General features: G+C 33.1%; 2 pseudogenes; one reads left to right on the forward strand and one right to left on the reverse strand.

Moving 5' to 3' along the window:
* Positions 1-35671: 35671 nt before the first annotated feature.
* On the forward strand, positions 35672-37198 carry LOC120203087 (annotated as a pseudogene).
* A 1844-nt stretch (positions 37199-39042) lies between these two features.
* Positions 39043-39983, reverse strand: LOC120203088 (annotated as a pseudogene).
* Positions 39984-72089: the final 32106 nt, after the last annotated feature.

A 72089-nucleotide genomic window follows, 5' to 3' on the forward strand; every position in this document is an offset into this window, starting at 1 on the left:
ATGTTATAATTGTTAGATAATTTTTTTACAAAAATTAAATTGTATAGTTTATATTTATATTTTAGAGAATTAATCACGTTTAATACCAATATTCATTTATTATCAAATTAATTATCATTTCATTGTCAAAATTATTTTTATTAATAATGTAAAACATTAATATAAATTACATAATAAATACTTTCATTATTAATATTATTTTTTCTTTACATAAATTAAACTACATAATTTATATAAATTAAACTATATTATTTTTTCTTTACATTATTAATCATGTTTTATATAATTTACATTTAAATAATTTTATTAAATAATTTTATATAATAGGTCTATTTATTAATTTAATTATCATAATAAATATTTTATTATAACATTTAAAAATTAATCATATTAATTTTTTAATTACATCATAAACTAAAAAACTCATAATTTTATTAAAATCTTATAATTTCGCCAATGATAATATATAAGTCAGGTAAATATCAAGTCAGATAAATATCATATCAGGTCATTAACAAGTCGGATCATTTATAGGTCAGGTTCATCACAGACCATGTTAAAAACAGGTTAGGTTCATCACAAGTCAGATTGAAAACAGGTCGGGTAATACCAGTTATTTACCAGGTCAATCTCCGGTTTGGGTTCATAATAGTCGGATGCAAATCAGTTTCGGGTATCATTTTTTCAATTCAATTCGTGTTCAGGTCATTCTCAGATCGGGTTTGGATCCATAATTTTCAGGTCCAACTCGAATTCCAGTAAACGCCCTATATACGGTAAACCAGTTTAGATTTCCATGCTATTTCTGCGTGGCGACCAGGCGTAACTTTAGCTTAGGAGTGGCAGCCAATGAGATCTTTTGAATAGTCGGAATAAGAGTTTATTAATTTATTTTTATTTGTAAATTGTTTTAATATAAATTCAAATTATTATTTATTTAAATCCATAAATATCCATTATTCAAAAATTTAAATTATATATTAAATTTATAAATTTATAAAAATATAAGTTTGAATCTATTAAAATTGAGATTACAATTTGAATAATAAATATATATAAATATTAGTTTTAAAATATAAACCCAAATATTATTTCATAATAATATGTCTCGGAGTTTGCCAATGGGCTACATGAGCTAGATCTGTTCATCACCCTGTGATGAAGGTTCTAAAGCCAACTTTTTACGTTGTGCAAACTCGAATAACAGTTTCGATTCGATCTGAAAATTTGGACATTCGAAATAGATATGCATGTATTCAGTGCAACTGCTTAAGTCTACCTAAACATGCCAGTGAACAGAAGTTCACTGTAAAACATTTGAGAGGTTTCAAATTTTCCTTTACGTTCACATAAATTGCCGCCCAAAAAGTAATAAACAGAATATAATAATTTATTTTCTATGATCATTAAACAAGAACAACCCACTCAGATAAATCCTTTTAATTTTCCAACTGCTTAATTGCTTGATTTAACAATGAAAATAAAGTAGACTACCGAGGAGAAGATAAGCAACAGAAATGATAACACTGGAAAAGGGCTGAGGCTGAGGAGATAGAAAATAAATAGGCCTAGGGCTAAAGCCTTTTTTATTTTTTGGATATTTGAGTAATTCAAAATTGGTATTTTCTTGATTCGTATCCAATACGGGTATTTATTTATTTTTAATTGAAAATCCGATCTGAATTATTTTAAAATAAAATAAAATTAGATATTCAAATATTTGGATCAGATCATTCTAACAAGATATTTTTACACACTTGTAATAAATAGGTACATAGTTTAGATTAGGGATGGGCATTTAAACCTGACCCGTCGGGTTCTAACATGATCAGACCTGATCGGGTCGGATTTTTCTAAAAAAAAATTTGGGGTCGGGTCGGGTTCGGGTTCGGGTTTAGGGTGAAAAAAATCCGACCCGACCCGACCCGAAAAAATATATAATTTTACCCTATATATTTAGGGATAATTATAATAATACCCCTCTCTATATAATTTTTTTCAATTAAGTCACTATTTTTATTGAATAAAAATAATTTTTTTACTATTTCGGGTTGGGTCGGATTTCTATGTCATATATTCGGGTCGGGTCGGGTGAAACATTTATTTGGTCGGGGTCGGGTCGGATAGCGGGTGAAGGCTCTCTTGTTCTCGGGTCGGGTCGGGTGGACCAAAAACCCGACCCATGCCCATCCCTAGTTAAGATTAAAAATAGAGATCAAGTTATCTAATTTTAGCGTCAGTTTGTTTTATTAAATATATATGTTAAAAATGATTTTTATAAAATAAATTATATAATTTGAAAAATAGTTTCTAAAAATTATTTGATAATGTTTGGATGATGTGTAAATCAATTTTCATTGGTTATTATTTTTTATAAATTATTTAATATAAATATCTAATATAATAAATAATATTATTTATTATAAAAATTTAATATATGGAGGGTTTTGCTACTATTTCTCTAAAAACCTAAATTTCTCCGCATATTTAGAGGGTATTAATATTGGTCTTAGCGTATCGATATCATATATCATAAATGGTCATTTTAGCCTATAAGGATGATTTAGTCATTTCATCCCTTAAGGGCATTCTAGTAATTTACTCCATTTCAAGTATATCAGGCGTTTAAAGCTTATGGAAAGAGTACTTAATTAATTATCATAATCTTAACACCTTTTTTCATCACTCTTAGGATTTTCATAACACTATTATTATCAAAAAGATGTTTCAGCCATTTTACCCACTCGAAGGTATTTTGGACTTTCACTAAAGCTTAATAGGAAATCACTAACGTCTTATGATATTTCTTAAAGTCTTATGTTTTCGTATGCATTTCGTATCATTATTTATCACTAATCATAATTAGGGGTAATTTAGTGATTTTACTAGCTCTTTACTTGGATAACATATTATGCATATATACAGAACATGCAAAGCATCACATTTATGAAAATTATGAAACACTTCGAAGTTCGATGGGTACTCTACTAAATTTGGGCTTGTCAAAATTAAATTTGGGTTTTTGACTTTTTTCCTACAACCACAAGCGATCCACAATCACCAACATAGCCCCAAAAATTTCTCTCCATAATAAAATAATTTATTAATATTCAATTAATAAATTCTAAGGACTAAATCGATCGAATTGAAACTATCATGACAGAAAATGCATTTAAACAACATAAATATGACTCAATAGAATTACACTTCAAAGTATGAATGACTAAGAAAGTAATTTATCTTTTTTTTATCAAAATATATTAGCCTCCTCTCCTCAAAATGTTGTCGTTTGATGGGGGGTATAAAACCTATTTTAAAATCCCTTTCACTTCATTCTCCTATTTAACTTTTTCTTTAGATTAAATGCTCGTCGAAATTCTCTGCATTCCCAAATAACCTTCGCAGATCGACCATCTGTGATCGCAGTCGCTGCTAATGGTCATCATGATCCAGTCACCAAAGTTGCACCTTTTTGGTCCATTCAAATTTATGGTTTGATTCCTCATATTCGACGTATATCACCACAAATCTAAAAAGGAAGCATTTGGTTACTGTGAGCTCAAACCTCTCTAATCTCCAACATCTGTCGTTAAATGAAACCTTCTGCGAGATATGTTGATGTCGTCAACGAGAGGGATAGTTCCCACAATTGAGATCCTTCGATATCTCACCGAAGCATCAGGATCGAGGCTTTTTAACTTCAAGGTATAAAAGGCTACTCAATCTACAACAACGCACTGCAGTGGGTGCAAAGGCATCTCAACGTGTACCCGTCACGGTAGGTAGAACCGAGGCATGTTTGTCATGATAGAAACATGGAAAAAATATCTTGATGCTGAAGCGAAGGTATTTCGACCCCTTAGATTCGTAGCCGTAAGTTGGAATAAAGACAACTCAGCGGCGCCCTCAAAGGTAACTCAACAATTCTACAATTACCATGTGTCGTAACCAGTTTTCGTCAGGCATGAATTTTTACTTGGCGGGAAAAATAATGTGGATAAATAGTTTTTATTGAAATGTTTTGGGAGTCGCCATTGGCCTTTTTGGTCAGGTAGGTCAAATACCTAAAAATCACCTTTTAAGAGAGTTTTTAAGAAAACATCAGTTAAAAGATAAATTGGTCTGTGTTTAACCAAAAGTTCATTCTTTTTAATAATAAAGAGTAATTCGTGGTCGGTTACGTTTGGGGAAGGTTAACACCCCACAACGCCCAATATTGGTCCATGTCGATTATAAATTATCTCTAATAATATAATTTAAGAATTCAAATATGAATTTAATTTACAATAGTGTTATTTCAAATTTAATCTAATATTTCTAAGGAAAAAATATTAAATATATATATATATCTATATATATTTAGGGTTTTGTAAATAGGACATTTATTTATTTAAAAATATCAGAAAATGACATATAGTTGCTTTAAGATTGCATTTTCTTTAATATTAATAAATAAATAAATAAATATTAATAAGAATATAATATTTTTCCTAAAAAATAATAAAAATTAAGTAGATACATATACATTTATAAGAAGGATAATTATTTATTTTTTAAAATATCAGAATAGGACATCTAGTTATATTAAGACTTCCCTTTCTTAATATTAAAAAATAAATAAATATTAAAAATGTGATAATTTTTCCTAAAAATAATTTAAATAAAATAAAATAAAATATATATAATTTTTATAATATTTTTTTTAAAATACCAGAATAGGACATCTAGTTATATTAAGACTGCATTTTCTTAATATTAAAAAATAAATAAATATTATTATTTAAACAAATATATATATATATATATATATGACTAATATGAAAATAATAAAATAATAACGAAAGTAATAATTTAAATATATCAAAAGCAATAATAAAATAATATTGCAAATAAATAATGATCAAAATAAAAGAAATTAAAATTATAAAATTAAATGCAAAATATATTAAATAGAAATTATCAAACTATTAGGGATTAAAATGTAAAATATATAAATTAATGGCCTAATTCGAATTATCATAAAAATATAAGCAATAATAGTGTAATTTAGCCTTAATTAATAACCAGTGATTAAAATATAAAAATATTAAAACCTAAGGTACTAAATTTGGTTTTTTACCTTAAATATATATATTTATACAGTAGGGATTAAAACATAAATTAATAAAATTGAAAAACTGAATTAAAAGGTTTATAAATTTATTTTAGTGACTAAATCATAATAAAACAAAATTAAAAGATATAATTAAAACGTATAACGCTTGATTTTAGTGACCAAATTGGAAGTTTACAAACTTTAAGGGTTGCGAAAAGGGTTTTACCTGTATCTAAAATTACGCAGGGGTCCCTCCCCAAAACGACGTCATTTGGGAAGGGATTTATATACCCCCAAACAGGCCATTTTAGGCCTAAACTTTTATTTCTTTTTTTTTCTTCTCTCTCTAGGAGAGATTTACTCTCCCTTCTCTCTAAAGCCTCCGGCCGGAGGGAGCTCGGTCATCAGCCGACTGCCTTGCTCCGTCGCCTGCCACCATGAACGGTGGCCAGAATTTTACAAAATATCCCCAAATCGACGCTCTATTTTCCCTAAAGCCCTATCTAAGGTTGTTTTAACCTAAAAGATTACCAAAAGTCGTAGATCTAGGATAGTTCCCTTTGACGTTTCGGTTCTCCGGTGGCTCGTGGAAGCTCATCGATGGTAAGTTTCTTCTCTCTTTCTTTTCTGTTTGCTGTTGTGGTGGCTGTCGAGGTTGTTCCCGTTTGTTGTCGTCTGTCTTTGCTATGGTTTGGTCTCTGTCTGTCGTTGGTTGCTGTTTGTCTCTCTTTGCAGGTGGTCGATGGCTTTTATAGCCATCACCGAGGCGCTCATTGGACCGGTCCCAAGAAGGGATGCCTAGGTGAGTCACCATAGCTATGGTGGTGACTCACTATAGAGCTCGACGTATGGAGGGGCAGCTGGCCTTCTGGAGGCTTCGGTTGAAGGTGGCGTTGTGGTAGCAGCGTTGATAGTGAGGTGGCGTGGCAGAGGCGGCTGGAAGCTTTGATAAGGCGACAGCGACGCTAGGTTTAGAAACTCTAATAGGAACCCTAAATGGGTTTAAGGTTTCTGTTAGGCTGGTTTTGGACTGGATTGGGCCTCCGGGATTTGGGCTTGTAATTATTTATTTTAATAATAATAATATATAATATTAATAATAATAATAATTTTAATAATTAATAATAATAATAATAATTTTTAAAAATAAAATGAAAAATTAGTGTTTACAACTGCCACTATTTGCTCATTCTTGTGTTAACAAGAATAGAGCAAAGACGAAAAAGACAATAATTTTTTCATTTGGCTTCTTTTGAGTAGGATGGAAATGTTGAAAACATTATGCCCAGAGGTCTTAAGAATGCCTGGAGGTCTTTGAAAACATCATGCACTGTAGGTCTTACAGATTACTCTAAGGTTTTGAAAACATCATGCACTGAAGGGCTTACAGATGACCCGAAGGTTTTGAAAACATCATGCACTGAAGGGCTTACAGATAACCCGAAGGTTTTGAAAACATCATGCACTGAAGGTCTTACAGATGACCCAAAGGCTTTGAAAACATCATGCACTGAAGGGCTTACAGATGACCCGAAGGCTTTGAAAACATCATGTAGTGAAGGGCTTACAGATGACCCGAAGGCTTTGAAAACATCATGCACTGAAGGGCTACAGATGACCCGAAGGCTTTGAAAACATCATGCACTGAAGGGCTACAGATGACCCGAAGGCTTTGAAAGCATCATGCACTGAAGGTCTTACAGATGACCCGAAGGCTTTGAAAACATCATGCACTAAAGGGCTTACAGATGACCCGAAGGTTTTGAAAACATCATGCACTGAAAGGTTTACAGATGACCCGAAGGTTTTGAAAACATCATACACTGAAGGGCTTACAGATGACCCAAAGGCTTTGAAAACATCATGAACTGAAGGTTTTACAGATGACCCGAAGGCTTTGAAAACATCATGCACTGAAGGGCTTACAGATGACCCAAAGGCTTTGAAAACATCATGCACTGAAGGTTTTACAGATGACCCGAAGGCTTTAAAAACATCATGCACTGTAGGTTTTACAGATGTGGGAAATAGTTTACTAAGTAAGAAACTTTGAAAATCGTTTTGTTACTATTCAACAATTTCATTTTTAGAAAAGATTAAATGAAAAACTTTGGAAATTGTTTTCTCATTTTTTTTCGAAATAACTTGTTGATTGGGTAACATGCCCCATTTCAAAATAATGTTTCTTCTGTGAATTGCGTCCATCTATTCTTCAGATGTTTGCGTGATTCCTGTATTTGAGGTTTTGAATTTTACCTTCTTCTTTGTAAGGTATTTTCCATCATGAATCTTCTTTTTTCATATAAAGATCTGCAAAACCTTATGTTTGAATGCAATTAAATGTAGCAATGTAATGCATTTTCTATTGTGCAAATGATGTTCTTATGAATGCATGAATGTTGATGCAATCTTCATTTGACTTCAAAGTGGTGAACTTGGTCTCATTCACTTGATCATTTATTTCCAGGGTTACATTTGGATATTAGTGTAATAACTTATGCTATATTTCTGAAGAATCATTTGATCAATCTTGATGCCCCATTTTTGTCTTTGATAACATCGGCTTTCTTTGATCGGATTTGTGTAAAAATCCAATAAAGTTTTCATCTTTGAAAAGAGAATCTATCATATTTGGAGAGAATCTATCTTCTTTGAAGAATGTAGAAGTAGATATGCCCAACTTAGTAGATTAATTAGGAAAGTAGAGTCTATTCTAATTTGACTCTTGAAACACATTATAAGGAGGATTTATCCTAATTCATTTCATGTCTCCACATCTAATTGGATCTCGAACAAAGCCATTCATACCATATTATGTCAAGATGCTTAACAATAACCTGTTGTTCAATCTTAGTTGGCTCCACTAGTTTCTTGTTGTTAAAATTTCAACTCTCCTTCTGTGGAAAGAAATCTTCATCATATCTCACTTCTAACCTTGGGGTTAAAGAAGACAAACTTCATCTTGGATCAATAAATGGAAACACCATATGATCGCAGCATTGGTTCAACACCATAACTAGTTTGTAAAACATTTGACAACACATTCATCCTTTCCTGTGGCTTCTGCCCAAATGTTCGTAAAACATTTGACAACACATTCATCCTTTTCTGTGGTTTCTGCACAAATTTCTGGTCAGGGACGCTCTTTCATAGTGTTCAAAGCTTTTGAATGATGTCACAAGACCACTTGAGAACAAAATCAGTGGGAATATAAGTGAGATGCTGGTATGACCAAAAAGTTGGTCAAATTCGTGAAATATACTAGTGACGAATTGAATAAGAGATACCAACTGATCTTGATATCATCTCGGGCAAGGGCAAGTGTGATACTGATCATGTTTTCTTCTATACTGAGTGTTGTAGGAGGTAGAAACACATCAGTTATAGGAGCCATGTACAGAAGGAGGTCCATGAAATTCTTGCTGCTGTAGATGAAACACACATGATAAAACCAAATAGATGAAAACTCCGTTCACCCTGACTGGCAATGATAACCCCATTAATAACAGGAATAAGGGTAATATACGTAAGTCGAGCCTCCCTCTTTAATGTTATCAAGTAAACGAAAACTGTTTTGAAAAATAGCTTCGTATCCCCAACAGTATGATTGAAACTAACTGCTAGAAACCTCATCACTGGCACACAAAAGACCAAATTCAAAGCCGAGATCTTGAGGAACTGAACCCTGGATCAAATGGTCTGTATGGGGATTATCTTTATCCTTGCTGAGTAGATATTTTTTTAACAACATGATCCTAATGTAATTGCCTGATAAATGAAGCAATTATGTATAGTCAGCTCTACTGTCACTGTTTCACCATTTTCATTCTTCATTCATTTATGTCTTATTGGAAATATTTGTTCAAAGCAAGGATCTTTCCATAAGATGATATGGGTCTTCAACATGCCCCAACATTTGCTGATACAGATATTCAAAATGCACCAACATTCCTGATTTTGATTAAAAGGGCTTCTAGCATGCCCCAACATTTGCTGATACAAACGTTCAAAATACGTTAATATTCCAATTTCTGATTGAAATAGGCTTTCAGTATGTCCCAAAAATTGCTTCTTGTTGATGTGAGCTTTCAAAACGTCAACGTTTTTTTTCATACTGATGTGAGCCTTCAAAATGCCCCACATAGATCTGTCTGAAGTGGCCTTAAAAATGCCCCAACATTTGTTGATACAGATGTTAAAAATGCGTTCAACATTACTTCTTGTTGAGATGAGCCTCCAAGAATGCCCAAATATTCATATTGTTATGAGCCTTCAAAATGCCCCACATGGATCATTTCTGTTTGAATTAGGCATTCAAAATGCCCCAACATTCTATTTCTAGTTGAAATGGGCTTTCAAGATATCCCACATGGATCTTTTCTGAATTGGGCCTTCAAAATGCCCCCAATATTCTAAATTATAAAGCTTACTCTCAATGCTTGTTTGATTTGAATCTCATGATCCCCACGAGGTCCAATTTTGTCAATGCACTATTATAGGTACTTGCAGCTTTATTCGTGCCCCAATATGTTAATCTTGAATGCTCTCATTCTGGTATCATAAAACAACAATGTTGTCAAGTAATTTTGAGGAATTCTCTTCATGTTGTCACAAAATTAAGAAGTATTTAATCATTATGACGGAAACATCTAAAATATGTGCATCTTCTGAGTGAGGTGATCATCTTCTGGATAGGGAAGGGTCTAGTTTGACAGAGTGGTATGAATTGCTTGGTAATCAATTCTAGGTCGACACAGTGGCTTATCATCTTTCGGTCTTAATAGATATATTCCCCAAGGGTATCAATGTTCTGTCTCTTTTCTCTGGGATCTGTGGTGCAGGGGTTGTCTTTTACCATCTTGGAATACATTTGAAAGTAAATGTGCAAGAACTGAATGGTGATCGGTTGGAGCCATTGATGAGTAGATTTGATGGATTCGACCTTGTTGTCGGTGACATCTCGTGTAACAACCTTACTGGAAGAAATAAATATCATCAGGATGAACTAGAATATTTTTGTTGGTACATTTTCTTGCAATGACTACTACAACAACTTTCTTTTCTGTTTCTCTACGATACGCACTGCCATATCCCACTCTTCCCGAAACATGGAAATATTTAGTTGATAAAACTGGTTATCTCTACTTTTGGAATCCTGTAACCAATGCTACCCAATATGAAAAGTTTATAAGTGTAGAATTTGTTCCAATATCTTATTCTGTCCCTATAAGTTCTTAAATTCAAGTTCAACAATCTTTTGAATGACCATAATGGATATAAACTTGACAAAGAAAATGATCGGCATGGAAGAGGCAACAATGATGTATTAAGACTTGAGCCAGTATCACGGTATAACAAGAGTGCAGGTGGTGGACTTGTTCATTCCCATAACACCTAATGAGATTTATAGCTCTGTGATTTGAGGATCTGCTAGGAGACATGGATTGATGGCTGAGGAAAATAATTTTTTTGGTGATGCTTATCATCGTCAGCATAAGATAAGTGTCCCTGTTAAATAGGGTAATATTTCTTGATGAGTGGCTAATAATGTCACAGGAGAACATCACAAGTTCAATTCTCCAGAATTTCTGGCTCTCAGACCACTTGCTTTAAAAAATGCTTCATTATTCTGGTCTTGCTTATTCTTTTTCTACAATAAAGGTAGAATAGGCAATCAACTTGCTTCAAGAACCTTTCTCATTTGAGACTGTCCTGTTTGAAAATATTTTTCCTCCTTTCTATATCAAAGAATGAAAGAATTTTGTAAAATATTGCCTATTACAAGTTCATAATAGAATCAAATCATAAACATGAGTTTAATGAATATCAAATAAATCAACTACACTTTTAAATAAAAAAATATAGTCCTATGGTAAGTGTCAAAATTATAGACTGATTTAAGGTGTAGGTTGATTCTGGTAAAGTAAGGTCTCTTCAGGTTGGTCCAACATATATGTCTCTTTGAACTTTCATTAACTTGAAGAAATGGTTGTTATGCTCATCTCATAGAGATACTTCTTGATTCCAGACTCTCAAGAACGTCTTTGGGATATGTGGTGCTTCATTAAGAGCTTAAGATCGTCTCTTATGTCGTTGTTGCACCATTCAATATTCGAGCCACCTTTTTAGGTTTTCGACTCGAATCCTCCTTTGGTTTCAAGATGTTATTTAGAAATTTTACGTCTTGAACCCCCCTTTTATCATTTTTCATATCATGCATTAAAGATTTTAAAAACTGATTTTTGCAAATAAAAATCAATCTTGAGAGGCGGAATGAAAACTGAAGATAGTCTCTTTCACATAGAAATCCATGTATGATTAGAATGGACTTTTCAGGTACGTAACGTAGGTCAGGGCTCATGGTTACGAAAGAAAGGGATAAAAAGGCCCAAACAAGTGTTTAAGGGTATTTGAACCAAGGATCAATTCATTCTGATGCCTTCAATCTTGCCTTGCTTGACTTGGATCTGCTTTGCTATTTGTCATTCTTCTTTTGGATCCCTTTAGATTGGTAATTTTGGGTTCATTTCCATTTTCTTATATTTCCAGCATTTCTTGCGCTTCTTGTTGAATATGAATCTTTGAACTAATTGCACTTGATCAACCTTGTAACTTGAGGCTCAATGAGTCACCCATCTTGATTTAATTTTTTCCTTTTTTCCTTTTTTTTTCTTTGATGAACGAGTATAGGAATTCAATTGCTTTGAGCACCTCTTTTTCCTCTTGTATTTTGGAAATTCTTTTTTTATTCTTGAATGGATTGATCTCCAAGCACTTTGTATTTGATCTACCTTGTGGTATCTTGATATTTCTCACTTTATTTCACCATGACTTACTTCTGTGTAACGAAATCTGGATTGATGATCTTCACTCATACGAGCAGATGTCCTTCACTTTGTCCCCCCAGTGTGGAGGGTGATCCTTGGTTAGGGTTGAATCAGAAGAAAAATATTATAGGCTCAAATGGGGACAACAAAGGATATATTTATTTTTGAAAAGATAAATGAAACAAAGCCGTTTATTATCTCACACACATAAGTTTTTGTAAAAATAGGTATCCCCAGGGGGATGAATATTCAAGATTAACTTTATTTACATGAAAACAATGTAATTAATGCATGACATAATTATTTAAATCAATCCCCTTATTTTTTTTCTTCTTGCTTCGAGCATGCCCTAATTACTCAAAATTCTTTTTGACATGTTGATCCATGATGCCTCATCTCGTCTCTTCTTGTAGGAAGATTCATGGATAATTGAAAGTTTGGTTCTTTTGAGGTCTTTTGGTTTATGATGGTTTTGTATATGGAAGGACAAAGGTGTGACTTTTGAAGTTGTTTATATGATGGAAGGTAATGAACCAATCAACAATCAACTTTACCCAAGAAGGTAAACATTTACATTTGGTGTCTCAAAAAAAGGGTAGAGACATTACTTCAGAATCTCAGATATTTATGGAGTCAAAATTTGGTTTTAAGTAGGCAAGTAATTGGAATTGGATAGGATATTGAAAGTATAATTTTACCACTTGCCAAAGATCTATAATTCTTGTAAAAGAATATTTAATCTACTTGATACTAAAAAATTTCAAGATTAAAATTTAATTCCTTGCTCATAACCATAAAAGCAACAAAAATTTATTTATCACAACAAGACAGAGAAAGGAACAAAAACATGTTCAAACAAGATGTTAAAAATATAAAGTACTACAGTGGTAGATAACAACTTCCACTTGTTTATTTAGCTTGCTCTATCATTCCTCGAATGTTGGATGTGTATTTGGTCTATGATTTTCATCCTTATTTGCCCCCCATTTCTTGATCATTTCTTGTGTCAAGACTCCCTTGTTAACGAGCGTCTCTATTTATTTTAACAGTGGCCTACAATTGCCTGTAGAGTGCCTAGATACCCCCAAGTGGAAATCACAAACACTATCTTAATCATAGCTATGAGCAGAAGGATTTGGTAATACTTTCATTGGTCTTGGTATGATGTTTTGACCTTTAATCAAATGAGGGTACAAGTCTGAAATGGAAGTTTGGAACACCTCCAAAGTATTTCTTGATCGCATGACTTTCTTTGGTCGATCCGAATAACTACTTGCTCCTTTTCTTTTGTAATTGCGGGGACTCAGGATACGACATTCATTCACATAATCGGCTTTTGCTTTTTGATCCGTTGGGCTCTTGGATGTAACTTTTAATTTTCCTTTATTGATCACATTTTCAATTAATTCTGCATTTATCAATAAATTCTCGAATTCCTTTGTCGTATTTTCCAACATTTACTCAAAGAAAGGAGCGGGAAGGGAATTATGAAACATATGTGATATTTTTTCTTCTAACATTGGAGGTTGAACTTGTGCTGCCACTCCTCTCCATCTTAAGGCATACTTTTTAAACCCTTCATCGGCTTCCATTTTTACCCCTTAAAGATACATACGTGTTGGAGCTAAGCCTTTAACATACCGATATTGTCCCAAAAATGCATTAGCTAGATCAACCCATCTCTTGATCTGTTCTTGATTCAAATGATTGTACTATACTATTGCTGGGCCAACATGGCTATCATGAAAAGAGTGAATTAACAAATCATCAGAATTTAAATATACTTCCATTTTTTTGCAAAACATTCTTAGGTGGATTAGGGGACACTTGGTGCCATCATATTTCTCAAAATCTGGCATTTTGAATTCATGGGGAATAACCAAATCTGGAACCAAGCTGAGCTCTCTTGCTTCTAATTCTTTGTGGTGGGTATTAACATCTTTTATATTTTTGATTGCTTCATTCACCTTCTTGAATCTCTCCTCATATTGTGAATAATTAATGAGGCTATTCTTTGGGTTCGAGTGGGATGCCCCAGGGTATATTATCTGTCTCGACTCATTAATCTGATAGCATTGTTGCTCTTTATCAATTATCTCTTCTTTATCAGATGCCATCTCCTGAATAATTTGATTTGATCCATCTGGTACTGAATCCGATGCTTCTTTCCTTGTATCTTGAGGTAACCATGTCAATTGTTCTGGCCACTGATCTTGTAGTCTTTCAAAAGATTGCTCAATTGTTTTCATGATGATGGTACAGTAATATGAATGAATGATCTCGATTTTACTGTTACAAAAACCTTTCATGAATTATTTACATGTTTTATAATTAATGTATATAACAATACTTAAATAAATAAAAAATGTAATGTAAATGCGAAAATGCATAAATGCAAAAATAAAAATGCAAACTGTGCAATGCAAAAACAAACATAAAATGAAAATGTAAATGAAAATATAAATTCAAAGATGTGAAATGCAAATGTATGTATGAAAAGGTGTTACTCAAGAGTGATCATCTTAAAACAGATTTAATTGAACACAAAAGTTTCGGTGCATCAAACAAAACATTTACATGTAGGGGATAGCTTTCACTCCTAATTTCTCTATTTTCCTTAAAAGCCAAATTAACTTCCACTCATGCTCAGGTGTGGAGTTATCAATATGTCTTAATTATCTCATGAAGCCAGCTAAGTCTACCAGCTTATGAGCCACATTACTTGTTTGAAAATCAACTTCCTTCCTGATATTGTCTTTTTTCTTAATCTTCTGTGTCAACTCTCGGAGTTGTAAACAATATTGTTCATTTTTTCTTGTGAGGGAATCTTTGTGTCCAAAAAGTTCTCGTACAAGATCCCCATAATCATCTTAACATTTCTTCAATGTCTTGTTCTTGGCCATAGTGGATTTTAATTTAGTATCGATCTCAAGCTGATGGATCTAATATGATGCTTCCATGTTGGTCATAGCACTATTCAACATTTAATTTTTGGCTTGACATTTTTTGACTTCAATGACAGAGGTATTACGTATTTCTTCTGTAACTCTTAAATCATGAGAAAACTTCTTGGCTCGATCTTCATGTATGTTGCAGTTTTTTTCCAGTTTGGTGACCCCTGTTATCCACTCTTCTGGGGTGTTTCCTATGCCAGTATTTTGAAAGGCTTACTTGACCTTCTGGAAATCTTCCTGCATGGTTTCCATTTTGGTGCTCAATTTATCATTTTCAATCTTTAAATGACGTATTTGAGCCTAAAACCTCAGCAAATATTCTTCCTTCTGGACGCCCCTATAGATATTGTTATTACCTTTAACCACTTTTGGTATTAATCTAGCAGGACCTTCAGTTACCAAACTAGGTCGATCATTTATCATAAATTGTAAGGTTCCATGATCCAAAAGACTTTGGACTCGACGTTTGTAGGCAAGACAATTCTCAATGGTATGTCCTTGAGCTCCGACATGATATTCACAATAAACATTGATGTAATACCAATTCGGATACGGAGGTTGGAACGATTTTATGTAGTATGGAACCACTTCTCGCACTTCAAGTAGCTTCTCATATAACTCTTTTTATGATATAGGGATGGCATCAAAATGAGATCCGCCTTTTGTCTTGGATTGAACCTGAGTTTTAGACATCGGGAGCAAACTAAACTTTGATGATTTTAGATTACATGATTTATTCTCATCTCTGGGAGCTTTTACAGTTGTCACCATTTCTTTGGTATCTCCAGACAATTTGTGAATACGAATGATGACTGTCTGTAATTTTTCAAATTGGTTAAGATCCAAAGTTCCTTTTATATATGAGGTTGCAGGGTTATGTTCATTGACCTCTCTCTCTTTTTGTGCAGGAATCTCTTTTCCTTTGGCCAAAACAGACATTCTACCCATCATCTTGGACATATGCTCTCTTATTTCTCGTATCTCATTTGCTCTTCAATGGGCATACGATCTTTGGGCGTATAGCTCTCCTCTATCTTCGTAGTTCCCCCAGGATGCCATTCCTTGGTTGCGTTATAGTTTGCTTGATCATAAAACTTTTTGTCCATTTATGAAAACTTTCCAATTTGATTAACAGTCTTTCAAATCAACATCTTTTGTTATGCCATGATCATGCAATGCAGACAAAAGAAATCAATATAAATAAATTAGAACAAAATAAAATGTATAAAAATAAAATAAGAAAAAAATAAAATGGTTAGTACCAATTAATGGAAAGAAAATATTCTATCTATCATGGTATATAATATATCCTAAACTCATGCTTTCTAGTTCCATGCTTTGTTTGGAAAAATTAACCTAACCGCATGATCACTAGTTCGCAAGCATTTATTTAGAAGAAAATAAAATAAAATAAAATAACTTAAAAAAACAAAAGTTAGAACTTATTTCTCCTTTGTGTACACCTATTTTGGACAAAGTTTCGGCATGGTTTTAGATCGGGAGAATTTCTAGGGTTTATTATATGCAGGGTTTCGGTTCTAAGAGTAACGATACTCGAACTGTCCTTGTTGGTGCCCCATTGGGCTGCCAAACCTTCAATCCTAGTCCATTATAGACTTACGCGAATCGAGTTCAATTCGTGGGGACACATTTCTCTATGCCTAACACGAAGAATAAATTCTCACGAAGACCTAGAGCATATAAACCCCAAAAGTTACTTGCTAGGTCTAACACGGAGAATAAATTCTCACGAAGACGTCACTTTCACTCCCACTAAAAAGGTAAAAGAGCTCGAGTATAGAGCTTATGTTTATGAAATGCAAGTGTTGTGTGTGAGGAGAAATGTTCACACAAAATTAATATCTAAAAAGCAATTAAACATTAATATACAAGAGTATAAAATAAATTGAAAGAAATCAACAGAATAAAAAATTAAATAAAATTGAATTTTCAAATTCCTAACTATAAAGACAATATATAATCGACTTAGGTTGACCAGGGTCCCTAGCAGAGTCGCCAAGCTGTCGTAACCAGTTTTCGCCGGCACGAATTTTTACTTGGCAGGAAAAATAATGTGGATAAATGGTTTTTATTGAAATGTTTTGGGAGTCACCATCGACCTTTTTGGTCAGATTGGTCAAATACCTAAAAATCACATTTTAAAGAGTTTTTAAGAAAACATCAGTTAAAAGATAAATTGGTCTACGTTTAACCAAAAATTCATTCTTTTTAATAATAAAGAGGGATTCATGGTCGGTTACGTTTGGAGAAGGATTAGCACCCCCACAACGCCCTAAATTGGTCTCTGTCGATTATAAATTGTCTCTAATAATAGAATTTAAAAATTCAAATGTGAATTTAATTTACAATCGTGTTATTTCAAATTTAATCTAATATTTCTAAGGAAAATATTATATATATATATATATAGGGTTTTGTAAATAGGACATTTATTTATTTAAAAATATCAGAAAATGACATCTAGTTTCTTTAAGACTGTATTTTCTTTAATATAAATAAATAAATAATAATAATAATAATATAATAATTTTCCTAAAAAAATAAACTAAGTAGATAACATATAAGTAGATATATATTATATAGGCTGCCCTTTCTTAATATTAAAAAATAAATAAATATTGAAAATGTGATAATTTTTCCTAAAAATAATTTAAATAAAATAAAATAAAATATATATAATTTTTATAATATTTTTTTAAATAACAGAATATGACATCTAGTTATATTAAGACTACCCTTTCTTAATATTAAAAAATAAATAAATATTATTATTTAAACATATATATATATATATATATATATGACTAAGATGAAAATAATAATAAAATAATAACGAAAGTAATAATTTAAATATATCAAAAGTAATAATAAAATAAAATTGCAAATAAATAATGATCAAAAAAAGAAATTAAAATTAAAAAATTAAAATGCAAAATATATTAAATAAAAATTTTCAAAATATTAGGGATTAAAATGTAAAATATATAAATTAATGTCCTAATTTGAATTATCATAAAAATATAAGCAATAATAGCGTAATTTAGCCTTAATTAATAACTAGTGATTAAAATAAAAATATTAAAACCTAAGGTACTAAATTTGGTTTTTTACCTTAAATATATATATTTATACAGCAAGGATTAAAACATAAATTAATAAAATTGAAAAACCGAATTAAAAGGTTTATAAATATATTTTAGTGACTAAATCATAATAAAACAAAATTAAAAGATATAATTAAAACGTATAACGTTTGATTTTAGTAACCAAATTGGAAGTTTACAAACTTTAAGGGTTGCGAAAAGGGGTTTACCCGTATGTAAAATTACGCAAGGGTCCCTCCCTAAAACGGTGTCGTTTGGGGAGGGATTTATATACCCCAAACAGGCCATTTTAGGCCTAAACTTTCATTTCTTTTTTTCCTTCTCTCTCTAGGAGAGATTTACTCTTCCTTCTCTCTAAAGCCTCCGGCCGGAGAGAGCCCAGTCATCGGCCGACTGCCTTGCTCCGGCGCCGGCAATGGCCGGAATTTTACAAAATACCCCCAAATCGACGCTCTGTTTACCCTAAAGCCCGATCTAAGGTTGTTTTAACGTAAAAGCTTACCAAACGTCGTAGATCTAGGATAGTTCCCTTCAACATTTTGGTTCTCCGGTGGCTCGTGGAAGCTCCTCGATGGTAAGTTTCTTCCCCGTTTATTCTCTCTTTCTTTTTTGTTTGCTGTTGTGGTGGCTATCGAGGTTGTTCCCGTTTGCTGTCGTCTGTCTTTGCTATGGTTTGGTCTCTGTCTGCCGTTGGTTGTTATCCGTCTCTCCTTGCAGGTGGTCGATGGCTTTTATAGCCATCACCGAGACGCTCATCGGACCGATCCCAAGAAGGGATGCCTAGGCGAGTCACCATAGCTATGGTGGTGACTCACCATAGAGCTCAACGTGTGGAGGGGCAGCTGGCCTTTTGGAGGCTTCGGTTGAAGGTGGCGTCGTGGTAGTAGCGTCGGCAGTGAGGTGGCGTGGCAGAGGCGGCTGGAAGCTTTGATAAGGCGGCGGTGGCGTTAGGGTTAGAAACCCTAGTAGGAACCCTAAATGGGTTTAGGGTTTCTATTGGGCCGGTTTTGGATTGGATTGGGCCTCTGAGATTTGGGCTTGTAATTATTTATTTTAATAATAATAATAATAATAATATAATAATAATAATAATAATAATAATAATTTTAATAATAATAATAATAATAATTTTTAAAAATAAAATGAAAAAATTAGTGTTTATAGCATGTAAAGGCATCTCCGCGTTTAGAGGCATCTCAACACTTTTGACTAGTCGATGGTGATAACGAAATTTAAGCCTAGAAAAGATTAGAAGCATCTCAATATTTAAAGTGGAGGCAACTCAAAGCTCTAAGCCAAAAGGAGAGGCATCCCCATTACTTGTACTTAGAGATGTACCTAGAAACAAAACTTAAATAGATGCACCAAACCCCCAATACTTGTATGTATTAGTTATTCAAGCTTTACATACTAAGCTAAGGAGGTGGTTTTAGAATACCTGAGCCAGGTAGCGATTTGGTCGATCCCAATGAGGGTAGTTCCTAACATCATAGGATAGATCCACATAATTTATTAATAGGTTGTTGTGACCCATATTTGATGGGAAGCTATCTAGAAGACTATGATAGGGGCTTTCCACTCCATTACATGTTAGAACTACATAATATTAAAGGAGGTTCTAGCCCATACCTTTTGTTAGTGATTATCGAGGATTAATCGACGATTCGTTGAGCATGTATTTCTCGATGTTCCTCCGGCTAAACCTCATTTTGATACTTACCCCTCCGTATAAATCGTTTCAATGCATCATTCTTTACTACTTCCACCACATTGTACTTCCAGTACACACCTCACTCCATCTCATTCCCTCTTTCATTATCGTATTGACAGTATTGGGAGTTATTACGTCAAGGGTCTGATTGTATAGGCGGTAGAGGCTCCAAAATGCATGAATACCCCATTTGGCAGAGAATCTCTAATAAGGATGCATTGATGGTTGTGTAATTTATGTATGCCTCGAATAGCCCGCTTTCTTGTTAGTTAGCTACATTAACCTACCGATGATGATTTGACTTGCTCTTGTGGCCTATTCTGCTGCTTAAAAAGGAAGAACCTTCTGATCCTTGCTTCACCCTTAAGGAGTCATAGAAATTGGGGGGGGGGGGAATAAGGATATCTCTTGGTTTGGTGGCTTTGTGAGGCATCTTACAGAGGGGTTGAACTCTGGCATATACTTGCTGTAAAACCTATTTCCTTGACTTTGACATGCTTGCTGGCCATATCATACAGCTGGTTGATTCTTGTTGACCTGTTATCCATTAGGGCATACCTTAGAGGATTGTGTCAAAGGCCATTGACGTATGGGGAGACCACTCATTTGTCCATTAGATTTCAGACTTAATGTGTTGCATTGGTAAATTTTCTTGTGTAGTCCCGTATGAGCTCACTTTATTTCTGAACCACACTAAAAATATTGGTCGGTGGGTGGTAAACTATTATATTGCCCAAGAACTAACCAGCAAACATTTGCGACTATTAGAGTGTTAACAAAATTGGTTACCATTTGTTATTTTGTTAGGTAGTTATAATTCAGTTACTTTGTTAGAGTGTTGTTTGTAGGCTATATAAGCATATTAATGTAATGGACTAAATGTAGCCTTTGTAATTCTTTCTATTAATTTAGTGAAATATTACGTTTTCTCTATATTTGCTATCTTCACTAAAATAATTACTGCTTCTACTTTCATCGTCACCTACTTTTCATCACTCTCAGCCTCCATGGATGCTTTCTCACATGGTATCATTCGCCAAACGATCATGACTTCATTTTCTTCCACTGCATAGAGTTTGTTGGCTCTATCGTGATTGCTTTGTCGTCGTTAATGTTGTGTTGCTCAGATTGGTTTCTGTTTGTTGTGTGAATATTTCTTTTCGCTTGCGCTTATCATCTGTTTGTTGAATTGCTTGACCGAGCCTGGTTTCAAGATGACTCTCGATACTCAGACCAATTTAATTCATACTGCTTCTCTAAGTGTTTTTTGGAATACAATCAACAGAATGTTTACTGCCTGCACTAGTGCCAAGACCTCTATATTTTGGAATAGTTTGCATACGCAACATAATGGTTTTTCAATGGAGTTTGTTGTAGATGTCAATTTTTTTTGTTTTAGCTGCTATTTAGTTAATATTTGGTTGCTTTAGTTCACTACTGCTTGAGTTATTCGTTTGTATTGTGGTTTGCTGCTACAAATTATTGATGGTTTGATTCAAAGTTGACCATTGAGTGGTTCATACTCCTGAATTAAGTTGGTGCATCTACTGTTTCATTGTTTATGCATTTTTCGTTCGGTTCTCAAATATACAGTAGTTTTGAGGTATTCATAGATTATTTTTCATCACTTGTTACTTCTTCTCCAAGGAATACACTTAACTTGAAATCATTACAGGTAAATGTCAATGGCAGAAAATCTCTAGGGAGGGTTAAGAGTTTAACAGCCTTGCATTCCTTAACCATACAAAATAGGATGTTTTCTTTCCCAAGAGAGGCTTCAGATTGCATCCAGGAGCTCGTAGCTTAACTGCCTTGCTTCCAACAAAAAGAAAGTCCCAATAAGTGAAGAGGAAAAACAGTGAAGATGAAAAATAACTCTTGAAAAAAAGAAGAAGAAAAGCCGAGGAAAGTTGAAGAAAGAAGATGTTTTTAGGTGGAAGAGAATTTTTTCGGTAAAATTGTTCATCAAGACGGTTAAATTCCAGCTTATTAAGTTTGCGTTCTTTGTTTGATCAACTCTCTAATAGCAAGTTCATTTTGAAGAAGATTAAAAGGTTGAAGAAGTAGAGTGAATATTAGAGTGTTACCAGAATTTGTTACCATTTGTTATTTTGTTAGGTACTTATAATTCAATTACTTTGTTAGAGTTGTTTATGGGCTATTTAAGCATATCAATATAATAGACTAAATGTAGCATTTGTAATTCTTTCTATTCATTTAGTGAAATATTACGTTTTCTCCTTATTTGCTCTCTTCATTAAAATAATTATTTCTTCTACTTTCACCGTCACTGGCCTTTCATCACTCTCAGCCTCTATGGTTGCTTTCTCACAGCGACAATTGCTTGAAGTCTACTTTAGTTGTCTCGGGCATAGAGTTATACTAGTTCTTCACTCTCATATGGAGAGTATCAAGACAAGTTATCCATATAATTCTTGTACCAAGGCAAGTTTTTCGTGAGGTCTCTAGTTTCATTGTAGAGCTCCTTTGGCATCTTAAAGTGCGGAGGATAGGAATTAGCCATTATATGAGACATGGGAGGGCTATGCTTCGTCGTAAACCAATTGTTGCATGTTGTGAGTACTATAAAATTACACGTAAATGATGTGCAAGCATACACAATCGCACAAGTAATATAATGATGAGTGAGTATCATCTCCACAGGGATTGGTGGAAATTATAAGTTTGACCACATCACTATACTAATTTATCTAAGTATAAAAATGATTTATATACATTAATGATGCTTCGAAATGGATTGAGCAATGTCGTGGCAAGTGAACAATTTATAATGATGAAAATGGTGAAAATGTTGAGGCAATGTAAAATGGTAAAAACAATAAATAAATGAAATAACTTGATAATCCTCACATGGGAAACTACTTCGGAAATGATTGGTGGGAAGTTACTCAAGGAGCTGAAACATTATATCTCTAGTTGACTTAGTCGACTAATGTTTTACTTGTTTGACCGAGTTTGCTAAAAGTGTTCTCGCTATCTCTAGTCATAAGAACCTAACATAATAGAATGCCATAGTATCCCCTCTCAATCTCAACTATGGCAACCTATACTATTGATGACGCATTACCCCTCTTAGTCGTTGAAATCCCAGCTTAGTCTCTCTCAAGTACTAAGGAATTAGTAATTAACTATATCACATTGCTTATGTTAATCCTTCCTAAGTTTCTCTCGAACACTTAAGAATTAGTGACTAGATTTCTCTCGAACACCTAGTCTTCATCTAAGAAAATGACACTTTCATTCCTCCTACAATCTTAGAAGATGAAGCACACATAAACAAAACAAGTAAAATCAAAAGATAAACATTCATCAACCATTAAAATAAAGTTTTCAAATATCCATCAAATGAACCCCATCAAATATAGTTTAGTTCATGGTGGGGTTTGAATAAACCATAGAGTATACTCAATCGTTCATTCAACCAAACAACCCAAATAAGTTTTAAAACTTTAACAATGGAGCAAAGGTTGGAGAAGAAAACACTCGGTGTACACGGCCGACGCTTCCTCAAACCACCATGAACAACTATAGCATGAGCCCTTATCGGATGCTTACGCCACTTCCTCGAGCTTTACCAATGGAGGAACACAACTAAAAATGGAGAAAGAAAAATGATGGAGAAGATTATGACTTTTTTATCTTGGTAACCGTCCTCCTTTTTTAGAATCCCCCTCTCTCTTGTGAGGTGTCCTTATAAATAAAATATCTAAGGGTATTCTTAGGTAATTTTGCACTCAAAATACCCATCATACCCCAAAATTCATTCCTTGGGCATGAAGTTTATCTCTATAGGTGGTAATAGATCCCTTCATGAGGTTACAAGCAACAGACACGTACTTTGATAACTGTCCTCTTGTGAAAATATTTTTTGTCCTTTTCTACGCCAGAAATACCAAGGCATTGAAGTTTGCTTCAGCAACATGTGATGCTGTGGTATTCTCCTCAGCTTTCCCTATGCTCCTTGTTTCCTACACATTACTAGCCAACCACACTTTTCCCACCATATAACACCTTAAAAAAAGTAAAATAACATAACCACCATAAATGCAACTATATGAAACTACATGAATCTAAAATGACCTATAAGAACCCTTAGACAAACAATAACTTAAATGAAAAAGGCCTTAAAAGTAGCCTTATTACGGAGTTATCACCAATCAACCCCAGAATTGTTAGAGGTTCTAAGGTTTTCAATATTCTTCTATACGTCCATAATCTATCTTCTCCATTCCCCTTGTATTGAATTGATGAGAATAGGCATACTTATTATTATCTCTTTGAGGGCCAAACTCTACAAGGGGGACTCGAGCATCATGGTTAGTTAAGTGAGAACCAATTTGCTCTTGTTGGCAACACTCCTTTTTGTTGAAAGCTCTTTCTTCCTCTTCTACTTTTTTCTAACACCTTCAGGTTGAGAGCTAAACAAATACTAGAGAGTCTTTTGAATGGACTCTTCTTGTTGTTGGCTCTATTGCTACAATTGTAAATGGGCCTCTTGGTAAGCTTGAAACTATGCATGCAAGTTTTATAACTCATTTTGGAGAATCTGAATTTGTTGGTTTTTGAGCCATAAGAATTTAGATTTTGTTGATGTGACGAATGAGGATAATATTAGCATACATATTTTCTAAACTGGTCATATGCACCATAAAAGATTGGTAGAATCTAAAATATGACATATTATAAGCATTTTGTTGTTATTGGTCAGGAAAATTAGGTGAGCTGGAAGGATTTTGAGAAGAAGGGAGTTGATTTAATCGCTTTTTTTAGGGGTTCATTCTAAACTGATTTCTTTTAAGTCAGAAGTTGTCAATGCTCACCGTACTAATTATTGATGGGAACAAGTTTGTCTCATCGGTCGTTGGTGATTACCCCTTTTGATTTGGACAAAGAGTCATAGTCGGTAAAGACTCGATTGTGAGTCAGGATTGATTTGCGTGAGGAAAGAAATGAAGGTGGAAGAAGATGAACTATGTAGGTGAGTGAGCGAGAAAAGAGAGAAAGTCCTATACCAAGTTTGTTCGATAAGTTTGTCCAATGGGCTTTTATGTTGATCCTTTTACAATTGGTCAGTCCTAAGGTCATCATACATATTAATAGCTTGGAAGACTATACATATATTACTGTTAACTATCAGATTTGGCACAGTCAAAGGTCACATCAAAGGTTGAGGAGTATAGATTATGGAGAATGATCCTGGTGGAGGATGGTTCCTAAAATAGTATTATAACAACCCCAACTCGTACCCCACCCGGACACGAGTCAGAGGTGTCACATTGACTTTTCAAACATTTTTCTTTTACAGAATAAATAAAAGTTAAATTCACAATTCAAGAAAATGATTACTTTTTATTCATTTAAAATCAATTGGTTTACAAAACATATCAGAGCTTATACAATTTTCATCTTTAGACTACATGCCAACTACACTCTATATAACAAAATACATATACTCAACTACATTTCTGATCTGATTTATGGAAGGGATAATCTGACATGTCTTGCTCTCTTCCCTTCCCTTCTCACTTCTGGAACCTACGTGTGAAACACTCACACGCTAAGCCTATGACTTAGTGAAGCATATAAACACGTATAATATGAACTCTATATACTAAAAAATACACGAACATTTCACAATTCAAATCTAATATAATTCAAACATCATATTCAAGTTCATATAACCAAATATATATACTTGTACACATATCATCATTATTCTAGTCACATTATTGTCATTGTTACTATCATTAATCCATTTAGAACATATAATTTGATCTAAATCTTTGAAACACATCATACTATACCTTTCACAAACAAAATGTATAACATCATACAAAATTTATGTATGTTATTTCTTTATTTAGCCCATGTACACTTTTGAGAACTATAGATATACGAGTACATAGAGGTTGTGCACTATGATGTCACCACAGCTCATAAACAATCCACTAAGTGGCATATGAAATATGTGTCCCAAAGGACCTATCCATAAGTTTCGAAGAAAATAGGTAACTGTCTATATGTCCCGAAGGACATAGGTAAACTATCCATATGTCTCGGAAGACATGGGTAACCCTCAACTCTTGGTATGCCAACTATACCTCTAGCTCTCATAACACATAACATGGGCATTATTATTTATGTTATCATATTTTCACATATTCATATCTTATACACATATAAGCTCATGGCTTCTTATCACATATATAGTGTAATACTCACTTAGAATCTCATATCCACTTATCATGTATTTCATATCACATGCTCTTGCTTTCATATGGTCACATAGCTCATGTCAATTAGTCATTTATTTCACATATCACATTCATATCGCATGGTCACATTTCATAAAACACTTCTTGTATTCATATAAACTTATATTCACATATCTCTTGTCAGGTCATACAACATATAAACTCCTAGTTTCTTATCCAGTATATCATATAATATGCTGGTAAAGTCTTATAATCCACGTAAACATATCAACTTTCATATATAGCTTATTTGACACATTTGTATACTAATTTATGTCAATATCTCTCAACTTATATTCTATTCTCATTTTTCATTTAATCACTTAGATTTAATTCATATAATTTATACCTTGTTATCATATAACTATTTATATATCCTTATCGCACCAAATAACATATAACCTCTATGAATCTATCCATGTATTCATGCATACATAATAGTCATATCAACCACATATACTAACATTCATATATTTATGTAATCAAATATTGGAATTAGACTCATCGCGAGTCTTATTTCCATACACATCATTTACAACTAGCATGCACTACTTGTGCCTCACTTGCTATCAATTACTCCTATGGCTTACTTTCTCCTCTTGATCAATTCTAACCATTCAGTCGTTCCAGAACTTGCTTACGCTCGATGTCTGCATAATCATACATTTATACATATCAATATTATAAATAACATACTTTAATCATTCATTTCTTAAACTAAAAGAAAGGCGAAATTCATTTTCTATTTAAAGTAGGTATCAGTACCCTCCATAGGGTATCGATACTTCCCTTAACTGAGGTATCGATACACTGCCTAGGTATTGATACCCAAATTACATTCGATAATTTTTCATTTCAAGGGGGTATCAATACCATCCTTAAGGTATCGATACCTTTGAATATCTTCCTGCAATTTACTCTTGAGGTATCGGTACCTGATGAATGAGTATTGATACCCTTTGCCCAGAATTCACTTGTTAAGACCGAAAATTACTTCATTTTATCTCAAATACTTCATATATCATCCCCTTTCATATTCTTAACTTACATACACATGCTTAAACTTACTTATACTCATTTATCACATATTTAACCTCAAAATCTCATCCTCCATATAGAATTCAAAAATCATACCAAATTTTCTACTTGTTCTAAATTCAATTCTATCACTTCATATTTCTTAATTGAACCTTTGAAAGTCAAATTTAGCCTCCAATTTATCTTATCAACTCTTCTTCAAGATTTCATTTAAAAACTCTTTAACTTTAATCTCTCCTAACTCTTTCATTCTTTTTTTTAAAGCTAACTTAAGCTTTCCTTAAGCTTAAGTGTCACCTAAGGATCATAAAATAACTTTAAATTCAACAAATAAATAACTAACAATGGCACCTTTTCTTTGGCTCTCACGGTGAAGAGAAAGAAGAAAAAGGGAGAGTTTTCTGGAGACTTTTTCCTTCATTTCCCACGTGTTATATAGCCTACAAAAGAAAGATAAAAATCTTTCTTGTCAAATGATCATTCTACCCTTATTTCTTCCAATATTTACTAAACCATCCTTCACAAAAATTTCTAATTAAGTCCCTAAACTTTTAACTTATTTCAAAATTAAACACAGTTTTTAGAATTTTCATTTTAGTCATTAGCCATGATTTGGGATGTTACAAATCTCCCCTCCTTTTAGGAAAATTCATCCTCGAATTTTCACTGAACACCTTACTAAGAATATATCTTCTAATGTTCTCATGTTTCTTTCCCTACCTTATTCCTTCACAATTGCAATCAATAATTTGCCTTCAATTTCCAAAGAACCCAATCCATTTCTATCTTTTCTCTTCTTCTATTGTACACTTAGTTTTTAACCATTGAAAATTTATATCATGTCACTGATTATATAAACAGTAACATTCATTCTTATCACTCAAGATCGTAAATCAATTGATTTCATTCGTCAATCTCTAATTGACTTACAATAATAACTCAACCTTTAATCCTTCCAAATAACATGTTTGTTATTGATAACTTGATCAAAAGAATATATAATACTTCAACTATATTTTGAAATTCCTTAATACCTATAAATCATTATTTATTTGATAACTGTCGTTTTGTTATCAAAATAATTCTAGCTTCTTAATTAAATAGAAAGGAAAAGGTAGTATAGAGAAGCAGGGCCGATCCACAGGGACTATGGTTTTTGTGATTTTGTAAAACTGTTTCTTAATTTTATGAAGAGATAGAGTTCCAGATAAAGTTGAAAAGATTTAATTAAATAAAATAGATAATAATAAATAAAAAGGGAAATAATAAAATAATAAATATTAATAGTAATAAATATAAAAGGGGGATTTTTAAAGTTGTTTTTAAAATAAAAAATAAGAATTAAATAAAAGAAAAATAAGTAAATAAGTAAATTAAATTGATTGAGATAAAGAGAAACTTATTGTGAAAGCAGCCTTAGACTTCAACTTCGCCTCAAATTCCTCGGATCATCGAAACAGATTTTTACTTCAAGATTCACGTTAGCTTACAAGAACAATTCTTCACTGCCAACTCGGATTGTGTCGTTTCAATAAGAACTGATTCTGATCTCAGTTTCCTCTTAGCAAACAATTTTGCTAAGTGTGTTCTCGGGAAGTTGAATATGTTTCAATAAGAAAATCCTTCTTCAAACGTTAACCATAACAATATCCGGACCAATGTCGAAATCGTTCTGATTTGAAAAGTAAGCTCAGAAAACAGAGAGAAAATCTGAAGCGATTTAAGTACGTTACAATTCTCACGTTTGGAATTGAGCATTCGCTTTAGCCTTCGGCTTGAAAGAAAATTAGCTAAGCATAACCAAAGTCATACTTAGCATAATAGAAAAGTATGCGAAAAATAGAGAGAAAGCTAGAGAGAAAAATAAGATTTTATTCTCAAAGGAGAGATATATGTTTCTAGGCTCACCTTTAGAGGGTATTTATAGCCTTCAAATTCCTAAAAACAAGCTAAAACATCTTAAATCCTAATTAAAACACTTAAAACTATTTAAACTAAAATACCTAAAAATAATATAATATTTAAAATCCTAATAAATACTAAAACCTATTTAAACTAAAATACCTAAAACAAATATAAAATATAAAAATAATATCCTAAAACTTAATTAAAATACTAAAAACCTATTTAAACTAAAATACAAAGATAAAATATAATGTTTAAAATATTATCCTAAACTTGAGTTTAATCCAAATCCGAATTCCAGCCAGCTTTGATTCCGAAAATGAAAAATCTGCAGAATTGTGTCCTTTTTGTGCAATTTCCAAAATCTTACGTCCTATACAGAAAATGAATTAAAATGAACAAATAAGAGACAAAAATCAATGATTAAAGAGTAATTTAAAAGTAAAATATTAACTAAAATAAGCACTTATCATTATTCCTCTGACTATGTCTACTTGACCAAGAAATATAACCTTAAACCTTCATCATATATGATTAAAACACACATTTACCAAAATCAAAAAATCTCTTTATACAACCTTACATACTTTTCTTATTTCTGTGTCAAACTTATAGTATACTCCTCCATAATTCTTGTCACCCTTGATCCTTTAAACACTATCTTTTTATTTTCCTTATCCATTTATCCTTTCATAATCAAAATCCCCTTATAGCATAACTTAACCATATGTTTCACCCGTGTTCTCATACTCTTTTCATATCACTTATACTTATCCTTGATTACCCCTCTTTATTACCTCTTCATAACTCTTATAATATATGAATTGCCTAAAAATCTTGTTCTTATACAAAATCCTTATTCTGTTTACAATATACATATTATACTACTATCTTTAGCTTCTTTTGGATACATAAATCCCTATACACATATCCAAATCCACATCATACTTGATTAACTTAACCTTATATCTTTTTCACATATTACAACTCTATCATCTTACCATTACAACTAGTCAATAGCAACTGTTCAATCTAGGGCACAAGCCCTAATCAACCAATCATATACATCCTTTCCAATCGGAATCATCTCGACAATAGTTTACTTAACTTATTAAATCCACCTTTATTCTCATACACCATGTAGTTTTCGTTGTTCAAATTCAACATTCTAACTTCCTTTTTCTTATAAACTGATCATTGATATACCATTCTTAAACTCTTCTTATTAATCCTTACCTTGTATCCAGATCCACTTCATATTTGGTTATCTTAACCTGACAATATCTTAAAATCTTATAACTCCAATACATTTTTTCATCACATAATCTTGTTAGCCAACGTTAACTCTTTCCATCTAGAATACCAACTCTTATCATATCCACACTCTTGCTTATACACAATATTATCTCTTTGTTTCAAACTGATAAGCTCTGGATTTATATATCTTATACGCTTGTCACTAATGCACTTATTCTTGAACTCTTCTACAAATTATCACTACATCATTTGATCTTTTAACGTCCTTATGGTGACACTTGTTCAACATATTCTATCTTATTCACGTAATAACAAAACTACTCCATATCACTTTTTCGATTAACAACAGTGAAGACCTTCTATCACTATTCTGATATGATTTTAACTTTCTAAAATTAACCTTTGATCTTACGAGGCACTTCCTGAGGTGTTCACTCTTCATCTGCTTGGCCTGGGCAGGTGAATTGCTATCATCATCATGTATATCACCTCTCATTTCTTTCGAAGCTCTCATTATCATACTTCTATTATAACATAATAATCTAATTCTATTAGCAAGACAACACCCTCCTTACACTATCAGATCAGAAATTTTCACTTTGAGTTGGCATGCACACCTTTTAAAACTCTTTTACCTTTGGTTTAAGCCTAGAATCGGCTAAACCTTAGCTCTGATACCATTAAATATAACACCCCAACCCGTACATTCAATCGAGTTTGAGGTGTCACATTAACTTTTCAAACATTTTTCTTTTACAGAATAAATAACAGTCAAATTCACAATTCAAGAAAATGATTACTTTTTATTCATTTAAAATCAATTGGTTTACAAAACATATCAGAGATTATACAATTTACATCTTTAGACTACATGCCAACTACACTCTATATAACAAAATACATATACTCAACTATATTTCTGATCTGATCTGAGGAAGGGAGAATCTGATCTGTCTTGCTCCTCTTTCATTCTCTTATCGCTTTCCGGAACCTATGTGTGAAACACTCACACGCTAAGTCTATGACTTAGTGAGGCATATAAACACGTATAATATGAACTCTATATACTCAATAATGCATGGACATTTCACAATTCAAATCATAATATAATACAAACATCATATTCAAGTTCATATAACCAAATATATATACTTGTACACATATCATCACTATTCTAGTCACATTATTGTCATTGTTATGATCATTAATCCATTTAGAACATATAATTTGATCTAAATCTTTGAAACACTTCATACTATACCTTCCACAAACAAAGCGTATAACATAATACAAAATTTATGTATGTTATTTCTTTATTTAGCCCATGTACACTTTTGAGAACTATATATATACGAGTACATAGAGGTTGTGCACTATGCTGTCACCACAGCTCGTAAACAATCCAGTAAGTGGCATATGAAATCTATGTCCCGAAGACCTATTCATATGTTCCGAAAACATAGGTAACTGTCCATATGTCTCGGAAGACATAGGTAACCCTCGAATCTTGGCATGCCAACTATACCTCTAGCTCTCATAAAACATAACATGGGCATTATTATTTATGTTATCACACTTTTACATATTCATATCATATACTCTTATCACATATATCATGTAATACTCACTTAGAGTCTCATATCCTCTTATCATGTATTTCATATCACATGCTCTTGCTTTCATATGGTCACATAACTCATGTCAATTAGTCACTTATGTTCACATATCACATTCATATCGCTTGGTCACATTTCATATAACACTTCTTGTATTCATATAAACTTATATTTACATATCTTTTGTTAGATCATACAACATATAAACTCCTAGTTTCTTATCCAGTATATCACATAATATGCTGGTAAAGTCTCATAATCCACTTAAACATATCAAATTTCCTATATAGCTTATTTGACACATTTGTATACTAATTTATGTCAATATCTCTTAACTTATATTCTATTCTCATTTTTCATTTAATCACTTAGATTTAATTCATATAATTTATACCATGTTATCATATAACTATTTATATATCCTTATCACACCAAATAACATATAACCTCTATGAATATATCCATGTATTCATGCATACATAATAGTCATATCAACCACATATACTAACATTCATATATTTATGCAATCAAATATTGGAATTAGCCTCATCGCAAGTCTTTTTTCCATACACATCATTTACAACTAGTATGCACTCACATGTGCCTCACTTGCTATTAATTACTCATATTTCTTACTTTCTCATCTTGATCAATTCTAACCTTTCAGTCGTTGCTTACGCTCGATGTCTACATAATCATACATTTATACATATCAGTATTCTAAATAGCATACTTTAATCCTTCATTTCTTAAACTAAAAGAAAGGCGAAATTCATTTTCTATTTAAAGTAGGTATCGATACCCCCCGTAGGGTATCGATACTTCCCTTAACTGAGGTATCGGTACACTGCCTAGGTATCAATACCCAAATTACATTCGATAATTTTTCATTTCAAGGGGGTATTGATACCATCCTTAAGGTATCAATACCCTTTCAATATCTTCGTGATATTTACTCTTGAGGTATCGGTACCTGATGAATGAGTATCGATACCCCTTGCCTAGAATTCACTTATTAAGCCCAAAAATTACTTCATTTCATCTCAAATACTTCATATATGATCCCTTTTCATATTCTTAACTTACATACACATGCTTAAACTTACTTATACTCATTTATCACATCTTTAACCTCAAAATCTCATCCTCCATATGGAATTCAATAATCATACCAAATTTTCTACTTGTTCTAAATTCAATTCTATCACTTCATATCTCTTAATTCAACCATTGACAAGTCAAATTTAGCCTCCAATTTATCTTATCAACTCTTCTTCAAGATTTCATTTAAAAACTCTTTAACTTTAATCTCTCCTAACTATTTCATTCTTTGATTTAAAGCTAACTTAAGCTTTCCTTATGCTTAAGTATCACCTAAGGATCATAAAATAACCTTAAATTCAAAAAATAAATAACTAATAAGGAAACTCACCTTTGCTTTGGCTCTCATGTTGAAGAGAAAGAAGAAGGGAGAGTTTTCTGGAGACTTTTTCCTTCATTTCCCACGTGTTATATAGCCTACAAAAGAAAGATAAAAATCTTTCTTGTCAAATGACCATTTTACCATTCTTTCTTCCAATCTTTACTAAATCATCCTTCAAAATATTTCCAATTAAGTCCCTAAACTTTTAACTTATTTCGAAATTAAATACAAAGTTTTCATAATTTGCATTTTAATCACTAACCCTGTTTTGGGATGTTACAAGTTTAGTGTCTTCGAAAAACTCTAGAGGCTCTGCTCAAAAGGTGCAATCTTTAGAAGATCTTTATTGGTGAAGATTTAATTATTTTCAAAGGATCTTTTCTGGAGATATAATAATATTTTATAATGTTTAGATACATCAATAAAAATAATATATTTAAACTTTTATTAATTTAAAGTAGATTAATATCAAGTGAACTAATCTATTTTTAAATATTTATTGATGATTTTAGTTTAAATGGAATAATATCAAGTGAACTTATGTTGTGGTCAACGCATCACATAGTATATGCCAGAGAAGTAGCGATAATGAATGTTTAATATAATGAAAACACGGTTTACAAATACCGCTAACCATGTGAGAATTATTGTTCATAATATTCATTGAACAGGATATAACAATTGAAGTCTAATAGCTTTATTATTGTTCCAATGCAACTTGGATAAATATATAATATGATAATAACATTGAGAATTAAAGTCGAGAATTAAAGTCATGAATAGGGGTGTTTAATGAATTTAGCAGTTCGTAAGCAGCTTGAATTCGACTCGGTCAAAGTTTGATAAAAAATTGATTTGGATTGACTCGATTCGAACTCGAGATCTTAACGAGTTAAGTCGAACAAAGTCTAACTCGACTCATAAATTTGCGAGCAGCTCGTTAATTTTTTTTATATAATTTTTTAGTAGTTGATAAATTGATAATCTATTAATTTTCTAATAAACAAAAAAATTATTAAATTATTAATTAATATTTTACTACACTCGAAAACTAAACCCTATTCATTATTTTAATATATTTGTGAATTATTACTTTGGAGTTTAGACTTCAAAATTTCTTCATACACTCTTTTGATATTTTTTGGGTTAAATTTATTAATTTAGGTTTATATTAAACACTATATAGTATTAGTATATTTTACCTATAGTTAAAAAAATAAGGTAAAATTTTTGGAAAGCTTAACGAGCAACAAGTTTTTTTAATGAGCACGAGTCAGGCAAAATTTTAACAAGCTTAATGAGTAACGAGTTAAGTCGAGCAATAAATTTTTTTAACGAGCACGAATGAAACACTGCTTAACTCATAATCGACTCGCTCAATAAACACCCCAAATCATAAAACCCTAAATTCAGTTAAATATGCTGGTTGACATGCTATGCATATATAATTATTTTCTTCCCAGCCACTATAGTTTGCTATGGATATAACATTACAGTCGTATACAGCTGGGAAATTCGGTGGATGCACTAAATTAAGTTTGCTATGGATAATGTTTGTTACATTGTCATATATAACAAATCTTTTATAGAATAGTTCTATATATTGATATATGAAATAATAATTCATAAATAATATTTATACTAATATCATTTTAAAAATTAAAATGTTTAAATGCTAATAAAATAATATTTCCTCGTCATCTTTAAAACAAAAACATATTATTCTACATTCATCCATATCCAATATATTCTCTAGCTCAATTTAACCTAACATGTTATTTTTTAAAAATAATAAAAACTTTCTAAGAAAGATTTGATTTTATCCAATATCAGGTCCGTTCATGTATAAGTGTGGCCTGTGACACGTTACATGGTTCCAAAAATTTGAACGGCCACACATAAATGTCATTTAAGTTAGTCCATATATAATTTTTGTACTCTAACGATATTGTCATTCGAAGAAAAAACAAACTTTCGTTTGGTTCTTGGGAAAATGACAAAGAAAATTATAAATGAAGATTTTGACAGTATCTTTAATCGTTTTCTATGATGAATTTTGATAAAAAGATATCGTAGATCCCTCATATTTTCAAATTTGATAAATTGAACCTTATTATAAAATATTTTAAGAGACTTATTTAAAAATTAGCACAAAACTTGTATATTTTTTTGAAACGAACATCTTTAAGATTCATAGAAAGAAATCTTAAGAACCGTAAATAGTTTGATTTCTCTTCTTGGTAATGCTTCCATTCCATTTTGTTCACTGTAATCTTATTTTGGTAAATAGATTTTTTTTCTTATTAAGGTCGTAAGAGAACGTGAGATATAATAATTTGTTCAAAGGGTTGGCATTTATCAACCGCCAGAGTGTATTTGTTCAGCTCTGCCGGAGCTTTATTGGCTAATATTCTCTTTTATAAATACATACAACTTTATTCAAAGGGGCATAAAAAATAGTTTGTAAGAACCGTTAGCCAGTCATGGAAAACACAAACAAAATTGTTGTCTCATTGCTTCTTCTTCCTCTCCTCTTAACTACCATTTCTGCTCAGACCACTAAGCTCACACCAAACTTCTATAGGACAACATGTCCCAATGTTGAGTCGATTGTCCGATCTGCGGTTTAACAGAAGTTCCGGCAAACCTTCGTGACTGCTCCCGGGACTCTTCGACTCTTCTTCCATGATTGCTTTGTTCATGTATGTGAATTTATGACTTTGTTAGAAGGTGTTCTTTTAATTTAGTTTATCGTGATCGCAGACTTAATAGAGATGTTATTGTCACCTATGAACATCAACAAATGTTACTTTATATTCATAGGGTTGTGATGCATCGGTATTGCTGGCATCGGCAAATGGTAACGCGGAGAAGGATCATCCGGATGATATATCCTTAGCCGGAGATGGATTCGACACGGTGATCAAAGCAAAGGCGGCTGTTGATAGTAATCCTCAGTGCAGAAACAAAGTTTCTTGTGCAGACATCTTAGCTCTCGCCACTAGAGATGTCGTACAATTGGTATCTTGTTTAACACATTCTTTCTACATATATTCGTATTTATATATAATAATTAGTTCATTGTCAAAACTAAAAGTATGGAATCAAGAAAATTAATTAACTCCAATAATTTAGACCGGAGGACCGTTTTACACGGTGGAATTGGGAAGACGTGATGGCAGGACATCCACAAAAGCCAGTGTTCAAGGGCAGCTTCCTCACCCTAATTTCAACTTAGACCAGCTCAATTCTATGTTTGCCAAACACGGTCTCTCTCAGACAGATATGATCGCATTGTCAGGTAATTTTCAATACAGCACGCAGAAGTAATTATTTGAATCCAAAAATATAAGAAGAAATAATGCTCTATCAAATATAATCATTATTGCAAATAAATCCGTAACGATTTGATTTTGGTGGAAATGTGTTTTGGCCAGGTGCACACACCTTAGGATTCGCCCATTGCGGTCGTTTCTCCAATAGGATCTACAACTTCAGTCCTACAAACCCTGTCGACCCGACACTCAACTTTCAATACGCTATGCAACTTGACAAATGTGTCCAAGAAATGTCGACCCCAGAATCGCCATCAACATGGACCCGAACACACCTCGAACATTCGACAATGTCTACTACAAGAATCTTCAGAGAGGAATGGGTCTCTTCACCTCCGATCAGGTACTATTTTCGGATCGGAGGTCGAGAAACACTGTCAACCTTTTCGCATCGAGCAACGCCGCTTTTAACCAGGCTTTCGTGTCTGCAATGACCAATCTAGGCCGAGTTGGGGTTCTGACGGGAAATCAAGGCGAAATTCGACGGGATTGTACTCGACCAAACTAAGCCAGCACCACTCTTTCTTTCCATTTCATTTCCTCTTGTCATTTCTTTCAAGATTTTTTTTAAAATTATATTTTGTCACGTGAATGGCGAGTTTGCATCTGTAATAAATAAAACTGGTGTTCTAATTTATAATTGTTGTCACTCTTTTGATAATAAAAACAGATTAATCAATTTATACTTTGATAGTTGTTTCTCAATTTTTTTAACATAAAAAACGACCTTAAATTGATTATAAATTTTATGGAAAATACGATTTACAATTCATAACTAATATCTAACAATAAATGACTTACTCTTTAAATTTATATTTAAATAATTAAATAAATCATATCCGAGTATAAAACTATATTCTTAAACATTTATAAACTCAAATTAAAAGTCAACAATTTCTGAAATCGATGATTAAAAACTCGAAGTTAACATTTATTCTTTTATGAAGGACGTAGATTCAATATTCATTAATAACAAAATTTCCTCTCCCCAAAATAAAATTTATTAAAAAAACCTCAAACTAAAACTCAACCCTAAAAATAAATGTTTGAAAGCAACGCAACCCATCAAATCATTAATATTCATAATAAGAAAACCAACGCAACCCATAAAATCAGATAAAAAAAAAAAAATACCATTTGAAAGCAAGTGTTGTCCCAAACCATTAATAAACTCCAATATCAACCATACCACTCACACGCAACTTAGAAGTTTCCAACTCTGTCTTATAAATGAGTAGCCATTCAAAAAGGGTTATTTTATGCTTTACGGATGGATTTAATTTATCATTTTTATTCACATGGTATTTCCACATCATTTTAGTCTTTAAAATTGTTTAAGGACATCATCCTAACATTCGAAGTTTGTTTTGACTAGCAGAGCCGTTAATATTTTGTGTCTGTATACGCGACAATTTTTACGTCAACCAATATTACTGATATGACTTGATGATGATGTGATATTTATTAAATAATAAATAATAAAATATTTACTAAACACAACAATTAGAAAAAAATCTCTAAAATTTTAACATAATTCATTCATCTTACTGAAATAAATAATAAGATTTTGAGATTTTTTTTTCTAATTGTTGTGTTTAGTAAATATTTTAACATAATCCTTTAATCAACAGACGTAAAAGACTAACGGTTCTGTTAGTCAAAACGGTCAATGGACTTCGAGGGCTAGGATGATGCCTCTAAACAACTTAGATTGTTAAATTGATGCGAAAATATATAGGGACAAATATGATAAATTGAGTCTACTACAAAAACAAAAGTAGCCCTTAAGATTTTTATTATTAATTACATTTGCATTTGCAACGTTGGCTAATTGGTTTATTAATCTATTCAATTAGAGAATTTTACCCTAATACCAGATAAAGGATAAAGTACATAAATTGTCATTAAGTTAACATAATTTTTATCATTGAAAATTTTGAAAATTATAAAATAATCATTAAACTTTTCAAATGATTATAAAATAAACATTAAATTTTATTAAATTTATCGAATTATTAAAAATATCTTTAAATTTATTAAAATTTATCATTATTCTATATTATATAGTGGTCATTTTGTAAACGTTTAATAAAATTAATGATTTTTATAATTTTATCAATTAAAAAGATAATTTTAATATAATTTAATAATCATTTGTATACTTGATCTAAGATAAATTAAATTTAGTATTCACGAGCATAATAACTTAAAATCAATGATCCAATCTAAAACTTGAAAGAAAATAAGAATCGCATGTTAAAAATGCAAACCAATGGAGTTTGCTGATCTATTTTTATCCGATAAGCAAAATAAATAAAAGAATTACATCGTTCGATAAATAAACCTTATGCGAACAGTAATTCCATGTTGTTTTGTTTTAATTGTTCATTTTTTTCCAAATATTTTATATTTAATATTTATGTGCAATGCATATTGAGATATAGGTATGTGCATATAGCATCTTGCATTGCTTGAAAAGTTTTAGACCAACGTTTTGCAAGATAATGTAGCAGGATCATACAAAGCAGGAAGCAAGTATTTGCTTCCATGGTCACCATGAGCATTGTAGCTAGCACCAGTTGAAGAGTCCACAAGCAACTTTCCGGCATATCCCGGATAAGCCCCCTTGCCGTAAATTCCGGGACAAGCCGATGAAGCTTCCAATGGTGCCTTGGCCTGGCCCTGGAAGTAACCATTTCCGAAAGGATTCGTTACGGTCCCGGCAAAGAGGCTAGCCAAGTTGATGACCATACCATCAAGGCCCACGTTGTCATTCGGTGCTATCAAAGGCGGCGACTGCGGTCCGTAGATTGGTCGGTAGAACGGCCAAGCGCATTGCCCAGGGCACTGCGTCTGGGAATTCCCGACCCAAATGTAAGCAAATTTGGAGAAGAGTTTGCCCGTGATGTGACCGTGAGTCCCACACTGGTTCATACAGAACCTTCGACAGTAACATCGGATGCCGTCAAAACGACATTGATAGTATCCTTTTGGTCACCCTTGGAGACCAACTCGATGATCTGTTTGTCCTTGAGTGACTTCCCGAGTGAACAATGCTCGTCGAGAATCTGTTTTCCCAAAGACAGGGAAAGAGACGGTTTTCTAGAATCGAGATGATAGTATTTCTCGGCGCTGCTCCACCACTGAGCCACCGTGGGTTGGCTTTTTTGAGACGATAAAGACTTGGACGAAAGTGAGGTTACGAAATCGGCGATGATGGCCCTCTCGGAAGGCTTGAAGTTACCGTACCAAATCAGATTGATTTTGATTCGGCCTGTAAGGAGAGGGCCGTCGTGGTATTTCAAGAGCTCCGGCTGGTCTTGAACCAGTTCACTCAGCCTTCGAACGGCCAACGAAAATTGAATCAAAGAGATTTCAATGAATAATTTTAACATAGTTTGAGGGATAAAAAACGCCATTTTCGACCAATGCTTTGAGTTTCAAGGATTTGTAAAAGCAGAGAAAGATTGAAGCATCGAGTGGTAATATTGGGAGAGTGGAAAAGGGTATATAAAGGCCTACAAAAAAAAGTCTGTTTATTTATTGAAATTTAAATTAGATTTTTTTAATTAAAATAAAAGGCTTTTTGAGTAGGTGAAACAAGGAAACTGCAGAGAAGCTGACAGATAAGTGAAATTGACCTAAACAACCTCCTCCTTTTGATGATAAAGTCAAACTCGAATATTTTTTGTGGGTAAAATAGGGAAGCAGATAAATGTTACTAGAAAAGACAGGCTGGGAGGAAGAAGTGAACCAGCTGGAATTCCGGGAGTGGGTAAAGAGGTGAAGTATAATTTGTAGGTTATAGGCACGTGAGTGTACGCGCTTTGCGGCTCTTAAAAACTGGGAATGCTGTTGAATTTTAAAGGAAGGCACAAAGGGTTCGTCAAGAATTTAGTTAGGCTTAGCTGGATGGAGCTAACCCGAGCCGAGCTACAGCGGATGGACTTGGTTGTGGTTCACTAGAGCCTGCCATTTTCCAACTGTCGCAATGATTATGGATCACATTTCGACTTAAAATAAATTTTATCTCAAATCGTCATTAATTTTTTGGGTTAAATAAAGTTGGATATTTAAATTTTATATTTTTATCGGATTTACATTTTATCAGATATTCACTTGTAAGAGTTCGGAAATCAATTACATGTGAGGAATGATAAGCATCCCACATTGCTCTTTAGGTACTAACTCGGTTACAATTATCTTAATAGTTAAATTTAAAGTTAGGGCCAAAATTTAAAGAAAATATCCAATTATTTACCTTTGATATTTGGTTATTATAAGAAAATAAACAAAGACTAAAAAAATATAATGAGTCTAATCTGTAAAAGTAAAATGAAAGATCACATGTATCATAATAAAATAATAATGTAAATCATACACAACATGATGAATTAGTATTGAAGTTAAATAAATAAGAAAAAAATTAATGGTAATATGAAATAAACAAATACAAAAAAAATCCATAAATAAATAAATGAATCATTTATGCAAAATAAACAAGGAAATAAACTAATGGAAAGGTGAAGAAAAAACGTTTTTGAATGTAGAATTAAAAATGAAATAAATCAATTTATACTACAATTTTAAATAAAATTCAAAAATAAAGTAAATATAACAAAAATAAATAAATCAAGATGAAACAAAATAAAAAAGACCACAACCATTGTTAAAATTAAAACGCAAATTAAAAAAGGAATAAAAATTGATAAAACATAAACAAATTAAAAAGGAATAAAATATTGATAAAATATTTTGCCAAAGAAAGAAAAAAAATAAAGAAATCAATCAAAATTAAGAAGAAAAAAAGGAAACTACATAATATAAGAAATTAAAACGAAAACTAGGAAATTTAAGAAAGAAAATTTAAAATCAACTAAAACAAAATTGAAATCCAACTTAAAATTTTAAACTAATTTTGAAAGTTCATGAAAATAATTATCCCCTACCTTTGTGGAAATACATGGATCTCATAGAAATTCATATTGGGTCATCAGATCATTGAATCAAATATAAAACTAAAAAAATTTAAAATTGGATCAAAATAAATAAATAAAATGAAAGATAAAAAAATCATCATTCAAGATCCACCATTGATTTTCATCGAGAAATTTCAAGGAAGGCTAAATCTATGATGATTTATTTTAAAAGCCTTTTCCTTTTTCATTGATTCTCTCTTTGAATGAGATTTTTAAACATAAGCAAGATCAAAGCAATAGACACAAAAGCAATAGACATAAAAGAAAAAAAAATCAAGATAAAAGAAAATTATCGATTTCCATTGAGAAACCTCAATATATGTTAGATTTAGAGAAATTCCTTGTTCATCGGTTTTCTCTCATCCGATAGAGTTTTAAAAATATCTATGTCGATCGAAAACAAAAGAATAAAAAGAAATTAACTTTAAACAAAAACTCGCTTTTATTGCTCTTATTCTTCAAATTACAATGGATGATTCTTTTCTCTTCTTTTCCTCCCTCTCTTTCTCATCTCTTTCTCATCTCTTTCTCTCTGTTTTTCGTGTCCCCTAAAGAGATGGAGAAGGCCTCTATTTATAGATGAGGCTCCAAACATCTAACGGCCTAGATTATTTACATCGACGGCTAAGATTTGTCTAAATCATACAAGATCCCCCCATCTAAGCAAATAACATATACTTTTATTTACCCAAATCAATTAGCATATTCATCCTCTTTTTATAAAAGATCACACTCGATATGGAAAGATCCATTCAAGATATTATCTGATATGATGTCACTTTCCTTTTCTCTACTGTTAGTGTGAATGAGCTCTCTAGCATTTAGATAAGTTTAGAGCCCAAACAAAAGTTAGGTATTACAACTGCCATTCTTTCCTCACTGGCGTGAAACAAGAGTAGAGCAAAGATAAAAAAAACTTATTTTTGTCCGATTGAGGTAGTTATTTTTGTCCGATTGAGGTAGTTCTATATTTACATGATTTTGGAAAGTTGATTTCACCTCTATTTATTCGATCCACTTTGATAATTTATTTGCTTCATCGTTACTTTTTGAAGATTAACCTAGAAAAGTTAATAATTTGATCCATCATATCTTTTCTTCAAGGAGACATGATTCTTTCTTTTGTGCATCTTTAAGGATGATTGACCTTTTTGGAGTCCAATCTTAGGCCTGTCTACATCTTCTATATTTTCAAGTACATGGGTTTGAAAACCTTCGTCTAGCTCATCTCGATCCCAAAGTAGTTGAATTGCAAAAGTCAACATAATCATTTGTTAGTATATTTGTGAATGTTAAAGTTAATTTGGATGATTGGTCCCTCTGCTAGAGGAAATGAAGTTGAGGTTGACTCCTATATTGCAAGTTAAGTCGAACTTGGATATTATTTGAGTCCAATATCCTTCATCGTGAAGTTAAAATTTGACTCAAGAAAAATTTGCAAATCCTCTGTGAGTTAAGTTGGATGAAAATAGCTCCTCGCTATTAAGTTAAGCTATGTTGTGGATGACTCATTCGTCGTGAAGTTGAGTCGATCTCAGATGACTCGAGCTTGATTTACTTCGTCGTGAAGTTGAAATCCGATCAAAATCTAGGATAAAAAATAGCTCCTAGTTATTGAGTTAAGCTAATTGTGGTCGACTCATTCGTCGTGAAATTAAGTCGATCTTGGATGACATAAGCATGATATCATTTGTCGTGAAGTTGAAATCTAGCTCGAAATATGGACTGGGAAATAGCTTATCGTTGTTGAGTTAAGCTAAATCGTAGTTGATTTTGAGTATTCTTTTATTCCAATATCCTTCGTCGTGAAGTTGAAATTTTACTTGAAAACCTTGTTTTGAAAATAGTTCCTCGTTGTTGAGTTGATATATGTTGTGAATGGCTCATTCTCGTGAAGTTGAGTCGATCTCGGATGAATTGAGCATGATATTCTTGGTCGTGAAGTTGAAATCTTACTTGAAATCTAGGCTGGAAAATAGCTCTTCATTTTTGAGTTAAGCTAAATTATGGATGAACCATTCGTCGTGAAGTTGAGTCAAGTTTGAATATTCTCTGAGCCGATATCATTCGTCGTGAAGTTTAAATCTATCTCGGATAAGCTATGTTAATTCAATCTCGAGTATTTTCAAGCTCAATATCCGTCATTGTGAAGTTGAAATTGACTCTAAAAAAATGCAAAATTGTACACATGTGTGTAATGTTATGAATGTGATGTTCTTATGTATGCTTAAAATGCATATGCAAATATGTTGTTTTGGGATTTTTTGTCTCAAAGAGAAGTCTCGATCTTCTCCTGTCAATCTTGATCTTATTCCATCTTTGGATCTTATGGCATTTCATAACTGACTCCAATCAATGCATTTTTCTTTAAAAAGTTTGAAAAAAAAACTTCGAATTGGTTTCCAAGCCATTCCTATGAGTTTTGTGCCAGATACCCCTATCAGCCTTTGAGTACATGTACTTTTCAGAAATTTTTTGTACAGTAATACACAATGATCTTTTTCAAATTGAATAAACCATTCGTATTTAAATTCAATGCAAGATGCTAAGAATATTAAACTCTCAAAGAAAAATGTTCATTTTTTATTTAAATGAAAGGAGTCTTTTGCAAGTATATGACAAACATTTGAAACAAGAATAATAAAAAGAAAATAGGTGTTCCAGTTATCAATGATGTAGACTCCTTTGAATTGTCACGCCGCAAAACAACTCGGGTGTGATAATGCATGAATGATGAAAAATTCATTTCATTTTAATCAAGTTTGTCGTGCATTCAACTTTAATATGATGCCTTCACTGATAATATCATCTTGACTCAAGACCTTTCCGTGTGAAAATCCTAAATCGTTACTCAAGCCGCCGATTCGGGTTTTCAACTTGAGATCTCTTTTGGCTTCAAGACACCTTTTGTATATTTTCATCTTAAACCCTCATTTATTGTTTTTTTTTTCCAAATCATGCATTAAGGTTTTAGAAAAAAAATTTGGAAATAAAAGATTAACCCTGATGTGTGGAGTGAAATATGAAGATAGTCTCTTCTACTTAGAAATTCATGTATAATTAGAAATGACTTTTTAGGCATGTAACGTAAGCCATGGCTTACGATTATGAAAAAAGGGATCCCAAGATGTGTTTATGGGTTATTGAACCAATCATCAATGCATTCATTCCTTATTGCTTGAATATGCTTCATCGTACTTTTTCTCTTCTTTTTTGGATCCTTCTAGATTGCCCATTCATGGGTTTCCACCCTAGAGGTCATTTTCTTTTCCAATGTCTTTAGAGTTCGTAACTTTCTTATTACGACAATCTGGACCTTTTGAATCAACTTTAGCTTACCAACATTGTGGTTTGAGATTCAAAATCTTTATATGTGCCCTTTTTTCCTCTTTATTTGTTGAATTTGGGACCTCAATTTGATTTGAGCACAAGTTACTCTCATGTTTGATACATCTCTTATTATTTTTGAATTGATTTGAATCTTGAAACAAATCATATATGGTCAATCGTGCAGTTTTTATTGTTGATTGTCTTTACAGATGTGAGCATATTTTCTTTCGCCTTGCCCCCAGTGTAGGGAGTGATCTTTGGTCAGGGTTAAATCCAAAGAAAGAAGTATTTCAGGCTCAAATGAGGACATCAATGGATATTTTCCTACTTTTGTGAAAGGATAGTGAGACAAAGTCATTTATTATTTCACATAAAAATCTTCGTGAAAGAGGTTCAGAATTAATCTTTTATTCACTGAAAAAATAAGTCATTAATGCGTGATGATTCTTTAATTTTTAATTTTTTCTTTTATTCCCCCTTTTTTTGCTCCAATCCTCATAAGGTTGATACGTGATGCCCTTTCTTGTCTTCTTGTTTTCCACCGTTTGGATTTTATTGTGGTAGAAAGAGTTGCCTTAAGAAGATAATGGTGCGATTTTAATGCTTTAGAGAAGGATTGTTTATTGACCTCTTTTATTCTCAAAGGCATTTTGGGTATTATCTACCTCAATTATGTTGCACCAACTTACAATTTGGTTTAACTGGTAATTTATGGACTAATACATTCGTGTCAAATCACGGCATGTCCTGTTAAGATCATGTGAGCCCATCAAAATTTTTTATCCTTCATGAAGAAAGTGTTATGTCGATATTCGAAAGGCAAGTTGCATCCTCCTTCATTGCTACACTCATCGATTTCCCCTAGACACATGGGCTGCTCGAAATCAATCTCCAGGTCAGAATCATTGTCATTCATACCATTGGTATCTAGAAACATGGAAAAAAAGCGAGGAAAAGATATAAACATATATACATGTGAGAGAAACTATCTCACATGAGAAGTAGAAACAAATATAGCATACATATATATACAAAGATGAATGGAAAATATGTTTTCCAAATTAAAACAAAGAATGCATCATTTATTAAAAGTAAATAAAAATAGTTCATTTACCCTTAAAAGATCGATTATTACCTCGGGTACGAGTAAATAGGGAAAGTTTGAGTATTACTCTGAAAAATGAAAACCACATGTAACTCTTCAAGAGTCTAATTGTTAGACACAAACTCTTATGGTAATAGACGGACCCAAGACTTGTCAACCTCTGCATCTAATTACTGCTTCTGTGTGATTAGGTAAATGATTTTTGTGTGATATTGGGCGTCTCTGAATTGCTGAAATTAATGAAAATTTTACTTCACAACCTTTGGACAATCCTCTTAAAAGCGAGACAATTTTTGATAGAATGACCTAGGACTCCACCATGGTATTCACATCGAGCACCTTCATCGTACCACCTAGGGTATGGTGGTTTTAAGGGACCCATGAGATATGGGGATACCACATGTGTATCAAAGAGTTTTGAAACAGTTCTTTATACATTATATGAATAAGGTCAAATTGTTCTCTTTTTCTTTCCATTTTTGGCTCCCTTGAGTCTTGCCTTGGAGGATTTGACGATGCGGTCGTAACTGGCTTCGATCGAGAGATAGTGATGCCCTTTTCAGAATCATAAACGTTCACATTATTAACCTCTCCTTCTTTATTCTTTGTGAGAGACCTCATATGAGATTCACTTCTCTTGATCTTCCCTTGTTTGATGGTCGTTTACACCATCTCTCCGGCTATGACTATGTTAGAAAAACTCACGAAAGTGATTGCGACCAGGTTCCCAAAGAAAGGAGCCTTCAAAGTATATACGAAAAGCTTCCTTGTTTCATTTTCATCCAATGGAGGATGAACCTGCACAACTACATCTTTCCACCGTTGTGCATACTGTCTAAAACTTTTATTAGGTTTCTTCTACATACTCTGCAGCATAACTTGGTCGGGTCTTAGATCATTCAGTACTTGTATTATTCTAAGAAGGATTTTGTGAGATCATTCCATGATCTAATATGAATTATGTTCAGTTGATTATACCAACGGATTGCCGAACCTGTCAGACTTTCCTAGAAGCAGTGGATCAAGAGCTGATCATTTCTAGCATACCCTATCATTTTCTTATAGAACATGGCGATATAAATTGAAGGGCAGTTGTTTCCATAAAACTTCTCAAAGTTAGGAACTTTGAACTAGGGGGAAGAATCAAGTTATGGTCGGGGTTTGATCGCACGGAGTTGGAGAACTCGATGGAAGGGCGGTGAGACAATCCAGTGATAGATTCGACTGGAATAAAAAAACGATCGTGGTTGGTTCTCCTCGACGTACACTCAAGCGTCAATTTGCGACGAATGGCGATGACTTTCACCGAATTGATGATTGAGCTTTGATCGCTGGACGATGGGAGCTGAGCGGTGGGAACGGTGTGTGCTATGGTGGTCGGACGGTGGGGAATCGAGGAGGGGCCGACAAGGATGGGGTTAGGAAAAATTTGGGATTTTTGCTTCCGATCAGGGGAGGGGTTTGGTATTAACTATCCATAAAAATTGGGAAAATTTAGGGCTAAGTTCTGAACTTCCTAGATTTTTGAAACTAGCCCAAAAAATTCAAAAACTTATAATTTGATCATAATTTTTTTCCTTTTGTTACGACTTTAATTTGATACTTTAAAAACTAGCCCATAAATTAGGGTGTGACAGATCAAAACAACAAAAAGAATAAAAAGAAATTAACTTTAAACAAAAACTCATTTTTATTGCTCTTGTTCTTCAAATTACAGTGAATAATTCTTTTCTCTTCTTTTCCTCCCTCTCTTTCTCCTCTTTCTCTCTGTTTTCTGTGTCCCCCTAAAGAGATGGATAATTCTTCTATTTATAGATGAGCCTCCAAACATCTAATGGTCTAGAGTTTTTACATCGTCGACTAAAATTTGACCAAATCATACAAGATCCCCCCATCTAATGAAATAATATATACTTCTATTTACCCAAATCAATTAGCATATTCATCTCATTTTATAAAAAATACACTCGATATGGAAAAATTCCCTCAAGATATTCTCTGATATGATGTCACTTTCCTTTTCTCCAATGTTAGTTTGAATGGTCTATCTATTATTTAGATAAGTTTGGAGTCCGGACAAAAATTGGGTATTACACCAGCAAAATAAATGTATATACATATGTCACAGATCGCGAGTCAAGGTTTGAGACTCATATAAACTGAAGTGCTCGAGGAATATTGAGTCAAAGTTCTCTTAAGTCGAATTATATTTGTTGTCATTGAAGAGATTTAACTCATCAAGTAAATATAATTATAATCGGAGTAAGGTTGCAAGGCATACTCAATGAAGCAATCAACCAACTAGGCCAAAAGAATGAAACGCTTGTGTAGATGCTCATTTTGTCCGGGCTTTCATACAAGTTTTGTTTGGTTCATGCTATATTATTATTAATTATATGTGTTTTTAATACAAATGTCGTCCATCTCAGTTGGTAGAGCACAAGGCTCTTAACATTGTGGTCGTGGGATCGAGTCTCACGGAGGGTATTTCATAATTCGGAGGTCTCCACGGAAGTTGGTCTTAACCTGTTGTTGGGGACAGCCTACTATCATACCTTCCCTTTACCCCATTGCATATGGGAAAAAAGGGTCAGCTAATTTTATATGTTTTTAATATTACTTATCTGATGATATGGCCAAAGATTACATGTATAACACAAACAGGGGCTCGAAATCAGAGCAAGCCCATTTGGTTGGAGCCCAATACGTAGCTGACCCAACAAGTACAGGCTCAAGAATAGAAACATCCCAAAGATCTTCAGCAGATTTTCTCCATCTAACAGGTCTCACACGTAAATCCCATGCCTCAGCACATGCCAGTAGCACCACAGCACACCAACAACCATGGAAGAATCGGCTAGATCACTTGGTGGTCCCTCCTCTACTGGACCCGTGCAACCGTTTGGAAGTTCATGCAACAACAATCATAAAGAGAGGATGAATTCATCACAACGTGGGGTTATAAAAACTAAATGAAACAGTTTGTAAAGGGGAAAAAAGTAACAGAAAAAAACCACTCATCATGAGAAAAGGAGAGAGCAGTAAAGAAAACGGGGGGAAAATACAAAAGGGGGATATTCATCAAGAACACAGGGGATTTTCTTTTTTCCATATTCGAAAGATAGTGTAAACAGGGGAGATGATTTCTCTTTTTATTTTTTTTATTTCAAGAGAAACAATACATAGAGTTTTACCAAGTATTTGATTTCCATTCGAAACAACCAAATGAGATACACGGTTATCGCTTGAATTAAACAAGTTTTTTCTACTTTCTTCCGAAACAACAAGAAAAAAAGAAACCCATTCAAAACTAAAGGAAATAAAGAGATTCGTCTACCTGGGTTCTGTTTTGGTCTCCACTGGAAGTTGGGGAGTTCCAAGCATCACTGCGGTATCATTTGAAAACCAAAAACAAAGCAATACAAAGCATTTCGATTCACTCATTCAAAGCACAGTGACAAAACCAGGTAATTTCTTCAGAGGTAGTTTTTATTTTTCTTAAAATCGATAGAGCCATATCCGTTTTCGTTCTTAATAAACATAGTATGCAAAGAATATAGAGAGAGATCAATTACCTTCCAGAGAGGGTCTCATCGTCGTAGTGAAGCCTCGCTTGGGTGGTTTCGGTTGTGTATTTGGGTGAGAGCTTCGATCTTTTCCTATTTGGAGGGTTTTTAGAAGAAAGAAAGTAAAGGATTTTAGGTTTAGTTTTTTTTAGAGTTATTTTTGAGTAAGATTAGAGAATAGGAGGGGGTGAAGGTTTGTTTACATGGGTTTCTAATCGTCGGTCTCCGGTCGTTGGAAGGTAATCACCACGGTGGTAATCGAAGAGGTGAGTCGCACCGTTTAGGGTATTAGGAGTATAGGCTGTGGTTTGGGGCATGCGTGAGTCTTATTTTGGACGATTTAGTGTAGGTTCAATATTGGGTTCGACCGACCGTCTTTGTTGGTGATCGGAGTTCAGAGAGTGGCCGATTTACAGCATGGGTAAACGTTTAAATTCTCGGCCAAAGAGAAGGGTTGAGAGAAGTAAGAAAGGTAGCAACTTTGGGCTTTCTTAGGGTTCTTTCGTTCGTATATGGAGGCCCTGGTTTAGGTGGTATGCGATCGTGGGAAGAAGAAGAAAAATGATGATGGGGGTTAAGTTTAGCAGAAATGGGTTATTAGGTTAAAATCTTAATTTAAGGTTTTAGTTATTTTGGATAAAATGGTGTCATTTAATCGGGGTCCAGGGTATTTCATTTTTATGCGAATAAATTTATTTCCGATGTAGTCACGCATTTCTCCGATTTAGTTCATTTTAGTCCTAAAAATCCATGTTTCCTGAACTTTTAATTTCATCTTCATATTCTACTCTCGTGTAATTTTGGTCCCAAGTATTAGTGTATTTAATTTTTGCTGTGTTAATACATTTGACCTTTACATGTTTGCATGTTTCTTTTTAGTCCAGTATATGTGTTTAGGGTTTATTTCAATGTTAATCGTTTATGATGGTGATTTGTTTCATTTTAGCTATATTGTTTATTATTTTAGTCCAGTATATGTGTTTAGGGTTTATTTCAATGTTAATCGTTTATGATGGTGATTTGTTTCATTTTAGCTATATTGTTTATTATAGTATAATATTAGGATTTTTACCCTAATTATTATTTTATTTGTAATTAAGTTGGTGAAGTTTTATAATTATTATTAATTTTGGTTAGGGTTTATTTATTAGTTCATTTTTTGTATTTCAGTCACATTTGTGCATCACATGTTAATATATATATATAATTTAAAATTAAAAAATATATGTATATAATTTTTGTATTATAATGTCACATTGCATGATATTTTCAATCATAATATATGTTTAATTAATTTTTGCATGACATCATCTTTGCACAATTTGTATGTATCCTCACGTACATAACTCGACATCATTACATAATTGGATTAAGGGTAATACCCTTTTAATTTAAAATTGTTTTGAGTGGATTGTCTTAACTTACTAAAGATCCGCTTTTGACGATTTTATCTCATCAGTGTCACTTAAAAAATCAATCAGTCACTTAAAATTTGGGAACGAAAGAAAAAGAAATGTTTGGTTATTTAAATTTTCTAGAAGAGATTGTTAGAACTTATCTAGGATCTAGTCTCGATATTTTTAAATAATTGAATATTCTTTATCTTTCTAAAAGGCTTGGAAATTTTAATTTGATCTATTTTTTTGCATTTGAATATTATAATGAAATTTTAATATGAGAAAATAACCTCAGTGACCAAAAATACCTTATAATATACGATTTTAACCAACTTTTTTTGGATTTGCCAAAATGACCAACTAAATCGCAATGCAATCGATAATTCACAACGCGATCTCTGGTATCGCAAATCAGTTTCCAGACTCGCAACGCGAACTTCGGCTATCGCATTGCGATTTACATATTCGCATTGCGATAGTCCAAGTTCGCGTTGCGATAGTCGAAGTTCGCGTTGCGATTTATTCCAAATTCGTTGCGATTTATTCCAAATTCGTTGCGATAGTCCAAGTTCTCGTTGCGATAGTCCAAGTTCGCGTTGCGATTTATTCCAAATTCGTTGCGATAGTCCAAAATCGCAACGACGGTATTGCATTTGTTTCTAAGAATTTTGTCTAAAAAGATAGTATTCGCGAGGACGTGTCGAAGACACGTATTACCACGACCACGACCACGAGACGAGACAGGACGGCGGCGGCAGCGGCGCGAGAGTCCCCCTTATTCTCTATCACTCAACAAGGAAGTGGGAAAACCAAGCCTTAAATACCATTCCCAATAGTGTTTCCAATACTATGTGGGATTGAGCATTACCAACACTTGTTCCCAATACTATGTGGGATTGAGCATTAAATAGTGATATTATTTTTGAATGTTTTGCTTAAAATTGCAATAATCGCGATTGATTATAGATTGACTTTTAATTATGACATATTTAATCGTATAATACTAATGCAATTGGTTGCTGATTCAGTTGTTTTAAGGTGCATGATTGTTAATTGTTTCCTGAATAATCACATTGTATTGGAAACAAGTGTTGGTAATGCTCAATCCCACATAGTATTGGAAACACTATTGGGAATGATATTTAAGGCTTGGCTTTCTCACTTCCTTGTTGAGTGATAGAGAACAAGGGGGACTCTCGCGCGCCGCGTCGTGGTCGTGGTCGTGGTCATACGTGTCTTCGACACGTCCGCGCGAATACTATATTTTTAGAGAAAATTCTTAAGAAATAAATGCAATACCACCAGTCGTTGCGATTTTGGACTATCGCAACGAATTTGGAATAAATCGCAACGCGAACTTCGACTATCGCAACGAATTTGGAATAAATCGCAATGCGAACTTCGACTATCGCAACGAATTTGGAATAAAGCGCAACGCGAACTTCGACTATCGCAACGAATTTGGAAAATCACAACGCGAACTTGGAATATCGCAATGCGAATATGTAAATCGCAATGCGATAGTCGAAGTTCGCGTTGCGATAGTCGAATTTGGAAAATCGCAAAGCGAACTTCGACTATCGCAATACGAACTTGGACTATCGTAATGCGAATATGTAAATCGCAATGCGATAGTCGAAGTTCGCGTTGCGATAGTCGAATTTGGAAAATCGTAACGCGAACTTCGACTATCGCAATACGAACTTGGACTATCGTAATACGAACTTGGACTATCGTAATGCGAATATAAATCGCAATGCGATAGTCGAAGTTCGCGTTGCGATAGTCGAAGTTCGCGTTGCGAATCTGGAAAATGATTTGCGATATCGGAGATCGCATTGCGAATTATCGATCGCATTGCGATTTAGTTGGTCATTTTGGAAAATCCAAAAAAAGTTGGTTAAAATCGTATATTATAAGACATTTTTGTCACTGAGGTTATTTTCTCTTTTAATATTTCTTTATTTCGATTGGAGTAAGAATTGATTTTATCAAGTTCTGAGGAATTTGTTTTTTCTCGATAGGAAATAATTTAATATTATTATATTTCATTGTAAAATTCATATTTTGCTGTTTTATGAAATTAAAAATCAAATCAAAGTCGAATTTGTAGATTTCATTGCAAAGACATTAATTAATCGATTAAGTACTGATTTAGGGTTTGTGGAGGTGCTAGTCCTTCCCCACACGTAACCGACTCCCGAACTCAAATTTTGGTAACACAGACTTCAATTTGTTGTTTTAATTAAAATTAAATTTTTATTTAAAATGACAAAATGTTTTTGGGTGCCCAATCACACCCTAATCAAAGATTGGTGGCGACTCCTCGAACCATACGTTTTTATTTAAAAGAAATGTCAAATATTTCGAAACGAGAGGTTTTTGAAATCATATTCACTTTTAATTAAAATTTGATCAAAAGAGATAATTAAAAATGGTGTGATTTTAAAATTTCACTTTTGAGAAAAAATCGTTTTGACAGTTTGAAGCCGATATATTATCTCTTAAGAAAGAGATGTAAAAGCTCAAAGGAGAGTTGTTGCAATGCAAGGTGCACTGATCGACAAAGTGATGGCTACGACACCCTAATCAAAGGTGTACGCCCTAAGATTGAAGGAGTTCAAGGGAACTAGATCGGCCCCCGAAGCAGAAAACTTCATATGGAGTATGGAATAATACTTTTGAGTTATGGGAATCGTAGAAGATGCTGACAAAATAAAAAATGCTAGTGTTTATCTGATCGAGGTTGCTTTACTATGGTGGTGGCGTAGGTGCTCTGATGATGAGCGTGGAGGCAGATCATTGGAATGTAGGAGAGTTCCAAACTCAATTTAAACAACAATTCTATCTAGAATATACCAAAGATGAAACTCGATCAAAGCTTATGTCTCAAGTATAATAGAAATATATGAAAATATGTACGCCAATTAAGTGAGCTCTTGCTACTAACCTTGGGCGCGAGTGACAAAGATGCATCCTTTACTTTTATGGATGGGTTACAGTGTTGAGTTAAGATCGAGCTACAACGAAGGGGGTGCCAAAGAGCTTTCTAAAGTTATATCTATCGTCAAGTCACTGTTCGATTTTTTTCAGACCAAGGCCAAGACTATCATTCCTGCAAAGCAAGGGTACTGTCGAGGAAGATAAGTAAATGAAATCAAGTGATAGTGATGAGAGCACCTCGGATAGGAATGATGTAACCAAACCCAACTAGTAGGAGAGGAAAAATGAGCTACAACAATTGAAATGCTACTTTTGCGATGCCTTCACATGATAAGAGGATGTCCCGAGAAAAATCACTTTACAACCATCATCAACAATGATGACATATCGAGAGAGGAAGACAAAACTCAATGCAATTAAGAGGGTTAAAACCATCAAACCGAGGGTCGGAGAGGAACAATCAAGGTACTACCAACGCAAGGAGAAATGTAAGAGGCATTAGTGTCCAAATCGAGTCGTCCCCAAAAGAACAATGTCGAGAATAGTGAGACTACAAAGCTCTAGTCGATGATTCTCGAATATGCCAAGGCAAGAAAGTATCCAAAGAAGGACTAATGTATGTGGAAATCAATATTGAGGGACAACTGAAAAGTACCCTAAACGATACGGGAGCAACAAATCTTTTCATGTTTGAAAGACTTGTTAACAATCTGGTCTTAAGATTAAAGGGTAAATCGGGTGATCAATATTGTCAATTTCAAAGTCTCAATTGTAAGATTGGCACATATGATACAACTCTATATTGGTGAATGAATTTGTCATCAGTTTAATCTTTCTTGACCGTCTTTTTGTCCTTATTATCTCTTATGCCGGCGCTATTTACATCTTGGATGATTGTAAACAATACACTGTATTGATCTACCAGGACGAGAGAAAAGAGACCAAAACACTGTCAATCATTCTCTTTACCAAGGATGTCTCAGGGAAGAGAAGCGAAGCTACATGGCGACCTAGATGGTGCTGGAAACAAGTCGAGTCCTTAAGCGAGATATGTGATCACTCGGTCTAAATTCATTCTGAAGAAGCCACAAAGACATCGCTGAATTTATTGGGGAAGAATGTCATGGGTCGTGAGTCAAGGTCCGCGACCCATGAGAACTTAGGTGTATGAGGAGTATTGAGCAACATGTTAGAACCACACAACCCACTTAAGTCGAATTTCACTTGTTGCCATCCAAGAGGCTCAAGTCATCAAGTGAATAGAAATCTAGTCAGGTTAGGATTCAAGAATTCAAAGTAGACTTTAAGTTAAAACTTTGCATTATAGGTGGACTTACTTTGAGTTATATTAGGACTTTGCCTTGTGGGTAGGTTTTTAAACATAGTTGATATAGTAAATAGAGTTCAAGTTGGATTAGTACAACATAATTTGTAAGGTGACTTTAGTATAAATAGAGACTCTCCACACGACAACCTTCATAAAAATTTTATGACCAAATAAAGCATAACACAAGCATTCAGGCTCAATTTCTTTCTCTTTTAGTTATTCTTCCCAATCATTCTTTTATTGTTCCACTGACTCATCCAGTCATATTCTTTCCAAGTCAAAGTTCATTTTAAGGTCTTGATCACCAAAATTCGAAGGTTGACTTAGGTACACGATTCATATCCTCATGTATAAAGCCACACGATTTGTTAGGTTCAAGTCTAGCCCCGTAACACAAACATATAATTAACACTATATCTTAAAAACCTAAATTTAGGAGCTTAATTATGTTGGAAAAATATGAATGAATTGATTTATTCAATCATGACTATTCAACATCTCTATTCATGAAAAATAGTTAAGTTTTTTCATGAAAAATAGTTAATTCATTTCACCCAAAAAGTCAAGTATTTTCATGTTAACATTTTCGTCCATAAGTAATAATTTTTATCAAATGGTTAAGTCGTTTCATTTAAAGGTCTTAACCTTTCAATACAAATTCCTCTCCCTATATAAAGGTTAAATTGTGACACATCTCACCACACAAATTTTTCAATTTTCTTTCAAATACTTCCCTTTCAATTCTTTGATTCTTCCAAAGTCATTTTCTGGTGATAGATAAAGAAAAAGATTGTGTTTGATTGTTCACTACGGTTGTGCTTACTGTTGTGAATTTTTGTTGTTGTATCCTGGGAGACTGACATCCAACGTTACTCAAAGCACCGAGGAGATGACGAATATGTCTTAAGGAAACTGTTCATACATGCCTCAACAAAACTCTTCTTCTATTTATTCAGTTCCATCTGATTACAGGTTTTATTTTAATGTCACAATTTTTGTAACTTTATTATTGCAACGAAATTTTTAGATTATAATACTACAACACTAATTTTTCAATATTTGCAACAATCTTAAAACATATTTCTTGTGTTGTAGTTCAATCTAAACTTAAACAGATTACCATGGTAATATATTTAGGTTAATATATATTTTGTTTCATATTATATTTATTATTTCGGTTTTGATTCCGATTACAGAAAAATGTTTGTTCCTTCATCCAATTCAGAATCTAATGCGATTGTCGCTACACATACTTAGGTTGCAAGCCAAACGTTACCTATGACCATGAGTCATAATGAAAAGCCTGCGAAATTCAACGTAGATAATTTCAAAACATGGTAATCGAAAATGTTGTTTTATTTGATGACATTGAATCTGACCAAATTTTTGAAGGATGATCCTCCTACTATTAGAGATTATGAGTAGATGCTGCAACCGCATTCAACATTACTGAAGCATTGAAGCACTCTGATTTCCTATGCGAAACTACATCTTGAACGATTTATGTGATGTACTTTATGAAGTATACATCGTAAAAAATGGCTAAAGAACTATGGGAATCATTGGACCATAAATACAAAACTGAAGATGCTGGTGCTAAGAAATTCTTAGTTGCCAAATTCTTAAACTTTGTAATGGTTGATTCTAAAACTGTTGCGAATTAGGTGTAAGAATTCCAACTGACCATTCATGGTATTCTCACAGAAGGGATGATTATAAGTGAATCCTTTCAAGTGGCAGCCATTATTGAAAAATTTTCTTCTGCTTGGAATGACTTTAAGAATTATCTTAAGCATAAGAGAAAAGAAATGGTAGTGGAAGATCTGACTGTGAGACTTCGGATTGAAGAGCACAATCAATGTGCGGCTAAAAGGCTAAACAAAATAACCAATCATAACATTGCCAAGGCAAATGTGGTGGAAGTCAAAAAGGACTTCAAGAAAAGAAAACAATCTCAAATTGAGTCTAAACTAGGACCCAAAGGTGGTGTTTCTAAGAAGCAAAAATTCCAAGGGAAATGCCTTAATTGCAATAAGACAGGACACGTGTCATCCAAATGTAGGCTTCCAAAAAGGTTCAGAACAAAAGAGGCTAATGTTGTAACAGAAAGTTCCAAGGAAGTATTTGAACTTCACCTATGTGTTGTGGTCTCTAAATTAACTTGGCTGATTCAAATCCAAGATAATGGTGGCTTGATACTGGTGCCACACGCCATATTTGTTACGAAAATGACTCCTTTGCTGAGTTGGTTTCTTGTGAGAAAGGAGAAAAGCTTTATATGGGAAACGCTGCAACTTCCAAGATCAAGGGGAAAGGCATTGTAATTTTAAAGATGATTTCTGGCAAAGAGTTGAAACTTCAAAATGTATTGTATGTGCATGATACACGAAAGAACCTTGTCTCTGGGACCCTCCTAAGTATACAGGGCTTTAGGATGGTGTTTGAATCCCATAACTTAGTTTTATCAAAAGGGGGAATATTTGTCGGCAGGGAATATGTATTGAATAATATGTGGAAACTCAATGCTATCTCTGTAAAAGCTAAAAATATAAATAAGAATGATTCTTCTTCTTCTGTTTGTATGATTGAGTCATTAAATTTATGGCATGGTAGACTCAGACATGTTAATTATGATACTTTACTTAGATTAATTAACTTAGAACACATTCCACCATTTTACATTAATTATAATAATAAATGTGAAACATGTGTTGAAGCTAAACTAACAATGTCTACATTTAAACCCGTTGAAAGAATACGGAACCTCTTGATCTAATACATAATGATGTTTGTGACTTAAAATTTGTTCAAGATAGAGGAGAGAATAAATATTTTATTACCTTCATTGATGATTGCACAAAATATTGCTATGTATATTTGCTTAAAAGCAAAGATGAAGCTATAGAAAAATTTATTCTCTATAAGCAGGAAGTTGAAATCCAACTTAACAAAAGGATTATGAGGGTGAGAAGTGATCGTGGTAGTGAATATGTAAAACCATTTGGTCAATATTGTACACACCATGGTATTATTCATGAAGTAACACAACCATACTCTCCTTAATTGAATGAAGTAACATAGCGAAAAAATCAAACATTAAAGGAAATGATGAATGCTATGCTAGGAAGTTCTGGGTTGTCACTGAACATGTGGGGGGAAGTTGCCCTATCAAAAAATTACCTTTTAAATAAGGTTCCCTGCAAGAAAAAAATTAAGACACCATATGAGTTGTTGATAGGCAAGAAACCCTCATACAATTACTTGAAAGTGTGGGGTGTCTTGCAAAGGTAATGACTTCTTTATCAAAGCAAATGAAAATAGGTCCTAAAACGGTGGATTGTATTTTCATTGGCTATGCTCATCATAGCAATGCATATCGATTTCTTGTACATGAATCAAAAAATCTAGAAATTCACAAGAATACAATATTAGAATATAAAAATGTCTCATTCTTTGAAAATATATTTCCTTGTAAAATTAGAGAAGTTGGCTCAAGTTCAAGGAAAAAACTTTAGAAACTATTAATGAAATTAGTTAAGACTTCCAACAAGAGGTTGAAGTCGAGATAGGGTCAAGAAGAAGTAAAAGGGAACGGGTAGAAAAATCCTTTGGATTGGATTTTCTAACCTATATACTAGAGACTAAACCTGTAACTTATAGCGAAGCTATACGTTCATCTGAAAGTAATTTTTGGAAAGATGCCATCAAGAGTGAAATTGATTCCATCATACGTGAGAATTAGTGGATCTTCCTCAGGAATTAAATCATTAAATTCTAAATGATTTTTAAACGAAAAATGAAAGCAGATGGAACAATTGATAAGTACAAGGCCAGATTGGTTATTAAAGTGTACCGATAAAAGGAAGATCTTGATTACTTTGATACATATTCTCCCGTATCAAGAATAACTTCTATCAGAATGATACTTGCAATTACCGCCTTACGAAATTTAGAAGCACATCAAAGGGATGTTAAGACTGCTTTACTTAATGGAGACCTTGATGAGAAATTTAAATGGAACAACCTAAGGGTTATGTAGCTCCAGGACAAGAAAGGAAAGTATGTAAGTTGGTAAATTCATTATATGGACTAAAGCAAGCACCAAAGCAATGACATGAAAAGTTTGATAGTATATCAAATGGATTTAAAATAAATGAGTGTGACAAATGTGTGTATGTCAAAACCACTGTTGATGGATATGTAATCCTGTGCCTATATGTTGACGACTCACTTATTGTAGGAAGTAACAATGAAATGATAAACATACCAAAAAATGTTAAATTCAAAATTTGACATGAAAGACATGTGACTTGTTGACATGATTTTGGGCATCCAAATCAAAAGGTCATCTGAAGGTCTCATATTCACTCAGTTACACTATGTATACAAGATTTTTGAAATTTTTGGCAAGGATGATTTTGGTGTAGAAAAAACTTCGATAGATACAAGTTAACATCTATCTAAAAATAAAGGTGAAAGTGACCAAGTGGAATATGCAAGGATCATAGGCAGTTTAATGTACCTTATAAGTTGCACTAGACCTGATATTGCTTTCACTGTAAGTAGTTTAAGCAGATCTACAAGCAATCTAGGGGAGAAACACTGGAAAGCAATTGTGAGGGTATTGAGATATCTCAGATATACTCGAAACTATGGATTGCATTATTCTAGAGATTCTGCTGTGTTAGAAGGATTCTCTGATGCAGTTGGATATCTTATATTCAAGATATCAAAGGCACAAGTAGTAATATTTTCACATTGGGAGGAGTTGTGTCATAGAAATCCTCAAGACAAAAAATAATACCATATCCACAATGAAATCTGAGTTTGTAGCCTTGGACAAAACTGGAGAAAAGGCAGAATGGTTACGAAAGTTTTTGGAGAATATTCCTGAATGGCCAAAGTCTGTACCAAAAATATGTATATATTGTGATAACCAACAACAATTGGTAGAGCACAAAATGTAATGTATAATGGTAAGTCGAGACACATACGAAGTCGACACAATACCATTAGACAACTGATCTCAACTGGAGTTATCTCTATTGATTTTTTAAGATCAAAAGATAACATTGCAGATCCACTAACCAAAGGGTTGAATCGAAATCAAGTTGCTAAAACATCAAGAGAAATGAGACTAAAGCCCATGAATAGTTAAGTCTCTATGTGAAGGAAAACCCAACCTAATTGACTAGAGATCCCAAGATTTAGGTTCAATGGGACAACCTACTTCCATAGACCCAGTGAGGTCACTGTGGGGGTTTTTATCCCCAAACCAATTCCTATGATGAAAAACAGTGACTAAAATATGGATGAGGTTAAGCAATGCTTTTAATGACCAATATGCGTTTTGTTGAACCGAACAACATAAGTCACCTATGTGAGAGTGAAGTGGAGTCGCTTCAAAGAGACTATTGGGGCATAGTTCTCTAAGCTTTTGCAGAACCAGGAGATGTCCACGACTATATGGACATAACCATGAGAACCAAACTCTTGTCAGTGAGATATTTTTGTGAGGTATGTCATCGCTTACACAAACGGAAAAATAGTTCAAGGACATCAGATTTACTGGACAACTAGTAAGGTAAACATATTTTCACAATGGAAGGTTCAAAGGGCCGCCTACCTATCCTATGCAAATATCTAACATAGAATCTATCATCACATCGAGTCAATGTTTTAAACAATCAAATTCATTCATGTAAGGGATTGTTGGAAAAATATGAATGAATTGATTTATTCAATCATGACTGTTCTACATCTCTATTCATGAAAAATAGTTAAGTCTTTTCATGAAAAATAGTTAATTCATTTCACCCAAAAAGTCAATTATTTTCATGTTAACCTTTTCATCAAAATGTAATGTTTTTTAATCAAATGATTAAGTCATTTCATTTAAAGGTCTTAACATTTTAATACAAATTCATCTCCCTATATAACCTTTTAATACAAATTCATCTCCATATATAAAGGTTAAGTTGTGACGCATCTCATCACACAACTTTTCCAATTTTTTTTCAAATAATTTCCTTTCAATTCTCTATTCTTTTAAAGTCATTTTCTGGTGATAGATAAAGACAAAGATTGTATTCGATTGTTCACTACGGTTGTGCTTACTGTTGTGAACGTTTGTTGTTGTATCTTGAGAGACGGACGTCCAACGTTACTCAAAGAACCGAGGAGATGACGAATCTGTCTTAAAGAAACTATTCACACAGGCCTCAACAAAACTCTTCTTCTATTTATTCACTTTCATCGATTACATGTTTTATTTTGATTTCACAATTTTTTTAACTTTATTATTACAACATAATTTTTATATTATTATACTATAACACTAATTTTTCAATATTTGCAACAAATTAAACATTATCCAGAACAATAATCTAGCAAGGCAATCACGAGGCTCGTATCTGAAGCAAATTCCTCTGGTCCCGTGATTTTATATATATTCAATTGCCATTTAAAATTATTATCCTAATAAATTAAAGTATTGTTGAATCGGTTGCCTTTGAGTCCACATAAAATGTCCTAAATTCCCGAAATACTAAAAGCAAACATAAAAACAGTACTGTACTGCCGCGTGTCTGATGGGGATTTTCTATTTGCCATTAAAGACTGTTAAAAGTAAGAATGGTTGGGTCTAGTTTAAGAAAAAAAATATAATTAATAATATTCTTCAATGTGTTCAGGTTAAATTGTGAGTTAAATATGTTTAACGTAGATATAAAAATAATATAATTAATAATTTTCTTTCTAAACCTTAAACCCTAATTTTCTCTATCATTATTAGTTTTTCTTTGAAAGTGCCACTTTAAACTGGGTTATCTCAGGAAAGACGGACTAATATACAGTTAATATACGGCGTGATAGGATACATTAAAAGATATTTAAAAAAATGGGTTTAGCGCTACCGGAAATATTGAGTAATAATAATGTCGTAGGTGGAAATCATGAAGAAATATTAAAAAATTTGACAACTGACAAACCTAGCTTGTCGGTTTGTGTCGATACAAATAAAAAATATATCGATCCATATCAATATAACATGTAAAAATATGACAAAACCGGTCTCAAAATGACCAAACCGATAAAGTGCTACCGGATATGTTGAAAGTGTCGATTGTTGAGTTAATCGATCGATGGAATTGGCCAAGATTGGGGTGAATTAGCAATTAAAATTTTGGTAGAAATTTTTGCAGAAAATTGAAAAGATTTGCACAGCGATTTAGAGTGGTTCGACTTTCTCAACCAAAGTCTACGTCCACTACCTTAGCTATCCACACTAAGGATTTTCCAACAAATTCACTAATTTGTTCTTTCTTTTGAGGCCAAAGAGATAACCTTACAACTCCCTCAAGAATATACCCCAATTCTTGAGAACACTCTTTCTCAAAAAGAAGATTACAAATTTGCAAACTTACAAGGAAATCCTCACAAGGTAGATTGTTTGCACAATTCTAGAACAAAGAAAAGAACACTAAAAAATAAATACAATTGAGTACAAGTAGTGTTCTTGAAAGCAATGAATATTGAATGAAAAATAGGCTTGAAATGCTCAAACTTGAGGTTTGATGCTTTCTCTTTGATTCTCTCTTGATTCTTGTTTCTTGTGTTTTCTTTTTTTTATCAATGGCTTCTAAGCTTGTTTAAATACTCCTTCAAATGATTCTGAACGTTGGGGATGATTAGTGGAGTCAATAGAATCATTTAAGTGTGAAAACAATTAATAAAATCAGTTGGGAGCGTCAGTGCATCGATGCATACACTAGGTGCATCGGTGCATCAAGTGTAAAATTCAAATATTTTGACCGTTGGACCCTTAGTGCATCGGTGCACTAAAGTCCATCGATGCATAAAATGCATTCGATGTTTCAAAATAGCCTGAGTGCATCGATGCATGGTTGGTGCATCGATGCATCAAATGAATTTGATGTTTTCATAAAACCCTGAGTGCATCGATGCATGAAATGCATTCGATGTTCAATTTATTCCATGGTGCATTGATGCATGGATTGGTGCAACACTTTGAAAAATTGATTTTAGGCTTGATTTTGGTTCAAAATACTTTGTGAAAATTGTTTGAAAAATATATCAAGTAAAAAACACAATTTTACACATTTAGTAAGGTTTGAAATTGATCTTGAAAGACTTGGAGTAATAAATTGATATTCGATTAATTAAGTCGAATATACTTATAAAAAATCTTTTGTAAAATCTTAAAATTAATTTAATTTGTTATATCGAAACATCAAAATGTTTTCAACAATCTCCCCCTTTTTGATATAACAAAACATGTGTGTAATTTTAAGATTTTCTTTGAAAATAAATTTTGAAAATTTACTCCCCCTTACTCTAACACTTCTCCCCTTTAACACTTTTACACTTCTCCCCCCTTTTTGTTAAATAAAAAGACTCTAAAATGTTCTAAACAAGGTTTTAAAAAACATAGCCAATTGATTAAATATGTATATATAGCTTAAGCTGCTAAGATCAAAGATCAAAAGAGAGATTAGCCATTAGCTTTCATAAACAATATTCGTAATCAAATGTGAAATGGCATAATTGGTCATATATGTCTAATGATGCAAAAATAAGAATAAATTCAACCAAACTAAATATATATATTAAGTTCAAACTTCCAAACATCCAAATTATACCTCCAAACAAATTCAAACAATCCAAAGAAAAAAATAATCCCAAAGCATTCAAAATGTTTTAACAAGAAAAGTTCAAAGATGATCCAAAACAAAACAAAGTCTACTCGTCCATAGAAGGATCGGGAGGAGGAGGAGGAAATCATGCTTGCAACTCAAGAGAAAGAGCATCCATACGTGCAAACATCTCCCTTTGAAACTCCATCTATCGAGCTTCCAAAGTGTCTAAGCGATGATTTACCGCTTCGTGAGTATCAGTCAAGTGGGATTCGATGGAAGCATACCGCATATCAAATGTCTCAAAAAACGAACGAAAATATGGAGGCACTTGATCCTCTTATGGAGTTTTTCCGGTGCAGGCTCATCATCTGGTGCATGATCGTCAATATCTTGCATAATCTGTTGAAGTTCAGGATCATCGTCAGCAGCCGGAGCCGGAGGAGGAGGAGGAGCATGAGAGGAGCTAGGAGCAGCTCGTGAAGAACTCGCTCCCGGAGTTTGCTTACCGGGTCGAAAGACCCAAAGACCAGTTTCCTTGTCTTGTTTCCAATCCGCTTTCTTCAATGAGGTGAGATTGATTTGATTTTGGAGAGGGATGTGATTGTCGAGAGAGACGTTTAGACCGAGTTTGATAAAAAGGTTACTAAGAAGACATCCATAAACTAATGTTTTGACATGTTTTGAAGGAACAATGTTTATGATATCCACTAGTTGACTAAATATAATGTGGGGCAGATTTATTTTGTTCTTATTCTTGATACAATGCATCCACATAAATCCCTAGTACGAAGAGTGGAGTACCTACCTCTGAATGGTATAAACCACCAAGAGATCATCAAATGAAGAAAACGATCGTGATGAGATCGTAGAGTACTAACACTAGAGTTTGGAACATAGGGATATTCCACAGTTTCATTCTCATTATATAACCCATCATCATCTAGCCCAAAACGGAAAGCTATAGTCTCAAGATCAATATTAATATATTGACCTAAAAGATATGATCTAATATCTATAGTCCAACATTGAGTTTGGTTTTGAATGCATACCGCATTGGAGTAGAAAATGTGGACTAACTGATAATAGACAATAGGTTTGAGGTGAAACATTTTATCAAACTTCCAAGTTTTAAGAATCGGAAGGTATTCGAAGTCCATAACTATCATGGCTTCAAGAGAAGGAATACGCTCTTCCCGGATTCTATAGGATTGGAAATATTTATGTACCTAGAGTACAAGTCATCTCTACGACGTTCAGGCATATTAAAACAGGATCCTATAAGACTATTAGGTGGAGGAGGAACGGGATTAGGAGGTCGGGTTGAACGACTCGATGAAGTCCTAGGACGTTTAGGATTGGGCATGGTTAAGGTATTGGAATAAGGAATGAAACCTGCAATTTGAAAACACATGTATGCACAATAATCAATCCCAAAACTCAATTGAGTCCTCAATAATTCAAGGTTCTCTAAACCGAATCCTAATGGGTAAGGTTTTGAAAACTATTTGAAAATAATTTTTGAAAAATAATAATATGTATAGTTTTCATGAAAACAACATAATTAAATCAAAAACATCAAATTTAAAAATTAAATTCAGATTTTTGATTTTTTTATTTCGAAAAATTTGAAAATTTGTGAGTTTTTGATGAAATTGGTTGTAAAATATAGTTTGAAATCATCAAACAATCAATGCCCGATATAATGTTCATCCTAGAACTAATTGAAACTAGTCCTAAGATCAAAATATGATAAACTATAAGTTTTTTTAAAAAATACCTTGAAAATTTCGGATTGATGAGAATGAGATGTTGTGTTGCACGATTTAATGATAGTAGCAGGACTTTGAGATGAAATGAGGATGAATTTCGATTAAAAATGATGATTTTGGAGTAAGAGGAGAATTTAGAGAGTGAGAGAGGCGTGCGGCTGATGAGGTGTAGTTTTAGGGTTTTAAACAAATGAGAAAATAAGTCTTTTAAACCCAAAAACCCGATGGATGCATCGATGCATGGCAGTGTGCATCGATGCACATTCAAGGTATGCATCGGTGCACCTTCATGGTGTATCGATGCACATCAAAGGTACATCGATGCACTGTTAAGTGTATCGATGCAAGAAGCACAAAAATGTCAAAAATCCTTTTTAAAACACTCAGAATGCTAAATTAATTAGCTCTAGTGGTATTGGCAACTCATATATTGAAAATTAATCACGTTCAATCAATCAATTAATTCTTAAACTACATTTGAACATAAAATTGATTTTCACCAAAGAACATAAACTCTCCCTAACTAATAGCAAAGAATGCAATAAAAATTTATTATTATAAGCATTTTTTTCATTTATTCTTAAAAGTGCTAAAATTATTTTAAACACTAAGTAAAGATAGGTCAGTTAAACCTAATTCTCTCCTAAGTGTCCAAAATCTTTCTTTGTCTAAAGGTTTTGTAAAGATATCCGCTAATTGGTGCAAAGTATCAACAAATTCTAGAACTATATCTTCCTTAGCGACATGGTCTCTAATGAAGTGATGTCCTATTTCAATGTGCTTAGTTCTAGAGTGCTGGATGGGATTTTTAGTGAGACAAATAGCACTAGCATTGTCACACTTGATAGGAATGGTACATACTTCAATTCCATAATAAAAATGTTGTTGTTTCATCCATAAAACTTGTGCACAACAACTACCAGCTGAAATGTATTCTGCTTCAGTGGTAGATAATGCTACACAATTTTGTTTCTTTGAAAACCAAGAAATCATCATATTTCCAAGGATTTGGCAAGTACCAGAGGTGCTTTTAATATCTAATTTGCAACCTCCATAATCGCATCAGAGAAGGCATGCAAGCTAAAGGTAGACTCTCTAGGATACCAAAGTCCTAAACTAGGAGTGTCCTTAAGGTATCTAAAGATTCTCTTAACACCTAGTAAATGTGATTCCTTAGGACATGATTGAAATCTAGCACATAAGCAAACACTAAACATAATGTCTGGTCTACTTGCAGTTAGATAAAGCAAAGAACCAATCATTGACCTATATAATTTAACATCCACACATTTACCTTATTCATCTATGTCAAGCTTTGTTGATGAGCTCATTGGAGTGTCATGAGGTTTCCCATTTTCTAGTCCAAACTTATTGAGCATATCTTTGACGTAGTTAGCTTCATTGATGAAGATATCATCTTTTCTTTGATTGATTTGGAGTCCCAAGAAAAATGAGAGCTCTCCCATCATTCTCATCTCGAATTCACTTTGCATTAGCTTAGAAAATTCTTGACAAAGAAACTCATTAGTATAACCAAATATTATATCATCAACATAAATTTGAACTAATAATAAATCTTTACCTTTATGCTTTAAAAACAATGTAGTGTCAACCTTCCCTTTGGAAAAACCTTTTTCAATTAAAAAGTTTGACAATCTTTCATACCAAGCTCTAGGAGCTTGTTTTAAGCCATAAAGCGCTTTTATCAATTTAAGAACATGATTTGGAAATTTTAAATCTTCAAAACTAGGAGGTTGTTCCACATACACTTTTTCCTTTATAAAACCATTTAAAAATGCACTTTTAACATCCATTTGATATAATTTAAATTCATGAAAACATACAAATGCTAATAACATTCTAATTGCTTCCATTCTAGCTACGGGAGTGTATGTTTCATCATAGTCTATGCCCTTTTCTTGAGTATACCCTTGAGCAAAAAGTCTAGCCTTGTTTCTCACTATGTTACCACTCTCATCAAGCTTATTTCTAAATACCCATCTAGTACCTAGAGTAGATTTATTACTAGGTCTTTCAACTAATGTCCAAACTATACTCCTCTCAAATTGATTTAACTCTTCTTGCATAGCCAAAATCCAATGTTCATCTTTTAATGATTCTTTAATATTCTTAGGCTCTATGCATGAAATAAATGCAACATAATTACAAATATTTCTAAGAGAGGATCAAGTTGTTACCCCTTTGGATGGATCACCTATAATCTCACCATCCTTGACAAAGTTGTATTCCCTTGGGTAAGAGACTTCCCTTTCTTCAATGGTTGGATTCTCGAGAGGATCTTGAGTTTTCTCATCTTTCGTTTCTTCCTTTGATGATGGTTCTCCAACGTCATGTCCAACGTCATTTATATTTATAATACCTACATCATCATTCACACAAGAATCCTTCCTCAGAAGGGGATTATCATCGAAAACAACATGTATGACTCTTCTACAACTAAAGTTTTTTTATTAAATACTCGATAAGCTTTAGAATTTAAGGAATAACCCATAAAAATTCCTTCATCACTTTTAGCATCAAATTTGCCAAGGTTTTCTTTGCCGTTGTTTAAAACAAAACATTACATCCAAAAGGATGAAAATAGCTAATGTTAGGCTTTTTATTTTTGAAAATTTCATATGGAGTTTTCTTTAAAATCGGCCTAATCATTACTCGATTTACAATATAAAAAACGGTATTTGTGGCTTCGCCCAAAAATATTTTGGCAAATTATTTTCACAAAGCATGGTTATAGCCATTTCTTCTAAAGTTTGTTTTTTCCTCTCAACAACTCCATTTTGTTGAGGGGTTCTAGGTGCTGAAAAATTATGGCTAATACCATTAGAATTACAAAACTCAGTAAATCCAAGATTTTCAATTCAGTTCCATGATCACTCCTAACACTAGTTATAGAGTAACCTTTTTCGTTTTGGATTACTTTTGAAAACGTGATGAACTTTTCTAATGCTTCATCTTTAGTACTTAAAAATAAAACCCAAGTATATCTAGAATAGTCATCTACCAAGACAAATGCATATTGTTTTTCACTCAAGCTAGTAGTCCTAGTTGGCCTAAAAAGATCTATATGGATCAATTATAATACTCTACTAGTTGATATGTCATTAATGAATTTAAAAGAAACTCACTTTTGTTTTCCTTTAGCATAAGCATCACATATTTTATCATTATCAAATTTTAGTTTAGGCAACCCTTGAACTAAATCTCCTTGAATTAACCGTTACAAAACACTCATACTAGCATGTCCTAGCCTCCTATGCCATAACCAACTATCATGCTCATCCTTAGCAACTAGGCATAAATTAGTCATATCAATAGAGTCTAAATGTACCATGTATATGTTTCCTATTCTATGACCAACAATCATAATCCGATTAGATGTAATGTCAATGACTTTACAACCATTAATATCAAACATGACATTGAATCCCTTATCACACAATTGACTAATACTCAATAGATTATGCTTTAATCCATTTACATATAAAACATTCTTAATTTGTATGAAAGAGATATTACCTGTAGTACTTATACCTTCAATGTGACCTCTTTAATCATCACCAAAAGTCACTTCTCCTCCATTTTTAGCGTTAAACTCTATGAACCGGCTTTTTCTCCGGTCATGTGTCTTGGGCATCCACTATCAAGGTACCATGAGTTTGAATTTATTTCCCGTGCCTTGTAGCAATGCTCCTTTTCCTACAAACATAGATTAATTTTTGATTTTTGGTACCCAAATTCTTTTGGGTCCATATTCATTAGTTTCCAAAATCCTAGTCCCTTTAGGTATCCATTTGTGTAGGATATCCTTATCTTTAGTAGTAATGAGTCCTTTACGAACCCATATACTTCTAATGATTTTTCCATTAGAGGTTCTCCGAGGACCTCTATGATTGTAGTTTTTAAAACTTTTTCTAACAAAGTTGGTTTTTAAATTTTCTCCTTTTCAAAACGTTTTGTTCCAACTTTATTAAAATAAGTTTTATGATCATCAATTTTCTTTTAATGATCATCATTGACCTTTGAAAGTAAATTTTGCAAATCTAAATTTTTGTTTTCAAACTCTTCTAGTTTGATTTGCAAATCACTAATTTTACTTTCAAAATCATTGTTGGTTTTGGATATGAGCTTATTTTCATTTTTCAATTTTGAAACATCATTTTTATATTTTAAAAACAATTTCTCATAATCCGAAGCCAACCCATTATATTCCTCTAATAACTCATCATACTATAAATCATCTAATTCAAATAAGTTAGAGGTTACCTTAGAATCTTCCCTGAATGCCATCAAGCACAAGTTTGCTACTTCTTGTTCCTCTTCATCGAAACCTTCTTCATCACTCCATGTAGTCACATGAGCCTTGTGCTTATTCTTTGATTGACCCTTTCTCTTCAATTGTGGGCAATCATATTTGACATGCACCGTCTTTTTGCATTCATAGCAAATGATAGGGTCTTTCTCTTTTGGTTCATTTTTAGGCCTTAATTTCATTTGAATTTTCTTCCTCGGTAAGATCACATCATCTTTCTGAAACTTTTGGCAAACAATGCCATCTCCTCGTCATCGTCATCTTCATCCGAATCACTCTCATCTTTTATGGATTTGAGATTAACTCCAATGTTTTTCTTCTTCTCCTTCTTCTTTGGTGTCTCGTCAATCTTATCGAGGTCCACCTCATCTTCAAGCATCATTTCATGAGTGAGTAGGGAACCAATTAACTCTTCAAGAGTTAAGGACTTTAGGTTCTTAGCCTCGATGATTGTCGTCTTCTTGGATTGCCACAATTTTGGAAGTGAGTAAACTAACTTCCTCACAAGCTTTTCGTTTGGAATGATCTCTCCATATAATTTGAGACCATTGACAATCGTTGAGAATCTATCCGTCATAGCTTTAATATCTTCATTTGGTTTCATCCTAAAATTTTCATAGCTATGTGCTAGAAGACTAATTTTAGATTCTTTTACCTCGTCGGTACCTTCATGAGTGACTTGTAGTTTATCCCATATTTCTTTGGCGGTTGTACAAGATGAAACTCTTCCATATTCATCTGGTCCAAGAGCACAAAATATGATATGGATGGCTTTGGAGTTGAGCTGGAACATTCTTGTCTCTCTTCACTCCAAAATCTTGGATGAGTGAAAGGCTTGATATATCCATCTTCTACAACATTTTATGCTCCCATGTCACTTGCTTAAATAAAATACATCATCCTATTCTTCCAATAGGCATAGTTAGCTCCATTAAAGAAAAATGCTTGTTGTCGGGTATTGAATAGAGACGGAGTCGACATTTGAAGTAGAGGTCATTAATGACTTGATAATCGATGTAATCTTCCCTAATCGACTCAAGAGGCGATTAAACCTTTAAATGAGTGAGGCTCTAATACTAATTGTTGAGTTAATCAATCGATGGAATTGGCCAAGAGGGGGGTGAATTGGCAATTAAAATTTTAGTGGAAGCTTTTACAGAAAATTGAAAAGATTTGCACAGCGATTTAGAGTGGTTCGACTTTCTTAACCAAAGTCTACGTCCACTACCTTAGCTATCCACACTAAGGATTTTCCAACAAATTCACTAATTTGTTCTTTATTTTGAGGCCAAAGAGATAACCTTACAACTCCCTCAAGAATATACCCCAATTCTCGAGAACACTCTTTCTCAAAGAAAAGATTACAAATTCGCAAACTTACAAGGAAATCCTCACAAGGTAGATTGTTTGCACAATTATAGAACAAAGAAAACAAACACTAAAAATGAATACAATTGAGTACAAGTAGTGTTCTTGAAAGCAAAATGAATATTGAATGAAAAATAGGCTTGAAATGCTCAAACTTGAGGTTTGATGCTTTCTCTTTGATTCTCTCTTGATTCTTGTTTCTTGTGTTTTCTCTTTTTTTATCAATGTCTTTTAAGCTTGTTTAAATACTCCTTCAAATGATTCTGAACGTTGGGGATGATTAGTGGAGTCAATAGAATCATTTAAGTGTGAAAACAATTAATAAAATCAATTGGGAGCGTCAGTGCATCGATGTATACACTAGGTGCATCGGTGCATCAAGTGTAAAATTCAAATATTTTGACCGTTGGACCCTTAGTGCATCGGTGCACTAAGAGTGCAGCGGTGCACTAAGAGTGCATCGATGCATAAAATGCATTCGATGTTTCAAAATAGCCTGAGTGCATCGATGGATGGTTGGTGCATCGATGCATCAAATGCATTCGATGTTTTCATAAAACCCTGAGTGCATCGATGCATGGTATGTTCATCGATGCATGAATTGCATTCGATGTTCAATTTATTCCATGGTGCATCGATGGATGGATTGGTGCATCGGTACATCACTTTGAAAAATTGATTTTAGGCTTGATTTTGGTTCAAAATACTTTGTGAAAATTGTTTCAAAAATATATTAAGTATAAAACACAATTTTACA

The sequence above is a fragment of the Hibiscus syriacus genome, unplaced genomic scaffold (assembly GCF_006381635.1).
Source record: "Hibiscus syriacus cultivar Baekdansim isolate YM2019G1 unplaced genomic scaffold, ASM638163v2 tig00009023_pilon, whole genome shotgun sequence".
Lineage (NCBI taxonomy): Eukaryota > Viridiplantae > Streptophyta > Magnoliopsida > Malvales > Malvaceae > Hibiscus > Hibiscus syriacus.